This window comes from Arachis stenosperma, chromosome 6 (assembly GCF_014773155.1).
Source record: "Arachis stenosperma cultivar V10309 chromosome 6, arast.V10309.gnm1.PFL2, whole genome shotgun sequence".
In the NCBI taxonomy this organism is placed as follows: Eukaryota; Viridiplantae; Streptophyta; class Magnoliopsida; order Fabales; family Fabaceae; genus Arachis; species Arachis stenosperma.
Window position 1 is genome coordinate 27,098,371 of NC_080382.1, and position 72,089 is coordinate 27,170,459.

Consider the following 72,089-nt stretch of genomic DNA (forward strand, 5'->3'; position numbering starts at 1 on the left):
GATGCGATTTTCTGTTTAATGCTTTGCTTAATTTTTATTCACAGGCTTCTAGTTAAAATTCCATTTCACCTAATTATATATATGATTTTACTTTAGAGGTCGTAATACCTTGCCACCTTAGTTTATGACTTAAGTATAAGACTCTGTGTGATAGGGTGTTACAAACAACAGCTTGAAAGTAAATTCCTCCTAAATCGTTAATTGCTTGAACTAATCAGGATACGTGACATTAATCCTCTTAAATTTAGGTAATTAGAGTTTTGTGGCCATAAACTAGAATTGAACCTAACCCTCTAATCGAAATTAAGTGACCAAGACATTGGTGATTGGTGCGCGAAATTGTGATCACTACACAACTTTGCACAACTAACCAGCAAGTACACTGGGTCGTCCAAGTAATACCTTATGTGAGTAAGGGTCGATCCCACGGAGATTGTTGATATGAAGCAAGCTATGGTCACCTTGTAAATCTCAGTCAGGCAGACTCAAATGGGTATAGATGATATATGAATAAAACATAAAGATAAAGATAGAGATACTTATGTATATCATTGGTGAGAGCTTCAGATAAGCGTATGAAGATGCCTTCCCTTCCGTCTCTCTGCTTTCCTACTGTCTTCATCCAATCCTTCTTACTCCTTTCCATGGCAAGCTTATGCAAGGGTTTCACCGTTGTCAGTGGCTACCTCCCATCCTCTCAGTGGAAATGTTCAACGCACCCTGTCACGGCACGGCTATCCATCTGTCGGTTCTCGGTCAGGCCGGAATAGAATCCATTGATTCTTTTGCGTCTGTCACTAACGCCCCGCCTGCTAGGAGTTTGAAGCACGTCACAGTCATTCAATCATTGAATCCTACTCAGAATACCACAGACAAGGTTAGACCTTCCGGATTCTCTTGAATGCCGCCATCAGTTCTTGCCTATACCACGAAGACTCTGATCTCACGGAATGGCTGGCTCGTTTGTCAGGCGAGCACTCGGTTGTCAGGCGATCAACCATGCATCGTGTATCAGGAATCCAAGAGATAAACACTAGAGCCTCGTATGCTTGTAGAACAAGAGTGGTTGTCAGTCACTTTGTTCATGAGTGAGAATGATGATGAGTGTCACGGATCATCACATTCATCAAGTTGAAGAACAAGTGATATCTTGGACAAGGAACAAGCGGAATTGAATAGAAGAACAATAGTAATTGCATTAATACTCGAGGTACAGCAGAGCTCCACACCTTAATCTATGGTGTGTAGAAACTCCACGGTTGAAAATACATAAGAACAAGGTCTAGGCATGGCTGTGAGGCCAGCTTCCCAAAGTGGGTTCAATCATAAAAACATGATCAAAAGATCTAAGATTGAAAGATTAAAATACAATAGTAAAAGGTCCTATATATAGAAAACTAGTAGCCTAGGGTGTACAGAGATGAGTAAATGACATAAAAATCCACTTCCAGGCCCATTTGGTGTGTGCTTGGGCTGAGCAATGAAGCATTTTCGTGTAGAGACTCTTCTTGGAGTTAAACGCCAGCTTTCATGCCAGTTTGGGCGTTTAACTCCCATTTAGGTGCCAGTTCCGGCGTTTAACGCTGGGAATTCTGAAGGTGACTTTGAACGCCGGTTTGGGCCATCAAATCTTGGGCAAAGTATGGACTATCATATATTGCTGGAAAGCCCAGGATGTCTACTTTCCAACGCCGTTGAGAGCGCGCCAATTGGGCTACTGTAGCTCCAGAAAATCCACTTCGAGTGCAGGGAGGTCAGAATCCAACAGCATCTGCAGTCCTTTTCAGTCTCTGGATCAGATTTTTGCTCAGGTCCCTCAATTTCAGCCAGAAAATACATGAAATCACAGAAAAATACACAAAATCATATTAAAGTCCAGAAAAGTGAATTTTAACTAAGAACTAATAAAAATATGCTAAAAACTAACTAGATCATACTAAAAACATACTAAAAACAATGCCAAAAAGCGTACAAATTATCCGCTCATCACAACACCAAACTTAAATTGTTGCTTGTCCCCAAGCAACTGAAAATCAAATAAGATAAAAAGAAGAGAATATGCAATGAATTCCAAAAACATCTATGAAGATCAGTATTAATTAGATGAGCGGGGCTTTTAGCTTTTTGCCTCTGAACAGTTTTGGCATCTCACTCTATCCTTTGAAATTCAGAATGATTGGCTTCTTTAGGATCTCAGAATCCAGATAGTGTCATTGATTCTCCTAGTTAAGTATGATGATTCTTGAACACAGCTACTTATTGAGTCTTGGCCGTGGCCCAAAGCACTCTGTCTTCCAGTATTACCACCGGATACATACATGCCACAGACACATAATTGGGTGAACCTTTTCAGATTGTGACTCAGCTTTGCTAGAGTCCCCAATTAGAGGTGTCCAGGGTTCTTAAGCACACTCTTTTTGCCTTGGATCACAACTTTATTTCTTTCTTTTTTCTTTCTTTTTCTTTTTCTCTTTTTCCCTTCTTTTTTTTTCGTTTTTTTTTCACTGCTTTTTCTTGCTTCAAGAATCATTTTTATGATTTTTCAGATCCTCAGTAACATGTCTCCTTTTTCATCATTCTTTCAAGAGCCAACATTCATGAACCACAAATTCAAAAGATATATGCACTGTTTAAGCATACATTCAGAAAACACAAGTGTTGCCACCACATCAAAATAATTAATCTGTTATAAAATTCAAAATTCATGCAACTCTTCTCCTTTTCAATTAAGAACATTGTTAATTTAAGAAAGGTGATGGATTCATAGGACATTCATAACTTTAAGGCATAGACACTAAGACACTAATGATCATAAGACACAAACATAGATAAACATAAGCACTAAAATTCGAAAAACAAGAAAATAAAGAACAAGGAGATTAAAGAACGGGTCCACCTTAGTGATGGCGGCTTGTTCTTCCTCTTGAAGGTCTTATGGAGTGCTTGAGCTCCTCAATGTCTCTTCCTTGTCTTTGTTGCTCCTCTCTCATGATTCTTTGATCTTCTCTAATTTCATGGAGGAGAATGGAGTGTTCTTGGTGCTCCACCCTTAGTTGTCCCATGTTGGAACTCAATTCTCCTAGGGAGGTGTTCAGTTGCTCCCAATAGTCTTGTGAAGGAAAGTGCATCCCTTGAGGTATCTCAGGGATCTCATGATGAGAGGGGTCTCTTGTTTGCTCCATCCTTTTCTTAGTGATGGGCTTGTCCTCATCAATGAGGATGTCTCCCTCTATGTCAACTCCAACTGAATAACAGAGGTGACAAATGAGATGAGGGAAGGCTAACCTTGCCAAGGTAGAGGACTTGTCTGCCACCTTATAAAGTTCTTGGGCTATAACCTCATGAACTTCCACTTCTTCTCCAATCATGATGCTATGAATAATGATGGCCCGGTCTAGAGTAACTTCGGACCGGTTGCTAGTGGGAATGATTGAGCGTTGGATAAACTCCAACCATCCTCTAGCCATGGGCTTGAGGTCATGCCTTCTCAATTGAACCGGCTTCCCTCTTGAATCTCTCTTCCATTGGGCGCCCTCTTCACAAATGTCAGTGAGGACTTGGTCCAACCTTTGATCAAAGTTGACCCTTCTAGTGTAAGGATGTTCATCTCCTTGCATCATGGGCAAGTTGAATGCCAACCTTACATTTTCCGGACTAAAATCCAAGTATTTCCCCCGAACCATAGTAAGCCAATTCTTTGGATCCGGGTTCACACTTTGATCATGGTTCTTGGTGATCCATGCATTGGCATAGAACTCTTGAACCATTAAGATTCCGACTTGTTGAATGGGGTTGGTGAGAACTTCCCAACCTCTTCTTCGGATCTCATGTCGGATCTCCGGATATTCACTCTTTTTGAGTGAAAAAGGGACCTCGGGGATCACCTTCTTCAAGGCCACAACTTCATAGAAGTGGTCTTGATGCACCCTTGAGATGAATCTCTCCATCTCCCATGACTCGGAGGTGGAAGCTTTTGCCTTCCCTTTCCTCTTTCTAGAGGTTTCTCCGGCCTTGGATGCCATAAATGGTTATGGAAAAACAAAAAGCAATGCTTTTACCACACCAAACTTAAAAGGTTTGCTCGTCCTCGAGCAAAAGAAGAAAGAAGAGAGTAGAAGAAGAAGAAATGAGGAAGAAGGGAATGGCTTTGTGTTTGGCCAAAGAGGGGGAGAAGTGGTGTTTAGGTTGTGTGAAAATGAAGGGGTGAAGAAGGGTTTATATAGGAGAGGGGGGCTCATGGTTCGGTCATGTATGAGTGGGTTTGGGAGGGAAAGTGGTTTGAATTTGAAGGGTGAGGTAGGTGGGGTTTTATGAAGGATGGATGTGAGTGGTGAAGAGAAAGATGGGATTTGATAGGTGAAAGGTTTTTGGGGAAGAGGTATTGAGGTGATTGGTGAATGGGTGAAGAAGAAGAGAGAGAGTGGTGGGGTTGGTTGGGGATCCTGTGGGGTCCACAGATCCTGAGGTGTCAAGGAAAAGTCATCCCTGCACCAAATGGCATGCAAAAACACGTTTTGTGCCAAATCTGGCGTTAAATGCCGGGCTGGTGCCCATTTCTGGCATTTAACGCCAGGTTCTTGCCCTTTTCTGGCGTTTAACGCCAGTCTGGTGCCCCTTTCTGGCGTTAAACGCCCAGAATGGTGCCAGACTGGGCATTAAACGCCCAACTGCTAGCCTTACTGGCGTTTAAACACCAGTAGGTTCTTCCTCCAGAGTGTGCTGTTTTTCTTCCTGTTTTTCATTCTGTTTTTGCTTTTTCAATTGATTTTGTGACTTCTTATGATCATCAACCTACAAAAAAAATAAAATAACAAAAGAAAATAGATAAAATATAACATTGGGTTGCCTCCCAACAAGCGCTTCTTTAATGTCAGTAACTTGACAGTGGGCTCTCATGGAGCCTCACATTTTCTCAGAGCAATGTTGGAACCTCCCAACACCAAACTTAGAGTTTGAATGTGGGGGTTCAACACCAAACTTAGAGTTTGGTTGTGGCCTCCCAACACCAAACTTAGAGTTTGACTGTGGGGGCTCTGCTTGACTCTGATTTGAGAGAAGCTCGTCATGCTTCCTCTCCATGGTGACAGAGGGATATCCTTGAGCCTTAAACACAAAGGATTCTTCATTCACTTGAATGATCAGTTCACCTCTATCAACATCAATCACAGCCTTTGCTGTGGCTAGGAAGGGTCTGCTAAGGATGATAGACTCATCCATGCACTTCCCAGTCTCTAGGACTATGAAACCAGCAGGGATGTAATGGTCTTCAATCTTCACCAGAACATCCTCTACAAGTCCATAAGCTTGTTTCTTTGAATTGTCTGCCATCTCTAGTGAGATTTTTGCAGCTTGTACCTCAAAGATCCCTAGCTTCTCCATTACAGAGAGAGGCATGAGGTTTACACTTGACCCTAAGTCACACAGAGCCTTCTTGAAGGTCATGGTGCCTATGGTACAAGGTATTGAAAACTTCCCAGGATCTTGTCTCTTTTGAGGCAATTTCTGCCTAGACAAGTCATCCAGTTCTTTGGTGAGCAAAGGAAGTTTATCCTCCCAAGTCTCATTTCCAAATAACTTGTCATTTAGCTTCATGATTGCTCCAAGATATTTAGCAACTTGCTCTTCAGTGACATACTCATCCTCTTCAGAGGAAGAATACTCATCAGAGCTCATGAAAGGCAGAAGTAAGTCCAATGGAATCTCTATGGTCTCATTTTGAGCCTCAGATTCCCATGGTTCCTCATTAGGGAACTCTTTGGAGGTCAGTGCACGCCCATTGAGGTTTTCCTCAGTGGCGTTCACTTCCTCTCCCTCCTCTCCAAATTCGGCCATGTTGATGGCCTTGCACTCTCCTTTTGGATTTTCTTCTGTATTGCTTGGAAGAGTACTTGGAGGGAGTTCAGTAACTTTCTTGCTCAGCTGTCCCACTTGTGCCTCCAAATTCCTAATGGAGGATCTTGTTTCAGTCATGAAACTTTGAGTGGTTTTGATTAGATTAGAGACCATGGTTGCTAAGTCAGAGGGGTTCTGCTTAGAATTCTCTGTCTGTTGCTGAGAAGATGATGGAAAAGGCTTGCCATTGCTAAACCTGTTTCTTCCACCATTATTGTTATTGAAACCTTGTTGAGGTCTCTCTTGATTCTTCCATGAGAAATTTGGATGATTTCTCCATGAAGAATTATAGGTGTTTCCATAGGGTTCTCCTAGGTAATTCACCTCTTCCATTGAAGGGTTCTCAGGATCATAGGCTTCTTCTTCAGATGAAGCATCCTTAGTACTGCTTGGTGCATTTTGCATTCCAGACAGACTTTGAGAAATCAAATTGACTTGTTGAGTCAATATCTTGTTCTGAGCCAAAATGGCATTCAGAGTATCAATCTCAAAAACTCCTTTCTTCTGATTTGTCCCATTGTTCACAGGATTCCTTTCAGAAGTGTACATAAATTGGTTATTTGCAACCATTTCAATTAGCTCTTGAGCCTCTGTAGGCGTCTTCTTCAGATGAAGAGATCCTCCAGCAGAGCTATCCAAAGACATCTTGGATAGTTCAGAGAGACCATCATAGAAAATACCTATGATGCTCCATTCAGAAAGCATGTCAGAAGGACATTTTCTGATTAATTGTTTGTATCTTTCCCAAGCTTCATAGAGGGATTCTCCATCCTTCTGTCTGAAGGTTTGGACTTCCACTCTAAGCTTACTCAATTTTTGAGGTGGAAAAAACTTTGCCAAGAAGGCATTGACTAGCTTTTCCCATGAGTCCAGGCTTTCTTTAGGTTGTGAGTCCAACCATGTCCTAGCTCTGTCTCTTACAGCAAAAGGGAATAGCATAAGTCTGTAGACCTCAGGGTCAACCCCATTAGTCTTGACAGTGTCACAGATTTGCAAGAATTCAGCTAAGAACTGATGAGGATCTTCCAATGGAAGTCCATGGAACTTGCAATTCTGTTGCATTAGAGAAACTAATTGAGGCTTAAGCTCAAAGTTGTTTGCTCCAATGGCAGGGATAGAGATGCTTCTCCCATAGAAGTCGGGAGTAGGTGCAGTAAAGTCACCCAGCACCTTCCTTGCATTGTTGTTGTTTTTGGCTGCCATGTGTTCTTCTTCTTTGAAGAATTCGGTTAGGTCCTCTACAGAGAGTTGTGCCTTAGCTTCTCTTAGCTTTCGCTTCAAGGTCCTTTCAGGTTCAGGGTCAGCTTCAACAATAATGCTTTTGTCTTTGCTCCTGCTCATGTGAAAGAGAAGAGAACAAGAAAATATGGAATCCTCTATGTCACAGTATAGAGATTCCTTGAGGTGTCAGAAGAACAGAAAAATAGAAAGAAGAGGTAGAGAATTCGAACTTAATTAGATAGAGTTCGAATTGTGCATTGAGAAGGAGTGATACTCCATAAATAGAAGGATGTGGGAAGAGAGGAAGAAATTTTTGAAAATCAAGTGAAATATTTTGAAAACATTTTTTTTTAAAAAAATTTAATTAATTTTCGAAAATCAAGAGTGAGAAAGAGATCAAGAAATTTTTGAAAAAGATTTTTGAAATTAGAAATAAAAAAGATATGATTTGAAAACTATTTTGAAAAAGATGTGATTAAAAAGATATGATTGAAAAGTTATGGTTTTAAAAAGTTATGGTTTTAAAAAGATATGATTGAAAAGATATGATTTTGAAAACAATTTTAAAAATATTTGATTTTAAAAATTAATGACTTGCCTAACAAGAAAAGATATGATTCAAACATTAAACCTCTCTCAACAGAAAAGGCAACATACTTGAAATGTTCAATCAAATCATTAATTGTTAGCAAGTATCTTTGAAAAAGGAAAGAAATTGATTTTGAAAACATTTGATTGAAAAGATATGATTTGAAAAAGATTTGATTTTGAAAAACTTTGAAAACTTGAAAAAAATTGATTTTGAAAACAAAATCCTCCCCCTTGTGCCATCCTGGCGTTAAACGCCTAGAATGGTGCACATTCTGGCGTTTAACGCCCAATGCACTACCTTTTTGGGCGTTAAACGCCCAACCAGGCACCCTGGCTGGCGTTTAAACGCCAGTCTGTCCTTCTTCACTGGGCGTTTTGAACGCCCAGCTTTTTCTGTGTAATTCCTCTGCTGCATGTTCTGAATCTTTAGTTCCCTGTACTATTGACTTGAAAATAGAACCAAGATCAAATAAACAATGCATGCAAGACACCAAACTTAAAATTAGACACTAGACTCAAACAAGAAACATAAAATATTTTTGGTTTTTATGATTTTTATAATTTTTTTGTGCTTTTTTCGAAAATTATATGGAAATAAAAAATAAAGGTTTCAGAATTCTCAATTTGGATTCCAGGAATCATTGCAATGTTAGTCTAAGACTCCGGTCCAGGAATTAGACATGGCTTCACAGCCAGCCAAGCTTTCAAAGAAAGCTTCGGTCCAAAACACTAGACATGGCCAATGGCCAGCCAAGCCTTAGCAGATCATTGCTCCAATAGCAGGATTGATAGAAATTAACAAGCTCTTGTGATGATAGATTGAAACCTCGGTCCAATAAGATTAGACATGGCTTCTCAGCCAGCCAGATTTCAACAGATCATCATGAAACACTAGAATTCATTCTCAAGAACTCTGAAGAAAAATACCTAATCTAAGCAACAAGATGAACCGTCAGTTGTCCATACTCAAAACAATCCCCGGCAACGGCGCCAAAAACTTGGTGCGCGAAATTATGATCACTATACAACTTTGCACAACTAACCAGCAAGTGCATTGGGTCGTCCAAGTAATACCTTACGTGAGTAAGGGTCGATCCCACGGAAATTGTTGGTATGAAGCAAGCTATGGTCACCTTGTAAATCTCAGTCAGGCAGACTCAAATGGGTATAGATGATATATGAATAAAACATAAAAATAAAGATAGAGATACTTATGTATATCATTGGTGAGAGCTTCAGATAAGCGTATGAAGATGCCTTCCCTTCCGTCTCTCTGCTTTCCTACTGTCTTCATCCAATCCTTCTTACTCCTTTCCATGGCAAGCTTATGCAAGGGTTTCACCGTTGTCAGTGGCTACCTCCCATCCTCTCAGTGGAAATGTTCAACGCACCCTGTCACGGCACGGCTATCCATCTGTCGGTTCTCGGTCAGGCCGGAATAGAATCCATTGATTCTTTTGCGTCTGTCACTAACGCCCCGCCTGCTAGGAGTTTGAAGCACGTCACAGTCATTCAATCATTGAATCCTACTCAGAATACCACAGACAAGGTTAGACCTTCCGGATTCTCTTGAATGCCGCCATCAGTTCTTGCCTATACCACGAAGACTCTGATCTCACAGAATGGCTGGCTCGTTTGTCAGGCGAGCACTCGGTTGTCAGGCGATCAACCATGCATCGTGTATCAGGAATCCAAGAGATAAACACTAGAGCCTCGTATGCTTGTAGAACAAGAGTGGTTGTCAGTCACTTTGTTCATGAGTGAGAATGATGATGAGTGTCACAGATCATCACATTCATCAAGTTGAAGAACAAGTGATATCTTGGACAAGGAACAAGCGGAATTGAATAGAAGAACAATAGTAATTGCATTAATACTCGAGGTACAGCAGAGCTCCACACCTTAATCTATGGTGTGTAGAAACTCCACGGTTGAAAATACATAAGAACAAGGTCTAGGCATGGCTGTGAGGCCAGCCTCCCAAAGTGGGTTCAATCATAAAAACATGATCAAAAGATCTAAGATTGAAAGATTAAAATACAATAGTAAAAGGTCCTATATATAGAAAACTAGTAGCCTAGGGTGTACAGAGATGAGTAAATGACATAAAAATCCACTTCCGGGCCCACTTGGTGTGTGCTTGGGCTGAGCAATGAAGCATTTTCGTGTAGAGACTCTTCTTGGAGTTAAACGCCAGCTTTCATGCCAGTTTGGGCGTTTAACTCCCATTTAGGTGCCAGTTCCGGCGTTTAACGCTGGGAATTCTGAAGGTGACTTTGAACGCCGATTTGGGCCATCAAATCTTGGGCAAAGTATAGACTATCATATATTGCTGGAAAGCCCAGGATGTCTACTTTCCAACGCCGTTGAGAGCGCGCCAATTGGGCTTTTGTAGCTCCAGAAAATCCACTTCGAGTGCAGGGAGGTCAGAATCCAACAGCATCTGCAATCCTTTTCAGTCTCTGGATCAGATTTTTGCTCAGGTCCCTCAATTTCAGCCAGAAAATACCTGAAATCACAGAAAAACACACAAACTCATAGTAAAGTCCAGAAAAGTAAATTTTAACTAAGAACTAATAAAAATATGCTAAAAACTAACTAGATCATACTAAAAACATACTAAAAACAATGCCAAAAAGCGTACAAATTATCCGCTCATCTGTGATTAACTAGGTTATAGGAGACTAAATCACTAAGACATTATAGTTTAGTCATTGACAGTTTGCCATGAAATGAATCTTGCATGATTAAAATAGTTGGTAAGAAAACTTAATTTGAAAAAGTAAACATCTTTGAAACCTTAACTATTTTCTCTCACAGATTTCACACCATTCTCAGTGTTTGCTTTCTCTCTCTTTGAGTTACTGTTTAATGCTTTTGAAACTCAAAACATCACTTTCTGCTTGCCTGACTAAGGAATCATTCGACCATAGTTGCTTAGTCCATCAATTCTCGTGGGATTGACCCTCACTCACTTGAGGTATTACTTGGTACGACCCAGTGCACTTGCCGTTTAGTTTGTAGATCTGAAAATTCCGCACCACTGGCACCCAGCGCCAAATGAAGAAGCCCAGCACCCAATCAAAGGGAACTCCCAGGGGGAGCAGGAACCCAGCGCCATCTTATGAAGCCTGGAACCTTCATGGCATAAAGGGCCAGCGTTCAACGCTTACTTTGGGAGCTCAACGTCAATGTTTAAGGCTCCTTTTGAGCCTGGCGCCAAAGGTGCAAGCCAGGCGCCTTAGTGGCATTCTCCATCATAGAATTTTGAATTTAAAAATTTGGTTTCAAAATTTTGCATGCATAATTTTCTATGTTTTAACCACCATCCTTAAATTTTTGCTCATCATAATCCCTCTGTATACTGATGCACCACTATTTTGTAGTACATCTTGTGCTTAATTGAGTGGATTTTATCCACTATTCTCACATTTATTCATAGAATTCACATGTTTTACATTTTTCTTCTTGATTTTGTGCTATGATTGAAAACATGTTTCTTTGCCCTTAAATTTGCTAATTTTAATCTTCTCTTATTACCATTCTATGCCTTGATATGTGTGTTAAGTGATTTTAGGATTTATAGGGAAGGAATGGCTTAGAGGATAGAAAGAAAGCATGCAAAAGTGGAAGGAATACAAGAAGTTGAAGGAATTACTAAGCTGTCCAACCTGACCTCTTCATATTCAATCGATCATAACTTGAGCAACAGAGGTCCAAATGAGGCTGTTTCAGTTGCGTTGGAAATCTAACATCTGAGGCTTCAAAATGATATATAATTTGCTATGGTTGCCCTGTAGATAAGCGATGCGCACCCGTTGCATCTACAAAAAATCAGCGTATCAGAATTTGCCCCTAGCGATTTCTGGGCTGTTTTTGACCCAGTTCTCATCCCAGAAAACACAGATTAGAGGCTGCAGAGTGGAGGAATCATTCGAACACTTTTCATTCACATAATTTTAGGTTTTAGATATAGTTTCTAGAGAGGGAGGCTCTCTCCTCTCTCTAGGATTTAGGATTCCTAATTTTATGCTTTTGAGTTGGATATTGACAGAGTTACTCGAAGTCTTTATCAGTCTAGTTCGTTTCCTTTTTTCCTTACTCTTTTATATCCTTAATTTCTGTTCAGAATTACAATTGGATTGTTTTTAGGATTTAATAAGGCAAGAAGTATTATTCCATTTAATTTTATTATTTGTTTAATTGTTTCCATTTAATTTCAATTACCATATTCTCTTTTTACTTCTTTTATGAGTTTATGAAAATGGCATCCATGTCAATGGAGTAGGCTCTCAACTTGACTTTGGAGTTAGATTAATATTTGGAGATCCTTGAGTTGGAAGACTCAAGAGTTAAATTGTAATTGGGTTTATTGTTGGCTAGCTCTCTAGTTACTAACGCTAATCCTTTCCAAGGGAGAGGATTAGGACTTGTGAATAGAAGTTGGCTCCCTACTTGACCTTCCTTTATTCGGTAAGGGTTAACTAAGTAGAAACAATAACCTATTACTAATTAATCTTGGAAAACTCAACAAGGATAGAACTTCCGAGTAATCTTCTCCTAGTCAAGGCTTTTTAATTTAATTACATAAAACCTCTTGTTAATTTCCATTGCTTTAATTTATAATTAATTATTTTATCATTCCTCACTCTAAAACTTCTCAGAAAAACCCATAACCAATAGTAACACACCTCCCTGCAATTTCTTGAGAGACAACCCGAGGTTTGAATACTTTGGTTTATTTTTATTGGGTTTGTTACTTGTGACAACCAAACTTTTGTATGAAAGGATTCTTTGTTGGTTTAGAAGCTATACTTGCAATGAGAACTTATTTGTGAAATTCTAGACCACGCAAGAATCCGTTCTTCAAAATGACACCGTTGACGGGGAGTTGCAAACGTGTACCTTATTATTAGTTATTATAAATATTTACTTTTTGCTTGTTTGCTAGTTTTTGTTAGTTTTAGGACTTGGTTGCTTATTTTTAATAGTTTTTGTTTTTATTTTCTTTAGCTACCATGAACTTTCACCCCTTTGACTTTGAGTTTAGTTCAAATTATGTTGTAGGGAATGGAGGCTACAATAAAAATATGCATCAAGGTTGGGACAATCAAAGATGGGAGGAGCCACAAAGATTTGATCAACCCTCTTGGCAACAACCCCCTCCAATGCACTATGACCAACAACCATTCTATAATGCATACCAAGACAATAGTTATGGTGGACCTCTTCGTGATAACCAACCTCTACCAAATTACGTTGGTCAAGAGCCATTCCGGGGTGCGTACCAAGACGATAGATATGGTGGACCCCCTTGTAGTTACCAACAAGCACCTCCATATGCCTATGAACCCCCTCCTCAACATAGCTTTGAACCACCATACTCACAAGTCCCTTACCACCAAACACCCTCATATGATCCTAACCCATATCTACCATACCAATCACCATATGAACTATACATAGAACCACCCCAATTTCAACCCAATTACTCCCAAGAACCACCACCCCCATATACACCATGTCCATATCCATCAATCCAAGAGCTTTATGATCCTAATTATGTTATCCAAGAGGAACAAGAGTCACGGGATCATCTCAAGGACACACTGGATCAATTTCAAGCAGCCGTTCATCAATTGGAGCAAGTGGTAAGCCGAAAAACACACGAAGCTTCCATAGCTAAAGAATCTCAACTGGAGAACAAGGAATTAAAGTGTGTTGTGCAACAAGTGGACAAGATGCAGAGTGTTGAACTGCCACATTCTTATTATGATGGACCACCCTCATATCATAAACCTCCCCTCCCAAATAATGAACCCTCTTATCCATCCCGATCTCCCATGGATGATACTACAAATGTTCTTCTTCCAGAGGAAAGAGAGATGCAAGGGACGACACAAGAGTTCCAGGAGAATGTGCTAAATTTTGCGGCCGTCTTGGGTCAGTTAATAAGTCGATTAGCTTCCCAATTTTCGGACACTCAAGGACCTCCCATAGCTACATATGAAGAATCTAATGAAGAGTATAGCATGAAGGAGACACTAGAAACTTTGGTGGAAAGTGAGGAATGTGGCTTTGTATTGGAACAAGTGGAGAAAGCCGTAATAGTTGAAGAGGAAGAAGTGGTTGAAGACTTAGGAGAAGCTGAACCTCCATGGGAATCTAGAGTTGTAGAGTATTCCTCCAAGCAGGTTGAAATTGATGTCAAGAAGGCTAGTGCATAACCTCCATGGCATATTCCCTATGAAGACTTGGATGGGATAGACCAAGAAGCAAGTTCCCTTCGTGATGAGGATCATGCATCAAGTCCTCCTAGTGATAACTCTACATCCGAAAATGAACTCCTTGAATATGAAGACTCTTCTCCGATTGAGTCTGAGAATGATGTAGAAGCGAAAATCCTTAGGAAATGGTGGACGAGAGTTGAGTACACTCTGTCAAGAACGTTGGAGACTTCTCCACCTAGGTTGCCATCTACTCCTTCATTTGAGTGGGTAAGGCTTGTCTTTATTCGCCTTACCGTTCCGCATGAATATGGTATTCTTGAAACCGATTGTCAACTTAGGAAGTTTTGTGGCATTAAGCGTAAGAGAAGGATGTTTAGTGGTTGGAGTTGCAAATCAAGACTCATCAAGGTCGATGTTTCAAGAGCTAGATGCAAGGGTGGGACTAGTGAACAATTGGTTGGATCTAAGAGAAGCATTTGGTATTGCATTGAGAATTCATACTACTTGCCACCCGGTAGGAACAATGATGATCCACTTCAAGACGGGTGTAGAAATCGGATTTGGGATCCCGGCATACAAGAGGATCGACTTTAGGAGCTCAAAGCTTGTGAAGAACTCCCTCAAGGCTTGGCAAGTTCACTAGAGAATGATGACGTGTATTGGAAGTCCAAGCATTGGTGGAAGTTTCAGGATGAGTTCAAGCACAAGCCACCATAACAAGGAGCTCGCCAAATGCCAACTTAAGGACAATAACTAAAAGTGCTAGGTGGGAGACAACCCACCATGGTATGATCGTTCCCTTTTTATTCTTAGTTTTATTTTATTTTATTTTTTATCAGTGTTAATTCATAAATTCTGCATCATCACCTGCATTTTGCTTAAAAAGAAGAAAAAGAAGAGGGATGTGACGCGTACGCGTGACCCATACGTACGCGTCGATGTGAATTTCGCTCTCTATAGAATTGAACAGAGAGTTACGCCGGAACTGTGCCGGAGGGATGTTGGGCGCACAAGCCAGCCATGCGTACCCGTGACCCACGCGTACGCGTCACCTGAAATTTTGCCAATCCACGCGTAAGCGTCAGCGACGCGTACGCATGGGATGCAAATTGGCGTAATATGGTTATTGGACAGAGAGTTGGGTTGCCACTGTGCTGGAAGCGTGTGTTTAGCACGTGAGTAATCACGCGTACGCGTGACCGACGCTCATGCGTCAGTGTGCATTTTTGGCCATCCACGCGTACGCGTGGAGGACGCTTACGCGTCTCATGGCTGTTTCTGTTTTCACGAGCACGCGTGACCGGGGCGCGCGCATCGCGTCCTATTTTTCATTTCTTTCTTCTCTCTTTGCTTCTTTTCTTCTTTCCTCTTCCTTTCTTACTTTCTTCTCCTTCCTTCTCATCCTTATTCTCTTTCATTCTCTTTTACATGTTGCATTTGCATACATTCTTTCATTGCATTTTAATTTTGTTCATATTTTTATCTTCTTTTCTAATTTCCTATTTTATCACATTGGTGTTAAAATATTTGTACTCAACTGCTGCATATATCTTGCATTATTTTGGGTGCTTCTTGACTTGTTTACTATTTAGTTGACATGCCCTGTGCTTCTATTATTTTCTCACTTACATGTTGTAGCTACCATATAGTTGAGAACCTTTTTATTTGGCACTAGCCCACATATGTTTTATCTCTTTTCATATCTTTGCTTGTGGTTCTTTCCCTTTCTTTTTCTCTTCTTTCAGGATGGCCACCAAGAGGGAAAAGAAAAAGTTTCTAACTGGAGCAATAAACAAGTTTACTGCACACTCTTTGGAGAGAAAGCATCAGTTGGAGCAACCCGTCCACTTGCGTATCTCGGCATGCACCGAGGATGGTGCAATCTTTAAGTGTGGGGAGGTCGATACCGACTTCCGCAGGTTAGTTAGTTCCTTCTCAACACTAATGTGGGATTTTCTTTGTTAGTTCATTGTTGCATTTACATGTTTGATAGCATGTTTGTTACATTTTGTGCATATTTTACCACTACTTGGTTGAAGTAATAACTTCTTTTTCAAGAAACCTTTTTATAGCATTTCACTAATTTGAATTAAAATTTTGTTAAACTTGCTTGAAGAAATTGATTTTGGAACATGGTTTAGAGCTTGAACACACAAAACTAGTGAGATTTTGAGCCTATTTGATTGGTTGCATTTTATCAACCAATATTTTGTTTTGGTGTGTGTTGTTCTCTCTAAAATTATGATCTATATCTTGCTTGATTCTATATTTCCATGGTTTAATGTATGCATATACTTATATGATTGAGGCCTTGCTTCACTTAGCTCACATACCCATATGGCCTTCCCTTTTCATTATCCTTTGCAAACCAAAGTTGAGCCTATTTTATCCCTTTGTTTTTTAGTTTAGCACATCACTAACTCTAAGTGAAAAATAATAATGTACTTAATTTGAATCCTTAGTTAGCTTAGACTAGTGAGAGTGTTCATAATTTAAGTGTGGAAAAGTTGGGTTTGAAAACATTTGGTTTGAGAATTGGGTGTTGTGTAGTCTTGAGAGAATATGAACAAGAATGTTAAGCACATATTTATGCACGCAATACTTTAATCATATGTATTGAGAAAAACAAAAGAAAAAAAAAGAGAAATAGAAAAAAATATGAGAAAAAGAAAAGAAAAAAAGCAAATAATGAAAAGGGGACAAAATGCCCCAAGTTAAGTAATAATATCAATGCATGAAAGTTGTACTCAATTTGGGATGCATGAATGTGTGGTAAACATAGTTAATGGGCAGTTAGATCTTGCATTGTAATTACATGGATTGTCTTAAGTTAGGTGGGAAGTTTAGGTTAATTAAGGATTCAGATTTTAGTCCACTTGACCAAATACAATCCTACCTTGACCCTAACCCCATTACAACCCTTAAAAGACCTCTTGATATGTGTATCTATGCATTAATTCTTTGTTGATTGGTAGAAGAAGAGCAAGCCTTAGAAAGCAAGATTAGTAGTGAATTGAGAGAATCGAACCTTAAACACTTGAGCGATTAGAGTGTATACACTTCCAGTGAGGGTTCGATGCTCGATTCTTTGTTCCCAGCTTTCATGAGCTATTTTCTTCTGCAAGTCTATTTGTACTTCATTTTTATGAGTTGAATTAGTGAAATCCAGTTCATATTTGTTCTTGAAAGGTTTATTTACTTTTCACCAAGTAGGTAGAATCATTTTTTGCATTTAGCTGCATTCATACAGATAGGTTGCATTTCATACATATCCTACCATTTCGCCTTCACTCTTTATAGCTTCTCTTGAGCTTAGCATGAGGACATGCTAATGTTTAAGTGTGGGGAGATTTGATGCACCGCTATTTCGTGGTATATCTTGTGCTTAATTAAGTGGATTTTATCCATTATTCTCACACTTATTCATAGAATTCGCATGTTTTACATTTTTCTTCCTGATTTTGTGCTTGATGAGCGGATAATTTGTACGCTTTTTGGCATTGTTTTTAGTATGTTTTTAGTATATTTGGTTGAGTTTTTAGTATATTTTTATTAGTTTTTAGTTAAAATTTACTTTTCTGGACTTTACTATGAGTTTGTGTGTTTTTCTGTGATTTCAGGTATTTTCTGGCTGAAATTGAGGGACCTGAGCAAAAATCTGATTCAGAGACTGAAAAGGACTGCAGATGCTGTTGGATTCTGACCTCCCTGCACTCGAAGTGGATTTTCTGGAGCTACAGAAGCCCAATTGGCGCTCTCTCAATGGCGTTGGAAAGTAGACATCCTGGGCTTTCCAGCAATATATGATAGTTCATACTTTGCCCAAGATTTGATGGCCCAAACCGGCGTTCAAAGTCACCCTCAGAATTCCCAGCGTTAAACGCCGAAACTGGCACCAAAATGGGAGTTAAACGCCCAAACTGGCATAAAAGCTGGCGTTTAACTCCAAGAAGAGTTTCTACACGAAAAATGCTTCATTGCTCAGCCCAAGCACACACCAAGTGGGCCCAGAAGTGGATTTTTATGTCATTTACTTATCTCTGTACACCCTAGGCTACTAGTTCTCTATAAATAGGACCTTTTACTATTGTATTTTCATCTTTGGACATCTAGTTCTTAGATCAGATCTTGGTTTTTCTGGTTCCCTCTCTGGGGCCGAAACCAATGATCACTCTTGTTCTTATGTATTTTCAACGGTGGAGTTTCTACACACCATAGATTAAGGTGTGGAGCTCTGCTGTACCTCGAGTATTAATGCAATTACTATTGTTCTTCTATTCAATTCCGCTTGTTCTTATTCCAAGATATTCATTCGCACTCAAGAACTTGATGAATGTGATGATTATGTGACGCTCATCATCATTCTCACTTATGAACAAGTGACTGACAACCACTTCTGTTCTACAAGCAAACAAGGCTCTAATGTTTATCTCTTGGATTCTTTAACCGGAATCTTCGTGGTATAAGCTAGAACTGATGGCGGCATTCAAGAGAATCCGGAAGGTCTAAACCTTGTCTGTGGTATTCTGAGTAGGATTTAATGATTGAATGACTGTGATGAGCTTCAAACTCCTGAGGGCGGGGCGTTAGTGACAGACGCAAAAGAATCACTGGATTCTATTCCGGCCCGATCGAGAACCGACAGCTGGATAGCCGTGCCGTGACAGGGTGCGTTGAACATTTCCACTGAGAGGATGGGAGGTAGCCACTGACAACGGTGAAACCCTTGCATACAGCTTGCCATGAAAAGGAGTAAGAAGGATTGGATAAAGACAGTAGGAAAGCAGAGAGACGGAAGGGACAAGCACCTTCATACGCTTATCTGAAGCTCTCACCAATGATATACATAAGTATCTCTATCTTTATCTTTATGTTTTAGTCATATATCATCTATATCCATTTGAGTCTGCCTGACTAAGATTTACAAGGTGACCATAGCTTGCTTCATACCAACAATCTCCGTGGGATCGACCCTTACTCGCGTAAGGTTTATTACTTGGACGACCCAGTGCACTTGCTGGTTAGTTGTGCAAAGTTGTGTTTATGCCATGGTATTGAGCACCAAGTTTTTGGGGCCATTACTAGGGATTATTTGAGTTGTGAAAAGTAGTGATCACAATTTCGCACACCAAGTTTTTGGCGCCGTTGCCGGGGATTGTTTCGTGTATGGACAACTGACGGTTCATCTTGTTGCTTAGATTAGGTATTTTTTTTTCAGAGTTCTTAAGAATGAGTTCTAGAGTTTCATGATGATCTGTTGAAGTCTGGCTGGCTGTGAAGCCATGTCTAATCTTATTGGACCGAGGTTTCAACTTATCATCACAAGAGCTTGTTGATTTCTATCAATCTTGCTACTGGAGCAATGATCTGCTAAGGCTTGGCTGGCCATTGGCCATGTCTAGTGTTTTGGACCGAAGCTTTCTTTGAAAGCTTGGCTGGCTGTGAAGCCATGTCTAATTCCTGGACCGGAGTCTTAGACTAGCATTGCAATGATTCCTGGAATTCTAATTAAGAATTCTGAAACCTTTATTTTCTATTTTCATATAATTTTCGAAAAACCACAAAAAAAATTTTTCAAAATCATAAAAACCAAAAATATTTTATGTTTCTTGTTTGAGTCTAGTGTCTAATTTTAAGTTTGGTGTATTGCATGCATTGTTTAATTGATCTTGGTTCTATTTTCAAGTCAATAGTACAGGGAACTGAAGATTCAGAACATGCAGCAGAGGAATTACACAGAAAAAGCTGGGCGTTCAAAACGCCCAGTGAAGAAGGACAGACTGGCATTTAAACGCCAGCTAGGGTGCCTGGTTGGGCGTTTAACGCCCAAAAAGGTAGTGCATTGGGCGTTAAACGCCAGAATGTACACCATTCTGGGCGTTTAACGCCAGGATGGCACAAGAGGGAGGATTTTGTTTTCAAATCAATTTTTTTTCAAGTTTTCAAAGTTTTTCAAAATCAAATCTTTTTCAAATCATATCTTTTCAATCAAACCTTTTTCAAAATCAATTTCTTTCCTTTTTCAAAGATACTTACTATCAATTAATGATTTGATTCAACATTTTAAGTATGTTGCCTTTTCTGTTGAGAAAGGTTTAATGTCTGAATCATATCTTTTCTTGTTAGGCAAGTCATTAATTTTTAAAAATCAAATTTTTTTAAAATTGTTTTCAAATCATATCTTTTCAATCATATCTCTTTAAAAGCATAACTTTTCAATCATATCTTTTTAATCACATCTTTTTCAAAATAGTTTTCAATCATATCTTTTTAAATTCTAATTTCAAAATCTTTTTCTAAAATTACTTGATTTCTTCTCCATTCTTAGTTTTCGAAAATCAATTCAAGTTTTTCAAAATGTTTTTAAAATCTTTTACCTAATTTTCGAAAATTTCTTCCTCTCTTCTCACATCCTTCTATTTATGGAGTACCACTCCTCCTCAATGCACAATTCGAACTCTATCTCACTAAGTTCGACTTCTTCTACCTCTTTCTTCTATTTTTCTGTTCCTCTGACACCTCAAGGAATCTCTATACTGTGACATAGAGGATTCCATACTTTCTTGTTCTCTTCTCTTTCATATGAGCAGGAACAAAGACAAAGGCATTCTTGTTGAAGCTGACTCTGAACCTGAAAGGACCTTGAAGCGAAAGCTAAGAGAAGCTAAGGCACAACTCTCTATAGAGGACCTGACAGAAATCTTCAAAGAAGAAGAACCCATGGCAGCCGAAAATAACAACAATGCCAACAATGCAAGGAAGGTGCTGGGTGACTTTACTGCACCTACTCCCGACTTCTATGGGAGAAGCATCTCTATCCCTGCCATTGGAGCAAACAACTTTGAGCTTAAGCCTCAATTAGTTTCTCTAATGCAACAGAATTGCAAGTTCCATGGACTTCCATTGGAAGATCCTCATCAGTTTTTAGCTGAATTCTTGCAAATCTGTGACACTGTCAAGACTAATGGGGTTGACCCTGAGGTCTACAGACTTATGCTATTCCCTTTTGCTGTAAGAGACAGAGCTAGGACATGGTTGGACTTACAACCTAAAGACAGCCTGAACTCTTGGGAAAAGCTAGTCAATGCCTTCTTGGCAAAGTTCTTTCCACCTCAAAAATTGAGTAAGCTTAGAGTGGAAGTCCAAACCTTCAGACAGAAGGAAGGAGAATCCCTCTATGAAGCTTGGGAAAGATACAAACAATTAATCAGAAAATGTCCTTCTGACATGCTTTCTGAATGGAGCATCATAGGTATTTTCTATGATGGTCTGTCTGAACTATCCAAGATGTCTTTGGATAGCTCTGCTGGAGGATCTCTTCATCTGAAGAAGACGCCTGCAGAAGCTCAAGAACTAATTGAAATGGTTGCAAATAACCAATTCATGTACACTTCTGAAAGGAATCCTGTGAACAATGGGACAAGTCAGAAGAAAGGAGTTCTTGAGATTGATACTCTGAATGCCATTCTGGCTCAGAATAAAATATTGACTCAACAAGTCAATTTGATTTCTCAAAGTCTGTCTGAAATGCAAAATGCACCAGGCAGTACCAAGGATGCTTCATCTGAAGAAGAAGCTTGTGATCCTGAGAACCCTTCAATGGAAGAGGTGAATTACATAGGAGAACCCTATGGAAACACCTATAACTCTTCATGGAGAAATCATCCAAATTTCTCATGGAAGAATCAAGAGAGACCTCAACAAGGTTTCAATAACAATAATGGTGGAAGAAACAGGTTTAGCAATGGCAAGCCTTTTCCATCATCTTCTCAGCAACAGACAGAGAGTTCTAAGCAGAACTCCTCTGACTTAGCAACCATGGTCTCTGATCTGATCAAAACCACTCAAAGTTTCATGACTGAAACAAGGTCCTCCATTAGAAACTTGGAGGCACAAGTGGGACAGCTGAGCAAGAAAGTTACTGAACTCCCTCCTAGTACTCTTCCAAGCAATACAGAAGAAAATCCAAAAGGAGAGTGCAAGGCCATAACATGGCTGAATATGGAGAGGAGAAAAAGGCAGTAAACGCCACTAAGGAAGACCTCAATGGGCGTGCACTGACCTCCAATAAGTTCCCTAATGAGGAACCATGGGAATCTGAGGCTCAAAATGAGACCATAGATATTCCATTGGACTTACTTCTGCCTTTCATGAGCTCTGATGAGTATTCTTCCTCTGAAGAGGATGAGTATGTCACTGAAGAGCAAGTTGCTAAATACCTTGGAGCAATCATGAAGCTAAATGACAAGTTATTTGGTAATGAGACTTGGGAGGATGAACCCCCTTTGCTCACCAAAGAACTGGATGACTTGTCTAAGCAGAAATTACCTCAAAAGAGACAAGATCCTGGGAAGTTTTTCATACCTTGTACCATAGGCACCATGACCTTCAAGAAGGCTCTGTGTGACTTAGGGTCAAGTGTAAACCTCATGCCTCTCTCTGTAATAGAGAAGCTAGGGATCTTTGAGGTACAAGCTGCAAGAATCTCACTAGAGATGGCAGACAACTCAAGAAAACAAGCTTATGGACTTGTAGAGGATGTTCTGGTAAAAGTTGAAGACCATTACATCCCTACTGATTTCATAGTCCTAGAGACTGGGAAATGCATGGATGAATCTATCATCCTTGGCAGACCCTTCCTAGCCACAGCAAAGGCTGTGATTGATGTTGATGGAGGTGAACTGATCATTCAAGTGAATGAAGAATCCTTTGTGTTTAAGGCTCAAGGATACCCCTCTGTCACCATGGAGAGGAAGCATGAAGAGCTTCTCTCAAATCAGAGTCAAACAGAGCCCCCACAGTCAAACTCTAAGTTTGGTGTTGGGAGGCCACAACCAAACTCTAAGTTTGGTGTTGAACCCCCACATTCAAACTCTAAGTTTGGTGTTGGGAGGTTCCAATATTGCTCTGAGTATCTGTGAGGCTCCATGAGAGCCCTCTGTCAAGCTACTGACATTAAAGAAGCGCTTGTTGGGAGGCAACCCAATGTTATATTTTATCTATTTTCTTTTGTTATTTTATGTTTTTTGTAGGTTGATGATCATAAGAAGTCACAAAATCAATTGAAAAAGCAAAAACAGAATGAAAAACAGGAAGAAAAACAGCACACCCTGGAGGAAGAACCTACTGGCGTTTAAATGCCAATAAAGCTAGCAGGTGGGCGTTTAACGCCCAGTCTGGCACCATTCTGGGCGTTTAACGCCAGAAAGGGGCACCAGACTGGCGTTAAACGCCAGGAAAGGGCAAGAACCTGGCGTTAAATGCCAGAAATGGGAACCAGCCCGGCGTTTAACGCCAGAATTGGCTCAAAACGCATTTTTGCATGCCATTTGGTGCAGGGATGACTTTTCCTTGACACCTCAGGATCTGTGGACCCCACAGGATCCCCACCTACCCCACCACCCCCTCTTTTCTTCACCCATTCACCAATCACCTCAACACCTCTTCCCCAAAAACCCTTCACCTATCAAATCCCATCTTTCTCTTCACCACTCACATCCATCCTTCATAAAACCCCACCTACCTCACCCTTCAAACCACTTTCCCTCCCAAACCTACCCATACAGGACCGAACCATGAGCCCCCCTCTCCTATATAAACCCTTCTTTACCCCTTCATTTTCACACAACCTAAACACCACTTCTCCCCCTCTTTGGCCGAACACAAAGCCATTCCCTTCTTCCTCATTTCTTCTTCTTCTACTCTCTTCTTTCTTCTTTTGCTCGAGGACGAGCAAACCTTTTAAGTTTGGTGTGGTAAAAGTATTGCTTTTTGTTTTTCCATAACCATTTATGGCATCCAAGGCCGGAGAAACCTCTAGAAAGAGGAAAGGGAAGGCAAAAGCTTCCACCTCCGAGTCATGGGAGATGGAGAGATTCATCTGAAGGGTGCATCAAGACCACTTCTATGAAGTTGTGGCCTTGAAGAAGGTGATCCCCGAGGTCCCTTTTTCACTCAAAAAGAGTGAATATCCGGAGATCCGACATGAGATTAGAAGAAGAGGTTGGGAAGTTCTTACCAACCCCATTCAACAAGTCGGAATCTTAATGGCTCAAGAGTTCTATGCCAATGCATGGATCACCAAGAGCCATGATCAAAGTGTGAACCCGAACCCAAGGAATTGGCTTACAATGGTTCGGGAGAAATACTTAGATTTTAGTCCGAAAAATGTGAGGTTGGCATTCAACTTGCCCATGATGCAAGGAGATGAACATCCTTACACAAGAAGGGTCAACTTTGATCAAAGGTTGGACCAAGTCCTCATAGACATCTGTGAAGAGGGCGCCCAATGGAAGAGATATTCAAGAGGGAAGCCGGTTCAATTGAGAAGGCATGGCCTCAAGCCCGTGGCTAGAGGATGGTTGGAGTTTATCCAACGCTCAATCATTCCCACTAGCAACCGGTCCGAAGTTACTCTAGACCGAGCCATCATGATCCATAGCATCATGATTGGAGAAGAAGTGGAAGTTCATGAGGTTATAGCCCAAGAACTTTATAAGGTGGCGGACAAGTCCTCTACCTTGGCAAGGTTAGCCTTTCCTCACCTCATTTGTCACCTCTGTTATTCAGTTGGAGTTGACATAGAGGGAGACATCCTCATTGATGAGGACAAGCCCATTACTAAGAAGAGGATGGAGCAAAAAAGAGACCCCTCTCATCATGAGATCCCTGAGATGCCTCAAGGGATGCACTTTCCTCCACAAGATTATTGGGAGCAACTGAACACCTCCCTAGGAGAATTGAGTTCCAACATGGGACAACTAAGGGTGGAGCACCAAGAACACTCCATTCTCCTCCATGAAATTAGAGAAGATCAAAGAATCATGAGAGGAGCAACAAAGACAAGGAAGAGACATTGAGGAGCTCAAGCACTCCATAAGACCTTCAAGAGGAAGAACAAGCCGCCATCACTAAGGTGGACCCGTTCTTTAATCTCCTTGTTCTTTATTTTCTTGTTTTTCAAAAATTTATGCTTTATGTTTGTCCATGTTTGTGTCTTATGATCATTAGTGTCTTAGTGTCTATGCCTTAAAGTTATGAATGTCCTATGAATCCATCACTTTTCTTAAATTAACAATGTTCTTAATTGAAAAGGAGAAGAATTGCATGAATTTTGAATTTTATAACAGATTAATTATTTTGATGTGGTGGCAACATTTTTGTTTTCTGAATGTATGCTTAAACAGTGCATATGTCTTTTGAATTTGTGGTTCATGAATGTTGGCTCTTGAAAGAATGATGAAAAAGGAGACATGTTACTGAGGATCTGAAAAATCATAAAAATGGTTCTTGAAGCAAGAAAAAGCAGTGAAAAAAAACGAAAAAGAAAGAAAAAGAAAGAAATAAAGTTGTGATCCAAGGCAAAAAGAGTGTGCTTAAGAACCCTGGACACCTCTAATTGGGGACTCTAGCAAAGCTGAGTCACAATCTGAAAAGGTTCACCCAATTATGTGTCTATGGCATGTATGTATCCGGTGGTAATACTGGAAGACAGAGTGCTTTGGGCCACAGCCAAGACTCATAAAGTAGCTGTGTTCAAGAATCATCATACTTAACTAGGAGAATCAATGACACTATCTGGATTCTGAGTTCCTAAAGAAGCCAATCATTCTGAATTTCAAAGGATAAAGTGAGATGCCAAAACTGTTCAGAGGCAAAAAGCTAAAAGCCCCGCTCATCTAATTAATACTGATCTTCATAGATGTTTTTGGAGTTTATTGCATATTCTCTTCTTTTTATCTTATTTTATTTTCAGTTGCTTGAGGACAAGCAACAATTTAAGTTTGGTGTTGTGATGAGCGGATAATTTGTACGCTTTTTGGCATTGTTTTTAGTATGTTTTTAGTATATTTGGTTGAGTTTTTAGTATATTTTTATTAGTTTTTAGTTAAAATTCACTTTTCTGGACTTTACTATGAGTTTGTGTGTTTTTCAGTGATTTCAGGTATTTTCTGGCTGAAATTGAGGGACCTGAGCAAAAATCTGATTCAGAGACTGAAAAGGACTGCAAATGCTGTTGGATTCTGACCTCCCTGCACTCGAAGTAGATTTTCTGGAGCTACAGAAGCCCAATTGGCGCGCTTTCAACGGCGTTGGAAAGTAGACATCCTGGGCTTTCCAGCATTATATGATAGTCCATACTTTGCCCAAGATTTGATGGCCCAAACCGGCGTTCAAAGTCACCCTCAGAATTCCCAGCGTTAAACGCCGGAACTGGCACCAAAATGGGAGTTAAACGCCCAAACTGGCATAAAAACTGGCGTTTAACTCCAAGAAGAGTTTCTACACGAAAAATGCTTCATTGCTCAGCCCAAGCACACACCAAGTGGGCCCAGAAGTGGATTTTTATGTCATTTACTTATCTCTGTACACCCTAGGCTACTAGTTCTCTATAAATAGGACCTTTTACTATTGTATTTTCATCTTTGGACATCTAGTTCTTAGATCAGATCTTGGTTTTTCTGGTTCCCTCTCTGGGGCCAAAACCAATGATCACTCTTGTTCTTATGTATTTTCAACGGTGGAGTTTCTACACACCATAGATTAAGGTGTGGAGCTCTGCTGTACCTCGAGTATTAATGCAATTACTATTGTTCTTCTATTCAATTCCGCTTGTTCTTATTCCAAGATATTCATTCACACTCAAGAACTTGATGAATGTGATGATTATGTGACGCTCATCATCATTCTCACTTATGAACAAGTGACTGACAACTACTTCTGTTCTACAAGCAAACAAGGCTCTAATGTTTATCTCTTGGATTCTTTAACCGGAATCTTCGTGGTATAAGCTAGAACTGATGGCGGCATTCAAGAGTATTTTCTATTTAATTTTATTATTTGTTTAATTGCTTCCATTTAATTTCAATTACCATGTTCCCTTTTTACTTCTTTTATAAGTTTATGAAAATGGCATCCATGTCAATGGAGTAGGCTCTCAACTTGACTTTGGAGTTAGATTAATATTTGGAGACCCTTGAGTTGGAAGACTCAAGAGTTAAATTGTAATTGGATTTATTGTTGGTTAGCTCTCTAGTTACTAACGCTAATCCTTCCCAAGGGAGAGGATTATGACTTGTGAATAGAAGTTGGCTCCCTACTTGACCTTCCTTTATTCGGTGAGGGTTAACTAAGTAGAAACAACAACCTATTACTAATTAATCTTGGGAAACCCAACAAGGATAGAACTTCCGAGTAATCTTCTCCTAGTCAAGGCTTTTTAATTTAATGACATAAAACCTCTTGTTAATTTCCATTGCTTTAATTTATAATTAATTATTTTTTCATTCCTCACTCTAAAAATTCCCAGAAAAACCCATAACCAATAGTAACACACCTCCCTGCAATTACTTGAGAGACAACCCGAGGTTTGAATACTTTGATTTATTTTTATTGGGTTTGTTATTTGTGACAACCAAACTTTTGTATGAAAGGATTCTTTGTTAGTTTAGAAGCTATACTTGCAATGAGAACTTATTTGTGAAATTCTAGACCACGCAAGAATCCGTTCATCACATACACACATACGTCTTCATTTAAACTTAAAGATCTGACAATTCTCTAAGTTTAGTGTGTGTAGAAAAACAAGGGAACAGTTGATACGGAGGATGAGGAAGATGATAATAATGAATAAACTTGGTAACTTTACTTTATTTTTGGTGGTTAGTTTTCTTTCGTGTTCTTTTCTTTCTTTTACTTTGTTTTTATTTTTCTTTTTTTTATACATCTTGTTTCTTTTTCTATTTTCATTATTCTTTTTAGCGCTTATAACTTGTACTTGTTCTTTGCCAATCCACTGACATAACAGGAGTGATTTTTAATGAAAAAATTTGAATAACAAGGAAGTGTAATTAAAACGTGGTGATTATTAATAGTATGATTATATTTCATAGACCTAAAGTATTTGAATGGATCTTGAGAAAGAGGGAGATAGAATCTCCAGAAACAAAGTTTTGGAGAATATTATGAGATTCTAACGTCCAATTCCTTGAAGCAGTTATAAAAAAATGGTATGGAAAGATAAAAAGTTCTAAAGTTATAAGATTCTAAGCACCAATGACTAGAGCCAGTTTTGTGCCTGTGATGCTTATTATTTTAAGGCGAGACTTGGACAAGTAAATTCGAGGAATGTCTCATCACCCGATAACTTGGGTCAACTTGCTCGATATTGTCAATTGAAAGTTCACATTAAAGAGTTGCCATGAAACAAAGCATTTAGAATCGAAAAAGGCTCTCAGAATCTATGCTTGGATGAACAAATTCCTAACTATATACTTGTGGTGTGACCATGTCAAAGAGAGACTTGGGTAATTTGATCTGAAGGGTTCTTTATCACCCGGTAACTTGGGCAATCTGCCCCGAAATTATCGATTGAAAACCCACTAAGAGCTGCCTTGAGACAAAGCACTTAGAGTCAAGAACTTCAAACATCTTTTTTCGGTTCAATTGCTAAGTAAACTGCTTCAAGGATCATACAATTTTAAAAGGACTCTTATAATACAATTCGGAAATTCAGTTCTTCAAGATTCTTGATTCCAAATTTTTTAAGGCTCATAAGATAAGAGAAGCCCGCTTATAATCACAGAGATTATTATGAACCCCACTTTTATTTGGACTTGAATTTATAAAATTTCCAATTCTTTCCATTAAGATAAACTCTATTTACTTTTCTTTTTTACTTGAGGACAAGCAAAGTTTAAGTTTGGAGTTGTGATTCCTAGGTATTTTTAGTTGTTTTAAAGTTTTTTTTTTATTATTTTCTTAGAATTAAATCAAAGTTCTTATGTTTTTAGCGAAGTTTTGATGACAAATCATATGTTTGGAGTTATTTCAAATTATTGTGTTTTCAGGCCATCTTTAAGAAAATCAGGATAAAATTTATAATGAAAACACAAGTGCACTTCGAGAGAAGCTGGCACCAGGCTTTAGGAGGTCAAGTCCAATGCCCAATCTCCACACACACACACACACACACACACACACACACACACACACACACACACACAATTAATAGGGATAAGTATGATTTTGGTCTCCAACATAGAGGCTAAAAATTTATTTCGTCCTCAGTCTTTTTTTTGCTCCAAAATGGTCCCCAAGGTTTCACTTTGTTTTAAAATCGTCCTTCGGATAAAAATACCCTTCCTTCTCCCTTCATTCCAAAATCAACCACCACCACCACTAGAACAGAAATCTACGCCCAACCAGAACCACCACCAGTATCATCATGGTCATCATCATCATCATTAGCAGAAAAATCAAGCAACATGCACTTTAAACAATAATCAACAACCAGAAATTTCACAAAAATCCAGTTCAAAAGAAGAAGAAGAAGAAATGGTGGTGGTGTGGTGGTGCAGGGCAGCAGGGCGGCAGGGCATCATCATCAGAAAATTCAAACAATATGCACTTTGAATAATAATCAACAAATTCAGCAACAACAATATTCCAAATTCAAATTTTATCAACAACAATACTCGACAACAAATTTCACAAAAAATCTAAAATTTCACAAAAAATCCAATTCAAAGAAGAAGAAGAAGAAGAAGAAGAAGAAGAAGAAGAAGAAGAAGAAGAAGCTGGTGGTGGTGCGGTGGTGTGGTGCGGCAAGACGGTAGGGCAACAAGGCGGCAGGGCGGCAAAGAAGAAGAAGAAGAAGAAGAAGAAGAAGAAGAAGAAGAAGAAGAAGAAGAAGCTGGTGGTGGTGCGGTACGGTGCGGCATGGCGGCATGGCGGCGAAGAAGAAGAAGAAGAAGAAGAAGAAGAAGAAGAAGAAGAAGAAGAAGAAGAAGAAGAAGAAGTTGGTGGTGGGGTGCGGTGCGGCAGGCGGCAGGGCGGTAGCGCGGCAGAGCGGCAGTGCAGTGGTGCGGCGGTAAGAAGAAGAAGAAGAAGAAGAAGAAGAAGAAGAAGAAGAAGAAGAAGAAGAAGAAGAAGCGGGCGGCGGGCGGCGGTGTGGCGGTGGGCGACGGTGTGGCGGCATGGCGTCCCCCTTCTCTCCCCCCTCCACCCTTCCCTCCCCTCCTTTCTCGCCCCCCTTTCTTTCTTTCTCTCCCCACCCACCCCGCTTCTCTGTATCCCTTTCTTTCTTTTTTATTTTATATTTATTTTATTTTAAAATTATTTTAATGAGGGTTAAATTGGTAATAAAAAAATAACATTGGTAAAAAGGACGATTTTAGAACAAACTGAAATCTTGGGGACCATTTTATAGCAAAAAAAAAGGCGGGGGACGAAATAAATTTTCGGCCTCTACATTAGGGACCAAAATCATACTTTTCCCTAATTAATAGAATGAAGTATTAACCGAGAAGTCTAAAAAGATTTAAAAGAAAATTCCGAGCGTAACACACATGTATCGATGAGAAGCGTACAGATAAGCAGGGTAAAATAAGACACAAAATCATACTTTATTGCCTGGCTTGGTGCTAGCCAGTTTGGAGAGAGCATTAACTCAGCAATTGAGTTCCCAGATTATATGCTTAATCTCTACTTCTTGGAATTGGGTTAGCTACCTCTTCATGTTGGGATATTTGGCTTAGTAATCCTTATTTATCGGAAAGGTTATCACGTGAAAGTCACTAAACACTGTGACTTTCGATGTTCTGGCCTCTTTGGCTAGCCTTAAGCCCGCTAGCATGGCTTCGTATTCAGCTTTATTAAAAGTTCTACCCGAGTTCCTTCTTCATTCTCAAGAATAATTCCAGCCCAACTACTAGCTTTATTTGATGAGCCGTCCACATACAGATTCTAGGTTGTAGAACTCCCTTGTAGTTCTCCTGTGTATTCAACTAAGAAGTCATCCAGGTATTGCGACTTGATGGCTGTCTGAGCTTTATACTTCAAATCAAACTCAGACAGTTTCACAACCTATTATAACATTCACCCTGCAATATCCATCTTTTGGAAGATATGCTTCATGGGTTGGTTAGTTTGGAATTTAATGGTGTGAGCTTGGAAATAAGGTTGCAATCTTTTATAGGCTAAAACGAGGGCATAGGTGTAACGACTCAATTTTCGACAGGTCCAGATCACTGCCAGTCATCAGGTGTCACTTCTCAGTAACCCTATGAAAATCTATACTCAATAATATTTACTACATATGAGCCTTTCGTACTAACGAAATCGCGTATGTTAGCTTATTTTTATCATATGCTTTTCTTAACAAACCCGTTAGCAACAACCAAAAACATCATCAGAGATATACAATATAAAATAAATACCAAACTAACAGCAAAATCTAAAGCAACAAGATTACAGAAAACTCTCATACTTATATAAATCTCAAGTTAGTTCATACAAACTTGACATATTTAGTTGCACACACACACAACTGACAACTTTTCAAATACCTAGTTCATATAGAAAATTCTTACGCTAGTACTCGGACTACAAGAAAAGAAAATATCAAGTTTTATCCCTCAAAAATACTACAGAAGTGAGGGAAAGCAAAGTCTAAGGTATGAAGACCATCTATCCTACATTCTTTTCACTATCGAGGCACAAGTCTGTAGACCTCATCTCAGGACTAGTCTCGAGCATCTCCTGTAGGGTCCGGAAACACATGCTCCTCTGGTACCTTTTCTAAATATAACTCGATCCAGTGGCGGCAATGAAGTCGGAATCCTCCATCTGTGGGGAAAAGGGAAAAGGAAGGGATGAGAACCTATATGGTTCCCAGTGAGGTGTAGCACGGAAAAACTATCTCTCTCGTAAGATCTAGAGTTCTGATTCTAGCACGATGACTCGCTTACTAAATCTCTTGACTATTTCTGTATCGTAGGTTCTGTTATAACTCTATCTTGGCATCTTCCATTGGGGTTAATGCCGCTCTTTATGCTATTCTCTATGACTGTTATTCCTAGTTTTACTATCTTATTCTAAGCTTTAGAAAAATTAGAAATCATCATTTGGTTTGTGTTTTTATTTTCTATTTTTATTTTTAGTATTTTTTTAATTTTATAAAAAAAAGTAAAAATAGTAATAACAATAAAATTTTGAGTAAAATATTGTTTTTGCCCCCAACGTTTGGGTTAAGTCCCAAAGTTGTCTCTAACATTTAAATCGTCTTATTTAAGTCCCTAACGGCTAACGTTTCAAAATTGACTCAATGTTATCCTGCCGTTAGGGATCTGTTAACATAATTGACGACGGCACAAAATTGAGATGATATTGAAATGTTAGGGACTTAAATAGAACGAAAACATTGGGGACAAAAACGATAAAAATAAGTAAATTTTAATTTTATCTTTTAATAATATCAATTTTTTACAGTACATATATAGTTATTCAATTATTTTTAATCGCATCTAAGTAAATTCACTTAATCATATTACTTTCATTCTAAATAAATTTATTCTTTTATAATTTTACTCTTAAATATTTTTACTCATCATAAAATATTTGTAGAATGACTAGTACATAAACTTGCAAAAAAGAAAAAAATGATACATATACAATAAAGTATAAATTGTATCTTTTGTCTCTAATGTATCGAAATTCTTTAATGTTTAATTTAGTTAAATTTTATTTTTAATAATTTTGATCTTTTCTTCAATAATTTCAATTTTTTTACGACAAATAATTACATAATTTATTTTTAAATTTTGTTCTTAATAAAAAATAAATTCACTTAGAAAAAATAATGTGATTAAAAATAAAATTAAAAAATAATTGAATAATTATTTACAGTAAAAATTTGATATTATTGAAGAATAAAATTAAAAATAAAGTTTAACCAAATTAAATATTAAAAAATTTCGATACATTAGAGATAAAAGGTATCATTTATACTTTATTATATATGTATCATTTTTTTCTTTTCCGCAAATTTATGCACTAGTCATTATACAAATATTTCATGATAAGTAAAAATTTTTAAGAGTAAAATTACAAAAAAATAAATTTATTTAGAATGAAAGTAATATGATTAAGTGTAATTTACTTAGATGCGATTAAAAAATAATTGAATAACTATATATGTACCGTAAAAATTGATATTATTAAAGGATAAAATTAAAATTTATTTCTATGTATTATTCTAGATATAATCTTCCCCATATTCATCTAAGAGGTCGTGAGTTTGAGTCTCCATATCTTTGGTAAAAAAAATTAAAAGAATATATAACAATTGATAATATGATATTACATAACTAATTTCTTTAAATTTTTTTTTTTGGTTAACTAATATATAAAGGTTCGTTCATTTCAGCATTTAAATTAATATTTGTTATTTTGACTTAAAAATATAAGTGATAAAATGATGGTTGTTAGTACAAATTAAAGATAAAACGTTTAATAAAACAATTTTAATATGAAATTTGGGCCTAGTCCAATAACCCATGTGGTCATGTATGTGTATGAGAAGAGTGCCGCCGAAGAGCCTTAGCTCAGGTGGTATTTCACCCTCTCCCCACCACTAAAGTCTAGAGTTTAAACTCTAGAAGATGCATTTGAGGGAAAAATGTGATAAATGTGTGAGGAGTGTGTGAGTGTGTTGTGTATCTAGAATTGGGGGTTGTCCAATCCATTGAGGTATCTAGAATTGGGGGTTGTCCAGTCCACTGACCAAAAAAAAAAAAAAGAAGAAGAAGAGTGCCCTAATACCCAACCAAAAAACAAAAAAAGTGCCGTAATACGTACTGTACTAAATCAATGATCTTCTTTTTCTTGAATTGTGCCACCACTGCCTTCATATGCTTCCTACAACAAAGAAGACGGAAGGTTAAGCGCGACGGACATGGAGACCAGCATGACGACGGACGACGGGCAAAGCGCGGCTAAACTGAAACTGGCGACTCAAAGAAAATCACGATTGCCTAGTGAGCGGAGGGGTTGGAGCACGACGAGAAGGGTGGCGCAGGAGCACGACTATCCGACGACTGTGGGACGGTGGCGGCGGTGGAAGCTATGGTTTTTCTATTTCTTTGAGAAGGGAAAAAATTTCAATCTCTGATTGTCTGAAGCAGTGAAGCCTGAAGGAGAGTGAGGCTTCTATGTTTTCAATTTTCATTTTTTCTTTTTAATTTCAAACCCAAAACGACGTCGTTTTAAAGTTGGAAATTGATAACTGACCAAATTTCGATTCAGACCGACCGGCCGATTTTTGTCTGATTTAATGGTTCCAGGACGATTTTTAAAATTGCTATTTTATTTATTGGACCAAATTAAAATAACTTTCGATTTTCAGCCGATTCGATCCCATTTTTAGAACAATAATATATAAAATAATAAATAAAAACACAAAATTATAATTGTATTTTAATATAAATTTTAAAATATACAAATTAAAAAATATAATATCAATTAAAATTTTATAATCAAGATGATTAAATTCGACAATTAGAATGAAAAAAATCAATTAATTAAAAGTTAAAAATTTAATTTGAATAATTTAAAATTTAGTTTCCAATTTTTAAACTAAAAGAAATTGATGAAGCCTTTAAATTTTTTAATAAGAAAAATTATTTGGACATATAGTTTTGATGATTAGAGTTTAAAATTCTATTAATTGAAAAATAAATACAATTAATAATTTAATTTTAATATATTGAATTTTAGTTTTAAATTTTTATAAATTAAAAGAAATTAATGAAACCTTTAAAATTTTTAATTAAGGAAATTATTTAGACATAATAAATTAATGACGATAGTTTCCAATTTTATAAATTTAAAGAAATTAATGAAACCTTTAAATTTTTGGTTAAGAAAATTATTTACACATAATAATAAATTAATGATGATAGCTCCCAATTTTATAAATTAAAAAATATTAATGAAACTTTTAAAATTTTTAATTAAAGAAACTTTTTTAGACATGATAATAAATTAATGATAATAGTTTATAATTTTAAATTTATTTTATTTTAGTACTTTAAAATCTCTATGCTACTTTCATTAATTCACTCCAAACCGTAATCTTAAAAGTTAAACATCCGTATTCTCACTCTTACACTCACACTCTCTAACCACACATACAGAAAAAAGAATTTTGACACTCACTCACACTCTTGCAAGTCCTAATGACACACAGTCACATAGAAAGATAGGAAAGATACCAAAAAACAAAAAAGATACATGAAATAGATATTCAAAGAGAGAAAAATAGAAGAAAAAAGAAGAAGGCACTAGCGATGAGGAAGGATACTGCCATTTCCCACACCAAACGATAGTGAGATAGCGACAGAGAGAAAGACAAAGGGAAGAATGAAGAGAAACATAATGAGGTGCACAAGGGGAAGAAGGAGAAGAGGGAGGTGACAACGGTACTAGTGAGAGATGTCGTCACTGCTGCTAAATAGAGAGAGTTAGAGTAAAGAGATACTGATATGAACGAAACATCAAAGAGGCAAAGAAAAGCGCCAATGATGGTGGTGATGGAAGCTATCGCCTGCTACCATCGCTAGCAATGACGGCGGTGGTTGGGTAATACAAAGGAAAAAGATGAGACATTTTTAGATTTGTGCATTCAAAATTTCAAATTGTGATTAAGGGTTTCAGTTTATAATCTCTTCCCTCTCCCTCCCCCCCCCCTTTTCATTTTTTTTTCTAAAGTATGAACAATGGACAACAAAATGACATAGTTTATGAGAGTAAATTCCCATAGTGATCCCTGAAATTCATGCTATTACTCAATGTAGTCTTCGAGATTCTAATTTTACTATTGAAATCCTCCATATTCAGTTCTGGGCACCATAGTGATTCTTGGACATCTTTTTGGTGATGAATCAGCTACCGCAGCACTGACGTGACTTCACTTTGCCATGTTAGATGTTATAACGACTAGCTTAGCTAGCAACATTGCGATTTAAACCCAATTTGGTCCTTCCCCACCTATTTAACCCTAACTTTCCAAATCTTCAGAAAGTGACTTTCTTCTTCTTATGAATGATGGTAGTGGTAGCACTGCAGCTGGAAGCTCTATTCACTCACAATCTAATGGCTACTGGACGAGAATCCAAAATAAAAGCAGAAACTTGCGGGTGTCAAAATGGTGTGGTTATGGCTGCCATTCGGTTCTCAAGTACTCTGAAACAAATTCAAATCAAAACAAACAATTTTTTTATTGTTCTAAATATAATGTGAGTTAACATCGTTACATGTATTATTATCAAACATCTTCTTGTCACTATTCTTCTCGGAGGTTTGAGTAAGTTTGTTATATGTTTGGTTGATTATAAGCAAATAGAAAGAGATGGTGTGGGATTTTTGTGTGGGCAGAAACTGAACAAGATGAACTAGTTAGGAAACCATGATTTATTAGGGACAATCATAAAGTGAAGATGAACTTTGATTGGAAGCTTTGGAGGTTAGAAAAAGATGTTAGGAGTCAAAAATTGGCTGTCCAGTTTTTAGTGGTAATTGTTTATGTATTGATAGTATTGATGGTGACCTTGTATTGTAAACTATGAGTGAAAAGAGTTGGTGGATAATGTATATATTGAATGAATGATGAGTAGAAATATAAAAACCTGGTTATGGAATAAAAATATGCTTAAATGGTGTTTGTTGATGTAATGAATCCTATTTAATAATAAATTTAATGTAGTTTTTCATTCTCCAAAAAGAAGAGAATTTGGTGTAGAGAATGCTACCGAGAAGAAGGCTAAATGCAAATATTGTAGTAGTTTAATATAATATGGGAATGGAACCAGCTCAATGGGTGGTCATATGAAAAGATACAAGCAAAATTCTAATAATAATTTAAATAAAAGAAGAAAAACAACGATGACACCGACTATAAATGAGCGTGGTATTTTAAATTCACCCAGTGCTGCCAAATTTGACTAAGAGGAGGCTTGAAGGGCACTTGTGAAAATGTTTATTGGGAAAGAGCCACCATTTTGCTTCGTTGAGAGCCCAAAATTTCAAAGATTTTTTCATGCCCTACAAGCAAGATTCAAAGTTCCTTCACAAATTACATTATCACGTGACATTAGAGCTCTTTATACTGAAAAGAAGACGAAGTTGCAAGATTTTCTCTCGACAAATTGTGGTAGAGTATGTCTAACAATTGACACTTGGACTTCAATTCAAAACTTTACTTATATGAGTTTGACAGCACATTTTGTGGATCTGGATTAGAAATTATATAAAAAATATTTAATTTTTGTCAAGTGACAAGTCATTCAGGAGAGATTATAGGAGAGACAATTAAATCGTGTTTAAATAATTGGAATTTGAATCGGATATTTAGTGTGACAGTTGATGATGCATCGTCTAATGATATTGCAATTAAATATCTGAAGCAGCGATTAAATTCTTAGAATATCATTATTTTGAATGGTGAATTTATTCACATGAGGTGTTTTGTATATATTCTAAACTTAATTGTAAAAGAAGGATTGAAAGAGATTGATGAATTAGTCTTAAAAATTTGTAGTAGAGTAAAATATGTTAGATTTTGCCCATCTAGAGCCACTAGGTTTCAAAAGTGTGTTGAACTAGAAAAAATTCAATATAAAGGCTTGAATTGCATGGATGTTGAAACTAGATGGAACTCTACCTATCAAATGTTAGAGGTAGCTTTGAAGCATCACAAAGCATTTGAGTTGCTTGCTTTGAAAGACAATACCTATATAGGAAAAATGAATAGAGAAAAAGAGAAAGGTATGCCTTCTGGTTTAGACTGAAAGTATCCTTAGTCCATTGTACCATTTTTATGAGTGTTCAGTGATGCCACTGTACGTATTCTGGTACCTTATGTATTACCAGTGATATGTTATGAAGGAAGTATTTGTAATTGGATGATTTATTCATCATTCTTGTGCTTCTATTGATTTTAGTACTATGTCAATGGCGAAAAAGATGAGAGTTAAGTATGAGAAGTATTAGGACAATCCTAATTCAGTGAATATGTTGTTATTGATTGTTATCGTACTTAATCCAATGCAAAAGATTGAATATGTCAATTATTTCTTGGATTACTTATTTGGAGAAAAAAAGGGGGAGAATTAAAGTCAAAATTGTTCAAGTGCATAAAGTTACTTTATCAGCAATACCAAATTTCTGAGGAAGCAAGTGAAGCTAATACACAAGATGTTCAAGCTAACAACATTAATATTGATTTTCATGACATGGAATTTTTTCTGTAAACAACCGGTCGTAGAACAAATACAAGATCTGAACTTAATAGATATTTACAAGAAGAATGTAAGCCATACTCCATAAATTTGATATCCTAAATTGGTGGAAGATCAACTCAACCCGATTTTCAATTCTTGAAAATATGGCTCGTGAGGTATTAGCTATACTTGTTTTTATAGTAGGTTTGGAATCTGCATTTAGTACTAGAGGAAGAGTCTTCAATCCATATTGTAGTTTCTTAACACCTAAAATGGTAGAGGCCTTAGTTTGCACAGTAGATTAGTTTAAGGAAGATCTTTTCAATTTCTCTACTTTAGATGATGATGATGATGATAAAGTTCTTCAACAAATTGAGCAAGGTATGGAATTTTTTTCATATTTTTTCTCATTTTATTTTATTTTTGTCGTCTTACTATTTTAGAATTTAGGTATTAGTTACCAATTTAAAGTTGTTGAATATAGACTTGATAATTAATTTGTTTCCCTTGGTACATATATTTTCTTCTAATGATGGTATTTGTTCTATGATGGCATCAATTGATAATCTTGATGATGACTAGGTATATTTAGTAATCACATTTAGTTTTATACTTTTATTCAAAGATTTGTCTCAAAATAACAAAGATATATTTTGTTATTTGCAGATATATTTTTCTCAAAGGTCGTAATTGTTTGATGATTTTATTGGCATCTTTTGATATTTTGTGGTTGTTATTTTAGAAAGATTTTTCAATGGTATTCTTTTGATGTTTTGAGAATGATTAAATGTTATATAGATTAGTTATTGTCATTAGACTTATAAAGAACCAAATCCTAGTTGTAATGAACCTATATAGTTTAAAAAGACTTTAGTATTAATTTTATTTTTAAAAAAATTATGGTTTAAAAATTGGATTTCTAAAAACTAGTTTTAAAACTGAATTTTTGGTTAAAAAATATGATTTTTGAGGTTAAAAAATCTTATTTTAAAACTGGATTTTCAAAAAAAAAATCCGAATTTTAAATTTGGATATTAAAAAACTAAATTTAAAACCGGTTTATATATAAAATTGGATTTAAATATTAAAACCGATTTGAAACGGTTTTTAATTTTTCAAACCGGTTTAGAACCGATTTTTCTTTTTTTTATCCAGTTCCAGTTTAGTTTCATGAACCACAAAACTGGTTCTAAAATAAATGCGGTTTGGATTTTTGAAAATCCAAACCGTGCCCACCTACAAAAATACAAACCATGCCCACCCCTAATTCATATGACTCAAATCAATTCTGTCATACTTACCAAGGGTGCAACTCACCCAATCACAGCCTCCGGTCCAATTTTCATCCAACTATCAATAATCAATCAAACTACACAATCATACTCAATATTTCAACAATCACTCCACCTCAATCATTCAACTACACCATCATCAAACAACAACATCAATTATTCAACAATATCATAAGATCATCTAACCTAAGTTTTCACATAACATTATATAGTGTTTACTCGAAACCAAGACCCATACCTTCATTGATGGTGGTTCCAAATCCTTTAAATTTTCTTTCCGATCAAGCCCAAGCTTTAGTTAATGCAACCAAGCCTCAATCTAATTACACCAATATTACACATTTTCAAGCTAGGATTTTTCATATAATTAGAAAAAATCAAAGAAAAAGAGTTCTTTTACCTTTTTCTACATGATCATGAGTCAAAATTCTACTAGAAATTATACTTGACTTTTTCCTAAAGCATCCAAATCACAATGTTCAATACCTCATGCTATCAAAACGCAAATTTAATAGAAAAATAAAAAATGGGTCAGAGTTCTCGCGAGTACTCACCGTAAAAGTTATATAGAATCGAAGATGATGATAAGATAAACACGTGGCCGCAAACGGGTCTTCAATTAGAGCCCCGATTTGTGAGAAAATAGAATTTGAAGTTGAGTGTGAATAGTAATCTAGGGTTTTCTCTTTCTCTCTTCTCATGCTTGAACTCTCCTCTCTTCCTTTGAAAAATGGATGTAATTTTTGTGAAATGAGGGTGAGTTATGTGTTTTTATTTAAGTGGGTGAGGGATATTTTTATCCTTTCGCCCATTGGTCACACCTAGAGCCAAATTTTAAAGAGAAGTGTTCTGATTTCTTATTCTAAATATTTTTCTGGTCAACCTTACTTTTTTACTTTTCTCATACGCAATACCGGACAGACTTAAGTCTGTACAGTTAATTATAACGTCGGTATGATTTTTTCACAAATAATTATATTTTTGCGCTCTAATTAATTTTTAAAGTTAAATCTTCACTGATAAATTTTCAAATTTTAATTTTTAATTTTTATCCCAGTTCAGACAGTTTAAAACCCTCTTAACTTACTCTTAGTTAATCAGTTAATTAATTATCTAATTAATATTTTTTTGGATCTTACATTAGAGGTGTTTAAGATTCAACCCGACTCAAAATTTGGCTAAGACTTAAGGCATATTTTGATAGGTTCAGATTGTTATTTGTACCTGGTGTTATTTTCGGGTTGAGTTTGGGTCATGCTTCAAATCATCTGACCTAATGCAAAATTGTCTTTTTATAATTAAAATGTATATTTTAAATTAAAATTAATAATTAAACATTATATTTTTATACTTCAATTAATTTTTTTATTTTATAGAATATTATATTTACTTTAAAATAATTTATTTTAGTATAAATACGATATAATATTTTTTAAATTTATTTTTTTAAACTTAATTTTGTTAATATATTATATAACATTTATAAATTTGTGTATATATACTAATTTTATATTAATCCGATTTATTTTTGTCTATTTAAATCGAGTCAAAATAGACCTTATTCAATATTAAAATCGAGTTTGGATCCAATTAAATTCAATCTGACTTATGTGCACCCTTAGTTTATTTTGTGAATTGTGATATTTGTTTTTTAAACTTTAAACTTTAAATATTTAAAGTATGTAAAACTAGGGATATATGGTTCTGTTATTTAAGTATGATGTTTAAACTAAAGACTCATAATGTGGTTTATTTTATTGTGTTGATAAATTTCAGGCCATCTTGTACTTTGTGTTTTTACTTATATTCTGATATTTATTCTTTTTTTTTTTTGGGATTGCTATGGTACGATGATAAATTTATACGTACCGATATATTTAAAATATGGACAAATAGTAATAAATCATATGGCATTTTTTTTCTATATCAGTATTTAATTTTTTCTTTTTTAAATATATATTATATCACCACTTTTACTAATACACCCCTTTAATTAAATAAAAATAAAAATATATTTTTTATTTAATTTTATAAAAAGTCTTAAACATCCTTCCTTTATTTGATTAGACAAAAATACCATTTTAAATTAATCAAATTTTAGAATTTAATTAATCTTAATTTTATAGTTTCAAATAATTAAAACAACAAAACAAAAACATATTAAAAAAAACAAAAATCAAAATTGTTCTTCATCTGAATTAAACATATTAAAAAAACAAAAAACCAAAATTGTTCTTCATCTGCGTTCAGAAACCCTCTCGTTCACGCCTCTGAAGGTTTCAGTATTCTTCATCTTCTTCTCTCCTCTTCCTATCCTCGCTCTCTGTCTCTCTCTGCTCAATCTCTCTCATCTGTCTCACTGTGCGTTGCACGCAAGATCTCTTCCTCTCTCCTTTCTTGTCTCGCAATCGAGGTCATCGCCGGCGTTTCAACGTCTCGTGGCCTTCTCTGAGCTCCTCATGTTTAAGTTATGGCTTAAATTATGTTAACCTCTTTTATTTTATGAATTATATGTACTATAGTTGCATTTTGGTGAAGAGGATCCCTTTCTTATGTGCAGATATCTGGCAAGAAAGACCCTCCGATCAGCTCTTCCAAGAATAAGTTAAAAACACTCAGCTGGCAAGAATGGCAAAAACTTGAAAGAGATAGAAAGCAGAAAGAAGATGATGAGCAAACATTAGCAAAAGTGGAAGCTCCAATACCACAATCCAACATTAGGTTTAAGCTGCTCAAACAAATGGGTTATACGCCCGGTGCTGCCCTTGGCAAAGAGGGTTTGGGTAGGGCTGAGCCAGTGGGGATTGAGATTCGGCGATCGCGAGCTGGTATTGGCTTAGATGATCCTCACAAGGAGAAGAGGAAAAAGGAGGAAATCATTGCTGAGAGAAAAAAGAGGAAAGAGGAGGATCTAATGCAAGACTTTGGGTTGAGACAGAAGTCGCGATGGTAGAGTAAGAGAGTTGTAGCCAATTTTCATAAGGCAATGGTTGCCTTTGATCAATTAGATAATAGAGAAATTATTGAACCGAAAAAGAATGAGGATGATGAAGAAGAGGAAGATGAGGAAGAGGAAGAAATAACAGAAGAGGTGCGTAACTAAAAGGTTGTATTTTTGGTTGAACGCACCTTTTAACCATGTTTTGGTATTGATTTATGTAGCATCCTTGAATAACACATGGAAACAGCACAAATGCTTTCTTTTTCTCTTGATCTTAACTGCTCAGGCACACACATTAAGTCAATACACTTCCATTGCTGATTAATTTTCTCCTCGTTATACTCTAAATACCAAGCGATTTAACCAAATATTACTCATTGCACTTTGTCATCATTTGATCCATTTAAGCCGATCCTACCTAGCCATTGAACAAAGCTTACTTGTCGTTGTTGTATTTCTTATACTTTGAAATTCATTCTTGTTGAACTTTGTTAATCTATTCCTGCATTCGTATTTGGTTGCGACTGTGATAGTGATATATGTAATCGATTCAAGATTTGCAAGAAGTTTTGATGAAACTGAGGGATGACCACAATTATTGCCTCTTTTGTGGATGCAAGGTGAGTAAATAACTCACACAGTTACTTTTTGTATATTTATTTTGTAGTAATACTAAAAACCAAACTTTGACACTCTTGAAACTCATAATTATCTATAAATTAAATTTTGATTTTTATATGTTTCGTCAGTATGAATCAAAGGATGCTCTCTTGACCAACTGCCTTGGAACCAATGAAGATAATCACTAACTTGATGGTTTCTAAGATGAACACCTGACTGTGCGTTGTCATCTCTCTTCTTTTTTGCAAAGCACTCATTATCTTCTGGGTTCGGGTCCTCTTCGTCACCCAGTCGCCCTTGGTAAGTCCATGCATCATCACTTCCTTTGTTCTCCCTTTCCCAGATTCCCTTCTCTTTGTATTTTGAGATGATGTTGAATTGGTAATCCATTAATTTGTTAGTGATTGAATCTTGAATTTGTTGCTGTGTTGCTGAATAATCACCGAGTTTAATTTTTTTTCTTTGCTAAAAATCATCAGAGTTGAATTTGTTACTGATTATTAGGATTGTTGACTGATTATTTGATCTTGCCTAGCTTGTTGGATGATTATTTGATCTTTCTCAAGTTTTCGTATAAGTTCTGGCCAAGTGGATCCGAAAGGGAATTATTTATATATGCTCACGAGCGACGAGGCTACTACACATTTTGGCAGGTTTTTTTTTGTAACTTCCCTCATTGGATGCCAGTTCATGTTTCCATAATGTAATTTAATACTGTGTTCTATTTTGCTCTCTCTGTTTATGTTTTGTTTCTCATGTCAATGAAACTTGAAGCTATTGTCATCTGATCTACTGATTAGGATTAGGGTGAATAGATAACAAACTTTACAATATGTGTTCTATGTGAAATAGTTTGCATATGAAATACTTTATCCCACATGGTTGAGCACTAGTTGGATCATTTGATGCTGTTGGTTACTTAAAAAATTTTTGAACCATGTGGCCTCTCAACTTAAGATTCTGGCTATGCCACTGTTAATAGGACTCTCACCTAATGTTTTCTGGAATGTGCTTATGTTGATAATGCATCTTTACTTCTCCGGATGAAGGCTTATGATTTGATTTCAATATGAAGCCATGGTGGGTACTGACTTCTTGTTGTAACAGGGCACTGGCCTGGTGGCGTTAGTGGAATGTTAGTAGGGGGTTCTGCTGCTGCAGCCGCTATGTATGGTGCTCACCATTCGACTCATGGTCATTATGGTCATCATCATGGGTTCTTTGGTCATGGAAAGCTTAAGCATGGCAAATTCGGCAAGCGTTGGAAGCATGGCATGTTCAAGCGATGGAAGTGATACTGTGGCCAATATGGTGTATGGTCATGACTCATGAGGGTTTGCAGTGCATGCAATGAAATAGTTTAACACTATTTTGTCAATTATTTTTGTTTTGCCTTTTGTGATTATGTGTGTGATTCCTGTATATATGTATATAAGAAAGCCATCTTCCTTGATGAGTTTGTATAGAATGGTTCAACAATTATTAAATGCAACAACATTAATTTGCAGGCCAATTCAATGACTCCTCCCTTTATATAGCAAGCTTCCCATTCAACAAATTCATCACAACTAAGCAATTAAATACATAACATCATTTATAAGAGATTAGCGCTCACAAACACAGAGAAAAAAGAATAAGAAAGAAGAGGGCATCAATAGTAAGGTATACTATGAGGCACAAAATGAAAGCAATCTACTTCCTTGTTAGTTTGTTGGCTTTGGCATCCTCTTTTGCATCAGTCTATGATCCCAATCCACTGCAAGATTTCTGTGTGGCTCTCAATGACACCCAAAATGCTGGTATATATCATTACATATTCAAGTATCAAACTCCTTTCAATATATATGGTTAAGCATCGTTATAATTAATTCTTCTTAATTTCTTATTTTGCAGTATTTGTGAATGGAAACATTTGCAAAGACCCTAAAGTTGTATTAGCTGAAGATTTTTTCAAGCATGTAGATCCTGGGAATGTTGTCAACAAACTTGGCTCAAACGTGACTCCTGTTAGTGTTAACGAACTACCCGGACTTAACACACTCGGCATATCACTTGCTCGCCTAGATTTTGCACCTAAGGGTTTAATCCCTCCTCACACTCACCCTCGAGCCATAGAGATTTTTACTATTGTTGAAGGCACTCTCTTTGTTGGATTTGTCACTTCCAATCAAAACAACACCAACTGTCTTTTTACTATAGTGCGCAACAAAGGTGATGTGTTTATGTTCCCAATTGGTCTCATTCATTTCCAACTGAACGTGGGTTATGGCAACGCTGTTGCTATTTCTAGTCTTAGCAGTCAGAATCCAGGTGTTATCACAGTTGTAAATGCTGTTTTCCACCTATTTCTCCTGAAGTTTTGACTAAAGTTTTTCAAGTGGATAAAAATGTAATTAACTACCTTGAAAAACAGATCTGATACAATAATAACTAATTTGATAAAGTGAAGCACCATCATTTCATTCTATTTGTACGATATATTGCTTTGAATCTGACAATTCATATATGATAATAAATAACAAATTTGTTGTATTTGATTCAACTTTTGGTTCATTTGAGTTTTAGTGAAAAGTTATTAGTCCCTCCCCCCTTCTTTCTTTTTTTGTATATCTTGTTAATGTTCTAGTTAATTAATCAAGAGCATTGCAAAGCCAAAACACAATAAATTACTCATCCATGATTGCTAGCAATGTAGATTCCACATTTTAAAATATCCTCTTTCAAGATTCCTCACCTACAAAATTTAGAACAATGCATCTTATAAACTACATACTATCTAAAACTATCTGTTGTAAGAAAAAATTTGATACATTTATAATTTGAGGCAAAGGAGAGGGAGTATTAAACTCACCCAGCGAGCTATGTCAAATAAAGGGCAAGTCATGCGAACAGACTTAAGCTTATTAGTGAGAGCTTGAAGCTTTGGGCAACTCAAGGCCAGTGATACTGCCCTCTCTTCATACTCTTTCATGCTACATGGTTGGTTTCACACACAACAGTTAGTTAGTTATAAACAGAAAGGTAACAATAACTGTCCATATCAGTAATCAAGAAAATATCTCTCACCTGGGAATGATCATCTACTCCCCAAGTCCAGTAGCAAGACAGAGTGATCCGGCAACTCGAGTAGCCATTTTCTCCATAGGTAGAGTGATCATAGGCAAACCCGCCCATAATATATCTGTTCCTGTTGTGTGCACATTGCATAAAGGCCTAAAACAATGCAATAAGAGTATTAAAACAAAAGAATCCGTAAGCAAATAACAGAAAACAATCTAGTACATCAAAGAGAGGACAAGAAGTAGACATGAAATTACGTGTCAAGAAATAAGTCTGCTAAAGCACTTCGCCTGATATGTTCATTCTTTATTGCAACATCTGTGAAAATAATTTGGTCTGGTTGTAACCCTTGTGCAGCAGCATCTGAAAGAAGGCCATCAATAAAAGAATGACATAATCAATTAGAGAGTGTCAAAATCATTCTCGTAAACGTAGTTTGTGTGTGTGTGTGTGTGTATATAATGTGTATAGTAAATTAGTCACACTAATTATTCGGTGCATTGAAAGAGGGTGTCCATTAGATTCAATAGCTTGCTTCTAAATACACTCTTCTTTTGTTTTCTTGTTCAGTTGATTGAATTGGCAAAGAGGAAGAAATTTTTCCATTCATCCAATTTGACTAGGTTATGTTATTTGCTTAGGTACCCTAAATATTTTACTTTCTCCTTAATTAAGTATGACCTTTTAGCATTCATTCTTGTATTGGAAAAGATAGTAACAACTTTGATCTAACATATCTCTGAACATAGAATATTTGTTTTATGGAAATAAGCTATAAATTACTTGTTAATTTTATAAAATACATTTAAAAAATTAACAAATGATTATATAAATATATATTGTGCCTAATTGCTTAACTATCGTACCAAAATAGGAAGAAACAAAAAGAAAAGAAGAAAATCTTATTCGTTAGATTAATACACCACTTGTGTTATAGCTTGTGCTCCCAACATAATTTAATGGTCAAGGAGAATCAACATAATTTAACTTGTGTGCTCCCAATATAGAAGCGGCCAGGTCGCAGTCCATTCCTATCCAGTGTAGCTCCAAGATAGTGACCATCAGTAACTATAATGATATTAGATCAAATTAGTGCCAAATTGTAAAGCCAATGTCGAGAGGACATGCACGTGATATATAATCAGAGTCCAACAAAAAATTTACATGATATAAGAGCTGGTCCATCCCATGGCTCCATGAGAGCTGAATAGTATTCATAAAATGCTTTACGTTGAGGATCCACATTTTTATCATTTTGCCATGCCTCAGGAATCATCATCATAACAGCTTTAGGAAGACTTTTTCCATATTGAACCAAAAACTCAAGCACGCCATCAAAAGCTCCTGGAAAAGAATAACTACCCATTAGATTCAGTATGTAAATATAACCTAGTCAAAAAAATAAAAACACAAATTTAAAATAAAATAAAAAGGGAAAAATTTTTACCTGAATCAGATGAATTTGCATTGACAATGGGCAAAAGCTTCTTTAATTCATCCTTTGATAAACCAAGTGCCTTGCACTTCAGTAACCCCTCACGCGCCTTCATCCTACAAAATATACCATATTAGCTGATACAATATACATCAATCAGAACATGTAAGAACATCCAACACAATACTCAATGCTGCTATGCCCACCCACAACTAGCATCAAGCTTATTGCACACCATAATGAAACAAAGTATCCTCTTATTTAAAAAATAAGATTGAGAAAAGAAAAAAGTAAGCTAGGTATCCATTAACTCTAACAAACAATATTGAATGGTCAGATCAGCAGCACTAGGACAATACTGCTAGCCAGTTTAAAATCGCATTGCAACATATTTTTCATTCATATTTGTCATACCATTAACTAGCATAGTACAAAAATTATTCAAGGCATACCAGTTGACATTGCCTCTTAGAGTGTTGATATCTCCATTGTGACCCAATATTTGCATAGGCTGAGCACGATCCCAGTTAGGGAAGGTATTTGTAGAAAACCGTGAATGTATCTACAGATACGCACAATAAACTTCAGTCTTCATGCAGTGCATGTTGGGAATAAGGAGTATGACCACAATCCAATCAATCATGTTTCAAATAATTTGTTATTGTTATTATATTAAATGTTAATATAATAACGTCCTAGATTAAATTTGGAGATTTATTATTATGATAGTGATCATAATATTGAGAAATAAATCTTTTATAATTTAATCTAAATTGTTCTTGGTCATAGGATTATTAAAAAGGGCATTAATAATCCGGAAAGACCAATATATATATAATGGTCTTCATTGGATGAAGATTAATATATCTCATTTATTAAATTATATATATAGATGGTGCATATAGAGATATGACCATTGAACTGACTCACTTTGAGAATTCCTAATGGTTATAATTACCGTATATTTGTCAATAGGATATTCTCAAGATGAACATAGTAATAGAGTTTCCTTTGACCTGCGACTGTCATAGTAATTAACAATATATTTATTATACTTTGATTCCGGACACCTAATACCCTAGGGTGCTAGTTGAATGGATATTGGGTATGATTTAAATACTTGTAGAATTAAAGATTAGTCAATAAGGAATCCGTCAACTCTCGGTAAAAAGTTTGAGCTCTATGATTATAATGACTGAGATGAATAAAACCTTGGCCAAGGGGATTGAATGAATGAAGAAATGAGTTTTTTAAGTCATTCACAGTTCATTATAATAATGGTAACATGTTAGAGTTTGACAATTAAACCATACCCTAAGGGTTAACCAAGAGCTGGAAAGATGGAAGGAAATATACTTTGTTCTTCTAAGGTTCTTAGTAAAAATATATTACTTCATACTATCGGGCCGTTGAGGGGTGTTGCTAGACGCCAACCTTGATTAGTAAATTTAGTATGACTAATTTACTACCCGCTTAATATTGAACCTATGGGGTCACACACTAACGAGTGTTCTAATATTTGTTATAGAATTATTTAATTTATGTTTTGATTTGATCAAATAAATAATTATATTAATTCAATAACAAATATTAGAACACTCGTTAGTGTGTGACCCCATAGGTTCAATACTAAGCGGGTAGTAAATTAGTCATACTAAATTTATTAATCAAGGTTGGCGTCTAGCAACACTCCTCAACAGCCCGATAGTATGAAGTAATATATTTTTACTAAGAACCTTAGAAGAACAAAGTATATTTCCTTCCATCTTTCCAACTCTTGGTTAACCCTTAGGGTATGGTTTAATTGTCAAACTCTAACATGTTACCATTATTATAATGAACTGTGAATGACTTAAGAAACTCATTTCTTCATTCATTCAATCCCCTTGGCCAAGGTTTTATTCATCTCAGTCATTATAATCATAGAGCTCAAAATTTTTACCGAGAGTTGACGGATTCCTTATTGACTAATCAAGTATTTAAATCATACCCAATATCCATTCAACTAGCACCCTAGGGTATTAGGTGTCCGGAATCAAAGTATAATAAATACATTGTTAATTACTATGACAGTCGCAGGTCAAAGGAAACTCTATTACTATGTTCATCTTGAGAATATCCTATTGACAAATATACGGTAATTATAACCATTAGGAATTCTCAAAGTGAGTTAGTTCAATGGTCATATCTCTATATGCACCATCTATATATATAATTTAGTAAATGAGATATATTAATCTTCATCCAATGAAGACTAGTGCACGAATTTGTGATCCGCACAACTAACCAGCAAGTGCACTGGGTCATCCAAGTAATACCTTATGTGAGTAAGGGTCGATCCCACGGAGATTATTGGTTTGAATCAAGCTATGTTTATCTTATTATTCTTAGTCAGGATATTAATTAAAATTATCAGTTGGAATTATTAGATTGGAAAAATAAAAGAGAATAAAAGCGTTACTTGTTGTGCAGTAATGAGAAATATGTTGGAGTTTTGGAGATGCTTTGTCCCCTAAACTTCAACTCTTCCTTGAAATCCTTTTCCACACGCAAAGTCCCTTCCATGGCAAGCTCTATGTAGGGTGTCACCGTTGTCAATGGCTACTTTCCATCCTCTCAGTGAAAACGTTCCTATGCTCTGTCACAGCACGGCTAATCATCTGTCAGTTCTCAATCAGGTTGGAATAGAATCCATTGATTCTTTTGCGTTTGTCACTAACGCCCAGCCTTCAGGAGTTTGAAGCTCGTCACAGTCATTCAATCCCAGAATCCTACTCAGAATACCATAGACAAGGTTTAGACGTTCCGGATTCTCATGAATGCCGCCATCAATCCGGCTTATACCACGAAGATTCTGAGTAATGAATCTAAGAGATACTCATTCAATCTGATGTAGAACGGAGGTGGTTGTCAGGCACACGTTCATGGATTGAGGAAGGTGATGAGTGTCACGGATCATCACCTTCTCCATAATTAAGCGCGAATGAACATCTTAGATAAGAACAAGCGTGTTTGAATGGAAAATAAAGGAATTGTATTAATTCATCGAGACGCTGCAGAGCTCCTCACCCCCAACAATGGAGTTTAGAGACTCATGCCGTCAAAGTGTATAAAATTCAGATCTGAAAATGTCATGAGATACAAAATAATTCTCTAAAAGTTGTTTAAATAGTAAACTAGTAACCTAGGTTTACAGAATATGAGTGAACTAAGATAATTGGTGCAGAAATCCACTTCTGGGGCCCACTTGGTGTGTGCTGGGGCTGAGACTAAAGCTATCCACGAGTAGAGGCTTTTCTTGGAGTTGAACTCCAAGTTATGACGTGTTTTGGGCGTTCAACTCCGGATCATGACGTGTTTCTGGCGTTTAACTCCAGACAGCAGCATGTACTTGGCGTTCAACGCCAAGTTACGTCGTCTATCTTAGTGCAAAGTATGGACTATTATATATTGCTGAAAAGCCCTGGATGTCTAATTTCCAACGCCGTTGAGAGCGCGCCAATTGGACTCCTGTAGCTCCAGAAAATCCATTTCGAGTGAAGGGAGGTCAGGATCCAACAGCATCAGCAGTCCTTTTTCAGCCTAACTCAGATTTTTGCTCAGCTCCCTCAATTTCAGCCAGAAAATACCTGAAATCACAGAAAAACTCACAAAATCATAGTAAAGTCCAGAAATATGATTTTTGCCTAAAAACTAATAATATTTAACTAAAAACCAATTAAAACATACTAAAATCTACATGAAATTACCCCCAAAAAGCGTATAAAATATCCGCTCATCACAACACCAAACTTAAACTGTTGCTTGTCCTCAAGCAACTAGATAAATAAAATAGGATGAAATAAATTAAGAAGTAATGATATCTAAGAGTTTTAAATGGAGCTCAGATTCTTATTAGATGAGCGGGGCTTGTAGCTTTTTGTTTCTGAACAGTTTTGGCATCTCCCTTTATCCTTTGAAATTCAGAATGATTGGCATCCATAGGAACTCAGAATTCAGATAGTATTATTGATTCTCCTAGTGTAGTATGTTGATTCTTGAACACAGTTATTTTATGAGTCTTGGCCGTGGCCCTAAGCACTTTGTTTTCCAGTATTACCACCAGATACATAAATGCCACAGACACATGACTAGGTGAACCTTTTCAGATTGTGACTCAGCTTTGCTAGAGTCCCCAGTCATAGGTGTCCAGAGCTCTTGAGCACACTCTTTTTGCCTTGGATCACGACTTTAACCACTCAGTCTTAAGTTTGTAACTTGGACCTGCATGCCACAAGCACATGGTTAGGGACAGCTTGGTTTAGCCGCTTAGGCCTGGAACTATTTCCTTAGGCCCTCCTATCCACTGATGCTCAAAGCCTTGGATCCTTTTCACCCTTGCCTTTTGATTTTAAGGGCTGTTTGGCTTTTATTCCTTTTGATCCAAATTTTTTTTTGAATACTTTTTCTTGCTTCAAGAATCAATTTCATGATGATTTTTCAGATCATCAATAATATTTTTCGTGTTCCTCATTCTTTCAGGAGCCAATATTCATAAAATTCAAGATAAAAATTATGCACTGTTCAAGCTTTCATTCAGAGAACAAAAAGTATTGCCACCACATGTAATTAATTATAATTTTTATTATTAAGAACTCAAAAAATATAAATTACTTCTTTATTCTTAAAAATCTACTACTTTATTCATGCTTGATGATGATGAGAAAATAAATTATAACTTAATTGGAAATAAAATCAAAATAGATATACTAATTATTACTACTACTACTACTACTATATATCTCCTAAGGTAAATTTCTATAATAACACTATCACAGAGTTAAAGCAAAAAAAAAAAAAAATTGGAACTCAACAACCTGTTGTTTTGAGGAGTAGATGTTCCTCTAATCTGTGGGGTGCTTTTCAAGGATTAATTTTTGGCGCTTCAGCTCCCTTAGATCACGCCCTTGCTCTTCCTGTTCCTTAAGCAGTTTGCAAAGCATGCTACTTTGATTGTTCTGTTCTTCCTTTATTTGGTCCATAGCTTCTTGCAATTTGGAAATAGAAGCCTCAAGATGTTCCCAATATTCGAATTGAGGAAGTTCTGGGAGGACTTCCTGTGCTCTCTTCTTGATTGGATCATCCTGCAGCTGTTGTCTGTCCATTGATATTCTAGTGATTGGCCTCTCAACTGAGATATACTCTGTTATTCCCATCTTCACTCCGGCATCTTTGCAGAGCATAGAAATTAAGCTTGGATAGGCCAATCTGGCGTCCTTGGAATTCCTGTTTGCTATTTTGTATAATTCACATGAGATCAGTTGATGGACTTCTACTTCTTTTCCCAACATGATGCAGTGAATCATTACTGCTCTTTTAATGGTAACTTCAGAACGGTTGCTGGTGGGCAATATGGAACGCCCAATGAAATCCAGCCAGCCTCTGGCTACTGGTTTTAGATCTTCTCTTTTGAGTTGAATTGGGGTGCCAGTCGTGCTGGTGGTCCACCTGACTTCAGGGATGCATATATCCTCTAGAATCTTGTCCAGACCTTTATTTACCCTCATCATTCTCCTATTAAAGGAGTATGGGTCATCTTTCAGTTGAGGAAGCTTAAATATCTCCCTGATCTTGTCAGGATGGCTATTAACAATCTTCCCTCTGACTAAGGTCCGATGGTCATAGAGAGCAGCTCCAATTATTCTTTGCCTGTCTATCTGCCATAGATTAGCATAGAACTCCTGAACCATGTTCCTTCCCACTTTCGTTTCAGGATTGGCCAGAATTTCCCAGTTCCTATTTCGAATTTGCTCTTGGATCTCCGGATATTCATCTTCTTTCAGATCAAATTTGACTTTCGGGATCACTGATCTGTGACTCATTATTTTGTAGTAATGGTCTGAATGTTCTTTAGTTAAGAACTTCCCTTGATTCCAAAGTGGCTTTGGAGTACTCTCTTTCTTGCCTCTTGGGGTGGGTTGTTTTCCTTTAGGAGCCATGATCTTAATGAGTATGTTTTTGTGATCACGGATAACCACACCAAACTTAGAGCTTTGCTTGTCCTCAAGCAAAAGAGAAGAAAGGAGAGGGATAGGAGGAGAGCAAGTGTGGCATGGTGATGATGAGAGGGGCGCCGAATTCAATATATAGGGAGGGGGGTGGGAAATTTCGAAAATAAGAAAAGAATAAGATAGAAGATATGATTTAGAAAAGATAGATATGATAAGAAAAAGATATAGTTTAAAAAGAGAAAGATATGAATAATAATTAAAAAGATAAATCTGAATTTTTAATTTTGAAAAAGATTTTAAAAAGATAATTGAGTTCTGAAAACAAACTTAAAAGAGTTGGATTCGATTGGAAAACAATTTGTCCTTATGGATTAAGATATATTTGATATTTTTGAAAAGGGGATTTTAGAAATTAGGGTTCTTAGAAGACTAATTTGGTTTTGAAGGATGACATTTTGAAACATGTTTATGCAAGAAATCATGAATTGAAACATAAAAATTTTGAAAAATTGTAAAGAAAAATGAATTTTACCTCCTCCCCACCATCCTGGCGTTAAACGCCCAAACGATGCATGTTTTGGGCGTTTAACGCCCACATGCTGCTTCTCCTGGGCGTTCAACGCCCAGCTGATGCTTTTTTCTGGCGTTGAACGCCAGGAAGTCCTTTGTCACTGGGCGTTTTTCTGAACGCCCAGGATGCTGACAATCTGGCGTTAAACGCCCAGAAGGTGCTTCTTTCTGGCGTTCAACGCCCAGAAGATGCTCCTTTCTGGCGTTTAACGCCCAGATGGCTACCCTTACTGGCGTTGAACGCCCAGTGGGTGCTTCTTTTGGGCGTTCAACGCCCAAAATGTTTCTTACTGGCTCTTTTTTTTTTTCACGCCAGTGAGCTTCCAAATTTCCCTGTAAGTCTGTGAATTCAATCAATTGCTTTTTTACCTTGAAGATATTTTGACCTATACTTGTAAAAATCAACAGAAACAAATAAAATTAAATTTTGTGATTGGCTGGGTTGCCTCCCACCAAGCGCTTCTTTAATGTCATTAGCTGGACTATTACTGAGATTTAATTAAGTCTCAGTTTTGAGCATTCTTGCTCAAAATTGCCTTCAAGATAATGTTTAACTCTTTGTCCATTAACAATGAACTTTTTGTTAGAGTCATTATCCTGAAGCTCTATGTATCCATATGGTGATACGTTTGTAATTACATATGGACCTCTCCACCGGGATTTTAATTTCCCGGGGAATAATTTGAGCCTAGAATTAAATAGCAGAACTTTCTGCCCCGGCTCAAAGACTCTGGATGACAATTTCTTATCATGCCATCTTTTTGCTTTCTCTTTGTAAATTTTTGCATTCTCGAAAGCATTGAGTCTAAATTCCTCTAGCTCATTTAACTGGAGCAATCGTTTTTCTCCAGCTAACTTGGCATCAAGGTTTAGGAATCTGGTTGCCCAGTAGGCCTTGTGTTCCAGTTCCACTGGCAAATGACATGCCTTTCCATACACAAGCTGGTATGGAGAGGTCCCTATAGGGGTCTTGAATGCTGTTCTGTATGCCCACAGAGCATCATCCAAGCTTCTTGCCCAATCTCTTCTACGGTTAATTACAGTCCGTTCCAGGATTCTTTTGAGTTCTCTATTTGAGACTTCAGCTTGCCCATTAGTTTGTGGGTGATATGGAGTAGCTACCCTGTGGCTAACTCCATAACGAACCAGAGCAGAGTAAAGCTATTTATTGCAGAAATGAGTGCCCCAATCACTGATTAATACTCTAGGGATACCAAATCTGCTGAAGATGTGTTTCTGGAGGAATTTTAACACTGTTTTAGTGTCATTAGTGGGTGTTGCAATAGCCTCCACCCATTTGGATACATAATCCACTGCCACCAGAATATAAGTGTTTGAGTATGATGGTGGGAAAGGTCCCATGAAGTCAATGCCCCATACATCAAACAACTCAATCTCCAAGATCCCTTATTGAGGCATGGCATAACTGTGGGGTAGATTGCCAGATCTTTGGCAACTGTCACAATTAAGTACAAACACTCGGGAGTCTTTATAGAGAGTAGGCCAGTAGAAACCACATTGGAGGACTCTTGTGGCTGTTCGCTCACTTCCAAAATGTCCTCCATACTGTGATCCATGGCAGTGCCATAGGATCTTCTGTGCTTCTTCCTTAGGCACACATCTACGGATTACTCCGTCTGCACATCTTTTGAAGAGATATGGTTCATCCCAAAGATAGTACTTTGCATCTGTGATTAATTTCTTTGATTGCTGCCTACTGTATTCTTTGGGTATGAACCTCACTGCCTTGTAGTTTGCAATGTCTACAAACCATGGCACTTCCTGGACGGCAAAGAGTTGCTCATCCGGAAAAGTTTCAGAGATCTCAGTGAGAGGGAGGGACGCCCCTTCTACTGGTACTATTCGGGACAGGTGATCTGCTACTTGATTTTCTGTCCCTTTTCTGTCTCTTATTTCTATATCAAACTCTTGCAGAAGCAACACCCATCTTATAAGTCTAGGTTTTGAATCCTGCTTTGTGAGTAGATATTTAAGAGCAGCATGATCAGTGTACACAATCACTTTTGATCCTACTAAATAGGATCTGAATTTGTCAATGGCGTAAACCACTGCAAGTAGCTCTTTTTCTGTGGTTGTGTAATTCCTCTGTGCGTCATTTAGAACACGGCTAGCATAGTAAATGACGTGCAGAAGCTTGTCATGCCTTTGTCCCAACACTGCACCAATGGCATGGTCACTGGCATCACACATTAATTCAAATGGCAATGTCCAGTTTGGTGCAGAGATTATTGGTGCAGTGACCAATTTAGCTTTTAGAGTCTCAAAAGCCTGCAGACACTCTTTATCAAAGATAAATAGCGTGTCAGCAGCTAGCAGGTTGCTCAGAGGTTTGGCGATTTTTGAAAAATCTTTTATAAACCTCCTATAGAATCATGCGTGCCCCAGAAAGCTTCTGATTGCCTTAACATTGGCAGGTGGTGGTAATTTTTCAATTACCTCTACCTTAGCTTGATCTACCTCTATTCCCTTGTTCGAGATTTTGTGCCCAAGGACAATTCCTTCAGTCACCATAAAGTGACACTTCTCCCAGTTTAAAACCAGGTTAGTCTCTTGGCATCTCTTTAGAACAAGTGCTAAGTGGTTAAGGCAGGAGCTGAATGAGTCTCCAAACACTGAAAAGTCATCCATGAAGACTTCCAGAAATTTTTCCACCATATCAGAGAAGATTGAAAGCATGCACCTCTGAAAGGTTGCAGGTGCATTACACAGGCCAAATGGCATCCTTCTGTATGCAAATACTCCAGATGGACATGTGAATGCTGTTTTCTCTTGATCTTTTAGATCTACTGCAATTTGATTATAACCTGAATATCCATCCAGGAAGCAGTAGTATTCATGACCTGCCAGTCTTTCCAGCATCTGGTCTATGAATGGTAAAGGAAAATGATCCTTTCTGGTAACTGTATTGAGCCTTCTGTAATCAATACACATACGCCACCCAGTAACTGTTCTTGTAGGAACCAGTTCATTTTTTTCATTATGAACCACTGTCATGCCACCTTTCTTAGGGACGACTTGGACAGGGCTCACCCAGGGGCTATCAGAAATAGGATAAATAATCCCAGCCTCTAGTAACTTCATGACCTCTTTCTGCACTACTTCCTTCATGGCTGGATTCAGCCGCCGTTGTGGTTGAACCACTGGTTTGGCGTCACCCTCCAGTAAGATCTTGTGCATGCATCTAGCTGGGCTAATGCCCTTAAGATCACTGATGGACCACCCAAGAGCTGTCTTGTGTGTCCTTAGCACTTGAATTAGTGCTTCCTCTTCCTGTGGCTCTAAGGTAGAGCTTATGATCACAGGAAAGGTATTACCTTCTCCTAGGAATGCATATTTTAGGGAAGGTGGTAATGGTTTGAGCTCGGGTTTAGGAGGTCTTTCCTCTTCCTGAGGGATTTTCAGAGGTTCTACTATTCTCTCTGATTCCTCTAGATCAGGATGAACATCCTTAAAGATGTCCTCTAGCTCTGATTCGAGACTCTCAGCCATATGGACCTCTCTTACCAGAGAGTCAATAATATCAACACTCATGCAGTCATTTGGGGTGTCTGGATGTTGCATGGCTTTGACAACATTCAACTTGAACTCCTCTTCATTGACTCTCAAGGTTACTTCCCCTTTTTGGACGTCAATGAGGGTTCAGCCAGTTGCTAGGAAAGGTCTTCCTAGAATGAGAGTTGCACTCTTGTGCTCCTCCATTTCCAACACCACAAAGTCAGTAGGAAAGGCAAATGGCCCAACCTTAACAATCATGTCCTCAATTACGCCTGATGGGTATTTAATGGAGCCATCAGCAAGTTGAAGACATATCCTTGTTGGTTTGATTTCTTCAGTTAAACCAAGCTTTCTGATAGTAGATGCAGGTATTAGGTTGATACTTGCCCCAAGATCACATAAAGCTTGCTTGGTACAAGTACCCTCTAATGTGCATGGTATCATAAAGCTCCCAGGATCTTTAAGCTTCTCAGGTAAGCTTTTCAGAATGACTACACTGCATTCTTCAGTGAGGTAAACTTTTTCAGTCTCCCTCCAATCCTTCTTATGACTTAAGATCTCTTTCATGAACTTAGCATAAGAGGGTATTTGCTCAAGTGCTTCTGCAAACGGAATCTTTATTTCAAGAGTCCTTAGATAGTTTGCAAAGCGGGCAAATTGCTTATCCTGTTCCGTTTGCCGGAGCTTTTGAGGATAAGGCATTTTGGCTTTGTATTCCTCAACCTTAGTTGCTGCAGGTTTATTACCTACAGAAGTGGGTTGGGAAGCCTTTTTAGAAGGGTTGTTATCAGCACTTGTATGTGACTGATCCCCCACTGGCATTTGAATGCCAGAGGTGGAAGCTGGGGTGGCGTTAGACGCCACCTCCTTATTTGTTACTGGCGTCTGAACGCTAGAACTATGTTCCCTTTGGGCGTTCAACGCCGGATTCATGCTTGTTTTTGGCGTTGAACGCCAGGAATGAGCATGGTCTGGGCGTTCAGCGCCAGCCTTATTCCTCTCTGGGCTCTGATTGTCCTCAGAGGAATTTTGAGTAGCCATTTGTTCATTTCTTGGCTTCCTGCTGCTTTGAAGTGAGGTATTTAATGTTTTCCCACTTCTTAATTGAACTGCTTGGCATTCTTCTGCTATTTGTTTTGACAATTGCTTTTTTTTTGCTTTAACTGTACTTCCATATTCCTGTTAGCCATTCTTGTTTCCTGTAACATTTCCTTGAATTCGGCTAGCTGCTGAGTTAGAAAGTCTAATTGCTGATTGAATTCGGTAGCCTGATCTACAGGACTGAGTTCAGCAGTTACTGTTTTAGCTTCTTCTTTCATGGAAGATTCACTGCTTAGGTACAGATGCTGATTTCTGGCAACTGTATCAATAAGCTCTTGAGCTTCTTCAATTATTTTTCTCATATGTATAGATCCACCAGCTGAGTGGTCTAGAGAAATCTGAGCTCTTTCTGTAAGCCCATAGTAGAAGATGTCTAATTGCACCCACTCTGAAAACATTTCAGAGGGGCATTTTCTTAGCATCTCTCTGTATCTCTCCCAGGCATCATAAAGGGATTCATTATCTCCTTGTTTGAAGCCTTGGATGCTTAGCCTTAGCTGTGTCATCCGTTTTGGAGGGAAATAGTGATTCAGGAATTTTTCTGACAGCTGTTTCCATGTTTTTATGCTGTTCTTAGGCTGGTTATTTAACCATCTCTTAGCTTGATCTTTTACAGCAAACGGAAACAGTAATAATCTGTAGACATCCTGATCTACTTCCTTATCATGTACTGTGTTAGCAATTTGTAAAAATTGTGCCAGAAACTCTGTAGGTTCTTCCTGTGGAAGACCGGAATACTGGCAGTTTTGCTGCACCATGATAATGAGCTGAGGATTCAACTCAAAGCTACTAACTCCAATGGAGGGTATACAGATACTACTCCCATATGAAGCAGTAGTGGGGTTAGCATATGACCCCAGAGTCCTCTTGGACTGTTCATTCCCACTTAATTCCATGATGGAATAAAAGAGATGATATATATGTTGATATTATTTATTTATTTATTATTATTTTTTTTTAAAAAATAAAAAACGAAATAAATAAAAGAGATTGGAAATATTTTGAAATTGAAATCTGAATTTTTATATAAAATTTTCGAAAAATGTAGTTCAAAATTAGTTAGAAAATATATATATATTTTTTTTGAATTTTAAATTTTATGATGAAAGAGAAAAATATGCAAAAGGCACAAGACTTAAAATTTTTAGATCCAATGCTCCTTATTTTCGAAAATTTTGGAGGGAAAACACCAAGGAACACCAAACTTAAAAATTTTAAGATCAAAACACAAGAAAGACTCAAGAACACCTTGAAGATTCACAAGAACACCAAGAACAAAAGAAAGAACACCAAACTTAAAATTTTTAGAAAACCAAGACAAATTTTCGAAAATTAAAGAAAGATCAACAAGAAAACACCAAACTTAGAGTTTGGCACAAGATTCAATCAAAGAAAAATTATTTTTGAAAAAGATTCCAAAGAAGATACCCAATTATCAAGAACAACTACCAATGCTCCAGCCAATTGGGCAGTAACTTCAATGTTGATTTTAAAAATGTATCATATTTATGGATAAAAATATAAATTTTCGAAAGTTAATGTTTTGAAAAAGCACAAAAAAAACAAGAAAAGACACAAAACAAGAAAAACTTGAGATCAAACAAGAAAAATAAACAGGAACAACTTGAAGATCAATGAAGAACAAAGAACACAAGTCGAATTTTTTTTTTAAAAAAAATATAAAATATGCAATTGACACCAAACTTAGAACAAGACACTAAACTCACGAAAATTAGCAATTAATTAAGAAAAATAATAAATTTTGAAAAGAAATTTTTGAAAAGAAACTATCCTATCAAGATTTAATGACTCTATAACGATAAAAATAAATTATTCCTAATCTAAGAAATAAAATAAACCTTTAGTTGTTCAAACTCGAATAATCCCCGGCAACGGCGCCAAAAACTTGGTGCACGAATTTGTGATCCGCACAACTAACCAGCAAGTGCACTGGGTCATCCAAGTAATACCTTACGTGAGTAAGGGTCGATCCCACGGAGATTATTGGTTTGAATCAAGCTATGTTTATCTTATTATTCTTAGTCAGGATATTAATTAAAATTATCAGTTGGAATTATTAGATTGGAAAAATAAAAGAGAATAAAAGCGTTACTTGTTGTGCAGTAATGAGAAATATGTTGGAGTTTTGGAGATGCTTTGTCCCCTGAACTTCAACTCTTCCTTGAAATCCTTTTCCACACGCAAAGTCCCTTCCATGGCAAGCTCTATGTAGGGTGTCACCGTTGTCAATGGCTACTTTCCATCCTCTCAGTGAAAACGTTCCTATGCTCTGTCACAGCACGGCTAATCATCTGTCGGTTCTCAATCAGGTTGGAATAGAATCCATTGATTCTTTTGCGTTTGTCACTAACGCCCAGCCTTTAGGAGTTTGAAGCTCGTCACAGTCATTCAATCCCAGAATCCTACTCAGAATACCACAGACAAGGTTTAGACGTTCCGGATTCTCATGAATGCCGCCATCAATCCGGCTTATACCACGAAGATTCTGAGTAATGAATCTAAGAGATACTCATTCAATCTGATGTAGAACGGAGGTGGTTGTCAGGCACACGTTCATGGATTGAGGAAGGTGATGAGTGTCACGGATCATCACCTTCTCCATAATTAAGCGCGAATGAACATCTTAGATAAGAACAAGCGTGTTTGAATGGAAAATAAAGGAATTGTATTAATTCATCGAGACGCTGCAGAGCTCCTCACCCCCAACAATGGAGTTTAGAGACTCATGCCATCAAAGTGTATAAAATTCAGATCTGAAAATGTCATGAGATACAAAATAATTCTCTAAAAGTTGTTTAAATAGTAAACTAGTAACCTAGGTTTACAGAATATGAGTGAACTAAGATAATTGGTGCAGAAATCCACTTCTGGGGCCCACTTGGTGTGTGCTGGGGCTGAGACTAAAGCTATCCACGAGTAGAGGCTTTTCTTGGAGTTGAACTCCAAGTTATGACGTGTTTTGGGCGTTCAACTCCGGATCATGACGTGTTTTTGGCGTTTAACTCCAGACAGCAGCATGTACTTGGCGTTCAACGCCAAGTTACGTCATCTATCTTCGCGCAAAGTATGGACTATTATATATTGCTGGAAAGCCCTGGATGTCTACTTTCCAACGATGTTGAGAGCGCGCCAATTGGACTCCTGTAGCTCCAGAAAATCCATTTCGAGTGCAGAGAGGTCAGGATCCAACAGCATCAGCAGTCCTTTTTCAGCCTAACTCAGATTTTTGCTCAGCTCCCTCAATTTCAGCCAGAAAATACCTGAAATCACAGAAAAACACACAAACTCATAGTAAAGTCCAGAAATATGATTTTTGCCTAAAAACTAATAATATTTAACTAAAAACCAATTAAAACATACTAAAATCTACATGAAATTACCCCCAAAAAGCGTATAAAATATTCGCTCATCAAAGACCATTATATATATATTGGTCTTTCCGGATTATTAATGCCCTTTTTAATAATCCTATGACCAAGAACAATTTAGATTAAATTATAAAAGATTTATTTCTCAATATTATGATCACTATCATAATAATAAATCTCCAAATTTAATCTAGGACGTTATTATATTAACATTTAATATAATAACAATAACAAATTATTTGAAACATGATTGATTGGATTGTGGTCATATTCCTTATTCCCAACAATATTAAATTTTATACTTCCAAGTTGTCTAGGTAAAAATATAAAATTAAATCCTTAATACATCAAATGTAGATACTGATTATTATCTTGAAAATAAAACTCCTGGTTGTCAGGCCGCTCTTTATAATCAAGAACATTAGAAAAATTAATTTCTAAAATATAGTGTTCAAAACATATCAATCAAATCAAAATTTGATTTTTCATGTACTAACATTTAACCTTAAAAAATTATCAAATCAAATTTGACCTTTATATATACACTTATATATAAGAAACAAACAAAAAATATTTTGCATCTTATTCCTTTTATTGTGATCAAAATTACAATAAAATTTAATATATAAATAAAATCAAACAAAATATTTGATTATAAATATAACTTTTATATTAAAAGAATGATAATTTAATCACAATTAAATAATTAAAATAAATTAACTATTAATTTATTAGAAAACATTTCAATAGAAATAAATACATCACATGCTTAAAAAATAATTTGAATTAATCCTATTAATTCACAAACTTTAAGAAAATATGAATAAAAATTTAAACACAAAAAAGTCAAAGCTCTGATACCACTGAAGGATTACCATGTGTTCATAACACGCAGCGGAAGAAAATAAAAGTAATCCTAAAGATCTATTTTGTGCTTAAACTTTATTCTAATAATATAATATATAGTAGATCAGATTTAAATACCTGAGTACGCTAGTAAAAATCCTTTTCTCCTTCGATGGTACAAAGGCGCTATGCGTATACACACCGAGACCAACATTTGCTGTCAACCCCTTGACCAATGGACATCTGATCTAAATTGAGAAACCTCTTGCAACTCTTTGCACACCATAAAATTCTTCTCTAAGAATTAGGCTCATATACATTTATGTGCGTAGAGGTAAAGGAATAACAACCCTTGTTATTCTCTCTGTCTCTCTCATGTTTGCCTCTACTCTTGGCATACCTATATATAGTATGAGATTTGTTGTTGATTTTAAATTTGAATCTCAATTCAAATTTGAATGATATCTTACTATTTTAATTTGAATATTTCAAATTTATGAATCATATCATAACTCAATTTGAAACAAAATCAGTTAGGATCTCATCCAACTTTATAATTCAAATTTAGAAATAGAATAACTAATTATTCTCAAATCTCATTTAATATTTCTCAATTATCATACTATTATTATATTTTTGGTGCTAGCAAAAAATATAATAATATTCCATTTGAATTAATATAATTATTTATTTGATCAAATCAAAACATAAATTAAATAATTCTATAACAAATATTAGAACACTCGTTAGTGTGTGACCCCATAGGTTCAATACTAAGCGGGTAGTAAATTAGTCATACTAAATTTACTAATCAAGGTTGGCGTCTAGCAACACTCCTCAACGGCCCGATAGTATGAAGTAATATATTTTTACTAAGAACCTTAGAAGAACAAAGTATATTTCCTTCCATCTTTCCAGCTCTTGGTTAACCCTTAGGGTATGGTTTAATTGTCAAACTCTAACATGTTACCATTATTATAATGAACTGTGAATGACTTAAGAAACTCATTTCTTCATTCATTCAATCCCCTTGGCCAAGGTTTTATTCATCTCAGTCATTATAATCATAGAGCTCAAACTTTTTACCGAGAGTTGACGGATTCCTTATTGACTAATCATTAATTCTACAAGTATTTAAATCATACCCAATATCCATTCAACTAGCACCCTAGGGTATTAGGTGTCCGGAATCAAAGTATAATAAATACATTGTTAATTACTATGACAGTCGCAGGTCAAAGGAAACTCTATTACTATGTTCATCTTGAGAATATCCTATTGACAAATATACGGTAATTATAACCATTAGGAATTCTCAAAGTGAGTCAGTTCAATGGTCATATCTCTATATGCACCATCTATATATATAATTTAATAAATGAGATATATTAATCTTCATCCAATGAAGACCATTATATATATATTGGTCTTTCCGGATTATTAATGCCCTTTTTAATAATCCTATGACCAAGAACAATTTAGATTAAATTATAAAAGATTTATTTCTCAATATTATGATCACTATCATAATAATAAATCTCCAAATTTAATCTAGGACGTTATTATTTTAACATTTAATATAATAACAATAACAAATTATTTGAAATATGATTGATTAGATTGTGGTCATACTCTTTATTCCCAACAATCTCCCACTTGCATAAGAGCCAATCATGATAGATTGGATCTTGGGCATACTATTATCTCAATAATTTCCCACTTGCACTAGAGCCAATCAATCATGTGTATAATTTTTCAATGTGTAAGACCCGGTTAATTAACGGCTAATTAACCCATAAATGAGAATTTATTCTAGAAAGCCTAAAATGTGATTTTTATGGCTAAATGTGATAGAGGAGATTGAGACGAGAATTTTGGTACCAATTTTATAGAATTCGGACCAAGATTGGACCGAACGGGCCAAATCGGGCCAAACGGACCCAAAGTGGGCCCTTGGCCCAACATAACTTAACCAAAACCCTAGTTTTCAGCACTCTCTCTCCTCACTTATCACTCAAAAACGCTGAAATGGAGGCTATGGGAGAAGAACACTCTCTCAAAGTTCTTTCTCTCACTTGATCTTCAAACCACCATAACTTTTGATCTAAAGCTCCGATTGCCGCCCCGTTTGCGGCCACGTGTTCACCGCGGAGAGCTCTACAAAACCCATACAACCAATCTTGAGGTAAGCCACGTGTTGCTGTTCGAAATCTCAGCCCTTATTTTCGAGTTTCATGGGTAAAATATTGAGATTTTGGGTTCTTTGATGTTATAGGACCCAACTCTCTTGAAGGAGAAGGTTAATCTTGTCTCCTTGGACCTTGGGTGTGGTAAGATTCTCAACCCTAGTGTGATTTTGTGATTTTATGATGTTTGGGTTTTGAGATGTTGTGTATGGGTATGATGGTTGTGGCTTAGGTTGTGTATATGTGTATATTGGAGCTTGATTGGTGACCTTGAAAAGCTTGGAAAGGGTTTGGTGGTGAAAAATCTGTTCTTGAAGGTGTTGAGGCCTTGAGAGCTTGTGGATAAGTGGTTTGGAAGTGCTCCGGTGGAGCTTGGGAAATTCGGCTAAGGTATGGTTTCGGTTTCCCGTATCTAATATGTAATGTGGTAGGAAATACTTAGGCTAGAGGCCCTAAGATAGGCATTGAATGGTTGATGTTGTTAAATGATTGAGATATATGATGTGGTCATATATGTGATGATGATTATTGATGCCTTGGTGGTGTGATGTATGAGAAATATGCATGTTGTGATATATGCTTGATGATTGGTTATGGTTGAATTGTGGGTTGAACCATGTGGATGGTGAGTATGATATTGATTATGTACAATGATGGTTTATTGGAATTGATGTTGTTGAGAATTGGCATGAGTAATAGTATATGATATGTCAATATGTTTGAGTTTGAGCCACTTGGGTGAAGTGGGGGTAAAATGATGTGATAGTGATTTTGGTAATTGTGGTAATGTGTCAATGTGTGAGTTGAGGAGGCTTGATGTTGAGTTTGATACATTTTGATTGTTTTCAAAGAAAAGGGATGAAATTGGCATGTTTTCATTGACTTTGAAAGGAGTTGAAAATGGTTTGTTTTGAAAATGGCATATTGTGGTTTTGTATGAAAATCTGGTTTTTGGGCATACTTTGACGGGACATAACTTGGACTACGGATCTCCGTTTTGTACCAAATCTGTTTAGAAATGAAATTGGATCCGGGATGTCCATGCCGTTCGAAGAACGGGTGAAAAACGATTTAAAATGAGGAAGTTATGTCCGTCGGAAGATTAGGGTCTAGATCTGTGAAATTCTGCAGCTTTTAACTTAGAAAATTTTTAGCAGAATGACCCTTGCGCGTGGGCGCACCTGGCGCGTACGCGCCGATCTTCCGAAAAGTGCCATCCACGCGTACGCGTGATGTGCGCGGGCGCGCCGATTGTGCTGCACCCAATGCCAGCCATTTTCCGAGAGTTATGCCAGAATTGTGCCGGTGTTGTGCCTGGGGCACGAGAACACCGCGCGTACGCGTGGTTGACGCGTGCGCGCCGATGGGCAAGTTTGGAATCCACGCGTTAGCGTGCATGACGCTTACGCGTCGATGAGTTTTGAGGCCATCCACGCGTGCGCGCGGAGTGCGCGTACGCGCGGCCCTGTTTTCATCCCAAAGTTGATTTTGAGTTTTAAAAGCCAAATCTCATACTTCTAAGCCTCCGATCTCACCATTTATGTCTTAAATCATTATGACATGCCTAGCTATTAGAAAGGGGCTAGTGAATGAGGTAACTTGCGAGTGAAGCAAGGGAAATATGAATGATCAATGAGGATCAAGATGATTATGTGAGATGCGGAGGATGGTGGTGGAAGTGCTTGTTATGCCATGGGCCGAAAGGCTATGATTGTTAATGAAATGGCTGGTTATGGATTTAACCGTGAGCCGGAATAGCTGTGTATGCTATGAATATTGGCTGGTTCTGGATTGAACCATGAGCCGGAATGGCTAATATGGATGTTGATCCATGGATGAGAATTCATGCATGTTGATGCTGAATTATTGATAATTGTGATTTGCACTTCCACTATCTGAGGTACGAGTTTCCTTGGGTAGTAGCAGTGGCTAGCCACCACGTGCTCCAGGTTGAGACTCGAAGCTCTGTTAACCCTATGTTGTAAGTGTGGCCGGGCACTGTGAAAGGCCCGGATGAGCTCGAACCCCCGTAAATATTCACCAGTGAGGGTGATGGATATGGATCATGTTTATGATCAAGTTTATAACGAGTATAACTCGAGTTTGGGGATGCGCGACAGAGGGACAGTCCAATGGTTAGCGACCAGGACTTGTCGGGTTGGCTATATAACCGACAAGATGATATCATCGGCCACTAGGGACAGGCATTCATCATATGCATACTATGTGAATTGTTTGAGATTGCCTATTTGACTGCATATTACTTGCTAATTGTCTAAATGTCTTAACTGCTCCTATTTGTATATTCTTTGTCTGATATAACTGTGTTTGATATATTATACTTCTGCTGGTGGTTGGGAGGTTTGAAGGAATTGGAAAGGGAAGTATTAGTTAGACTGAAGAATCTTTAGTTAGATGCCCTTATACGGTTTAGCTTGTCTATAAGCTTTGATATTATTTTGGAGGAAGTTCTAGGATTGCCTTTGGCTTTCCTCCATTATTATGTATTATATATGTGGAAGCTGTTACCATGCTGGGGACCTCTGGTTCTCACCCATGCGGGTTTTGTGGTTTTCAGATGCAGGACGCGCGGTTTCCCGCTGAGGCATGCTGGAGACTTCTATATTTGCGAAGATTCCTTGTCCTTGGGGACTATGTTTTGGTTTATATGTTTTGTTTAGAAACGTTTATCTCCATTAAATAATACAAACTGTGATGACTCCTCTTATGGGAGATTTTGGAGAATAGGTTTTATGTAATTGTGTCCCTTTGGGTTTCCTTTGGGGTTTTCCTTATTTTATCATATGTATATATTGTTATGCTCGGACCGGTTATTTTCGCAGCCGGATCTTGAGCCTTGATATTCCTGTTTTTGACACTCTTTTGTATATATATAATCTCGCGTTGGTTTATCCTTAATCGTTACGTTTTCGATCGGAGTGTTGCGCTTTAGAGTTGCGATGGTTTTTGTTTACCCCTTTTTCTACAAAGGCTCCTAGTTATAATCAATCATTCATACTACTATACGTACTAAATTTTTATTTTAGAGGTCGTAATACCTTGCCATCTCTGAATTATGACTTAAGCATAAGACTCTGTATGGTAGGGCATTACATTATGGTATCAGAGCAGTTCGTTCCTGTAGAGCCTGAGGAATGGACTGACTATGCTTCTGTGCATTCTCTGTGTGTGTGTTATGTGCTGTTAGTATATCTACTTGATATAATTGGCATAAACGTTCATGAGCATGCATTTGGGACTTTGAAGCACTAGACTTCTGATATTGAGACTGATCAACTTAATATTGATTGTTGGGTGTGTATAGGAACCAGATGGCACCTCGTGGACGCGGTAGAGATAGTGTGAGAGGCCGTACGAATGCTCGTGCGCCGGAGAATAACTCGAATAACCCGGTAGACCTTGTGGCGGCATTGGGGAACATGGCTGCGGCTGTGTGGGCCACTGCAGAGGCTCTTGGACAACAGATGAGCAACCATGGCAACGACGGAAATGGAGCTCAAGGACCAATAGAGATCAGGACTTCCGTTGTATTGGTGAACAAGTGTGGGGTTGCTGAAGAGTATGTGAAGAAGGCAGCTGCTGAGAGAGGGAGTCACAAGGGATCATTCCCACGGAACCGAGGGAAGAGCTTTGCACCTAGAGGTCCGCCTTTCAAGCGGGGAGGCTCTTTTAGGAGACCCAACAACAACAACTCCCAAGGAAAAAGGTTTGGAAAGCAACCTCAGAATGATCAAGTTTGTACTAGGTGTGGAAGTCACCATCCGGGAACACCATGCAAGGCCGGATGGGGTTTGTGCTACCATTGTGGAAAGGCAGGACATAAGCTCCCATGGTGTCCGGAGCTGCAGAAGCAAGGTGCTGGGAAAGCACAACAAACTGGTCGGGTGTTCACCACCTCAGCTGTAGGAGCTGAGGGATCCGAGACACTCATTAGAGGTAACTGTGAATTAGCTGGTCAAACTTTAAATGCTTTATTTGATTCGGGAGCATCGCATTCATTCATTGCATTTGAGAAAGCCCATGAGTTAGGGTTGAAGATTGTAACTTTAAGTTATGATCTAAGAATGTACAATGCTACCCATGAAGCCACGGTAACTAGGCTAGGATGCCCGGAAGTTTCCTTTAGGTTCAAGCAGCGTGATTTTGTTCATAATTTAATCTGCTTACCGATGATCGGTCTTGACCTTATCTTGGGATTGGATTGGTTATCTAAGAACCATGTCCTACTTGATTATTCTACAAAGTCGGTGTACTTTATGCCGGACGATACAGAAGGACCGGTCGTGGTAAATAATTATACTTGAACTCATGATGGTGAACTGTTCTGGAATCGAATGTCAGGGTATCATGTTGTTAACCGCGGGCTTCGGGCGATGATCAAAGGTTGGAACAGATTCCGGTTGTGTGTGAGTTTTCCGGAAGTGTTTCCGATGATATTGATGAGTTTCCCCTAACTGAGAGGTTGAGTTGCTATTGAGTGGTGCCCGGGGCGGGACCAATCTCAAGTGCTCCTTATAGGATGTCCCCATTAGAGATGAACGAGCTAAAGTCTCAGTTAGAGGATTTGTTGGGAAAGAATTTATACGACCAAGTGTCTCTCCGTGCTCCAGTGTTCTGGTAAGAAGAAAGATGGGAGTATGCGGCTCTGTGTGGATTACAGGCAGCTGAACAAGGTTACAATAAAGAATAAGTACCATTGCCGAGAATTGATGATTATGGGTCAGTTACAAGGAGCTGGAGTTTTCTCTAAGATTGACTTGCGATCCGGTTATCACCAGATAAGGGTGAGGGGCGAGGATATCCCTAAGACCGCTTTCAGAACTCGTTGGTCATTACGAGTACACTGTGATGTCCTTTGGATTGACGAAACGCTCCTGCCGTGTTTATGACATATTGATTTATTCCAACTGAAGAAGAGCATGCGGAACACTTGAGGACCGTGTTGCAGATTCTAAAGGAGAAGAAACTTTATGCAAAACTGTCTAAGTGTGAGTTTTGGAAGGGTGAGGTGAAGTTTTTGGGCCATGTGGTGAGTAAGAAGGGAATAGCAGTAGATCCAACTAAGGTGGAGGCGGTGATGGATTGGAAACAACCAACCACCATAACAGAGATAAGGAGTTTTCTGGTTTAGCTGGCTATTACCGAAGGTTTATCAAGGGCTTTTCACAGATAGCTTTGCCAATGACAAAGTTAACCCGCAAAGACACTCCGTTTGTTTGGACTCCTGAATGCGAGGAGAGCTTTCAGACATTGAAGAAAAAGTTGACCACTGCACCTGTGTTAGTGTTACCCGAGCCGATTGAGCCATTTGAGGTGTATTGTGATGCCTCATTAAAGGGTTTAGGGTGCGTGCTGATGCAGCATCGTAATGTGGTGGCGTATGCCTCACGACAGTTGAGACCTCATGAAGTTAATTATCCTACACACGATTTGGAACTCGCTGCGATTGTGTTTGCCTTGAAGGTGTGGAGGCATTATCTCTATGGGGTTAAGTTCCAAGTTTTCTCTGATCATAAGAGCTTGAAGTACCTCTTCGATCAGAAAGAGCTTAATATGAGACAGAGAAGGTGGATGGAATTGTTGAAAGACTACGACTTTGAGTTGCATTACCATCCGGGAAAGGCGAACGTAGTGGCGGATGCGTTAAGTCAGAAGTCGTTATATGCGGCTTGGATGATGCTTCAAGAGGAGAAGTTGCTCAAGGGATTTGAGAGTCTAAAACTCGGTGCTCGAGAAGTATCCGGAACTTTGTGTTTGAGCCGATTAGAGATCTCAAGTGATTTTAAGACCGAACTCCTAAAGGCTCATCAAAATGATGAAGCGTTATGGAAGGTGTTACCGGCTATTGAGCAAGGAAAACGGTGGAGAGTGTCGGAAGAGAAAGATGGGTTATGGAGGTTCAAGGGTAGGATCATTGTGCCGGATGTTGGCACTTTGAGGCAAGATATTTTAAAGGAGGCACACAAAAGCAGATTCTCCATTCACCCGGGAAGTACTAAGATGTACCATGATTTAAAGGCGATGTTTTGGTGGCCGGGTATGAAGAATGATGTGGCGAAATATGTTTCAAAGTGCTTAACTTGTCAAAAGGTAAAGATTGAACATCAAAGACCTTCTGGGATGTTGCATCCTTTAGAGATTCCACAATGGAAGTGGGAAAGTATTGCAATGGACTTTGTGTCGGGATTGCCAAGGACTAGGGCTGGTTTTGATGCTATTTGGGTTATTGTGGACCGACTGACGAAGTCAGCTCACTTTTTGCCCATTCGGATGACTTACACCCTTGAGGAGCTAGCACGGTTATACATAAAGGAGATTGTGAGACTTCATGGTGTACCTGCTACTATAATCTCTGATAGAGATCCTCGTTTCACTTCAAGGTTTTGGGGTGCATTTCAGAAGGCTTTTGGAACCCGATTAAGCTTGAGCACGGCTTACCATCCTCAAACAGATGGTCAATCTGAGAGGACGATCCAAACACTAGAGGATATGTTGAGAGCTTGTGTTTTGGACCAACCGGTGAGTTGGGATCGGTATATGCCATTAGTGGAGTTTGCATACAATAATAGTTATCATGCGAGCATCGGAATGGCTCCGTGAGGCCTTGTATGGGAGGAAATGTCAATCTCCGCTATGTTGGTATGAAGCTGGAGAGAAAAGCTTGTTGGGGCCGGAAATGATAGCTGAGACTACTGAACAAGTCAAGAAAATCCGTGATAGGATGCTTACGGCGCAGAGTCGTCAAAAGAGTTACGCCGATCAGAGGCGAAAGCCTTTAGAATTTGAGGAAGGAGACCATGTTTTCCTTAAGGTTACTCCGATCACGGGAGTAGGTAGGGCGATTTAAGCAAAGAAGTTGAATCCTCGATACATTGGTCCATTTCAAATCCTGGAGAGGGTTGGACCGGTGGCGTATCGGATGGCTCTACCACCTCATCTTTCGAACCTGCACGACGTGTTTCATGTGTCGCAGCTTCGGAAGTACACTCCTGATGCTAGCCATGTGTTGGAACCTGAATCGGTTCAGTTAAGGGAAGATTTGACGCTTCCAGTGACTCCAGTCAGAATTGATGATACTAGTATCAAACGGTTGCGTGGAAAAGAGGTTTCTTTAGTCAAAGTGGCTTG

The 72,089-nt window shown here is 37.5% G+C and overlaps 1 protein-coding gene, 2 non-coding genes and 1 pseudogene across 3 annotated transcripts; 3 read left to right on the forward strand and 1 right to left on the reverse strand.

The window, feature by feature from the left end:
* Positions 1-6,591: 6,591 nt before the first annotated feature.
* On the forward strand, positions 6,592-6,699 carry LOC130937226 (small nucleolar RNA R71). The gene has a single exon (XR_009068453.1). It is a non-coding gene; the product is annotated as a small nucleolar RNA R71 (small nucleolar RNA).
* A 14,360-nt stretch (positions 6,700-21,059) lies between these two features.
* On the reverse strand, positions 21,060-21,167 carry LOC130937836 (small nucleolar RNA R71). The gene has a single exon (XR_009069032.1). It is a non-coding gene; the product is annotated as a small nucleolar RNA R71 (small nucleolar RNA).
* A 12,502-nt stretch (positions 21,168-33,669) lies between these two features.
* LOC130933928 (uncharacterized) lies at positions 33,670-43,035 on the forward strand (annotated as a pseudogene).
* Positions 43,036-44,528: 1,493 nt separating this feature from the next.
* Positions 44,529-45,210, forward strand: LOC130936369 (germin-like protein subfamily 1 member 7). The gene is made up of 2 exons (XM_057866434.1): positions 44,529-44,646; positions 44,741-45,210. Exons 1-2 carry the CDS (start codon positions 44,529-44,531, stop codon positions 45,208-45,210), a joined length of 588 nt encoding a protein of 195 aa, XP_057722417.1.
* Positions 45,211-72,089: the final 26,879 nt, after the last annotated feature.

Coding starts and splice junctions, on each gene's coding strand:
- LOC130936369 (XM_057866434.1), top strand. CDS start 44,529: ATGAAAGCAATCTACTTCCTTGTTAGTTTGTTGGCTTTGGCATCCTCT. Junction 44,647..44,740: donor CAATGACACCCAAAATGCTG/GTATATATCATT, acceptor CTTATTTTGCAG/TATTTGTGAATGGAAACATT.